The 72,089-nt window shown below is 42.3% G+C and overlaps 1 protein-coding gene across 2 annotated transcripts; it reads right to left on the minus strand.

Annotated features, from left to right (window-relative positions):
* Positions 1 to 2,276: 2,276 nt before the first annotated feature.
* LOC124131617 (carotenoid-cleaving dioxygenase, mitochondrial-like) lies at positions 2,277 to 41,238 on the minus strand. Of its 2 annotated transcripts, XR_007222532.1 has the most exons (12): positions 41,058 to 41,238; positions 29,110 to 29,368; positions 28,382 to 28,526; positions 27,217 to 27,358; positions 26,540 to 26,760; positions 23,164 to 23,275; positions 16,538 to 16,695; positions 13,445 to 13,547; positions 8,756 to 8,856; positions 6,277 to 6,388; positions 3,150 to 3,370; positions 2,277 to 3,100 (listed from the first exon to the last, which is right to left on the minus strand). XR_007222532.1 is itself a non-coding variant. In XM_046495011.2 (11 exons), the coding sequence occupies exons 1-11, from the start codon at positions 41,119 to 41,121 to the stop codon at positions 3,216 to 3,218; spliced, it is 1,572 nt and encodes a 523-aa protein (XP_046350967.2). In that variant the 5' UTR covers positions 41,122 to 41,238; the 3' UTR covers positions 2,277 to 3,215. The 2 variants fall into 2 exon arrangements, 1 of the variants encoding a protein (XP_046350967.2); XM_046495011.2 differs by having other exon boundaries at positions 2,277 to 3,370.
* Positions 41,239 to 72,089: the final 30,851 nt, after the last annotated feature.

The following is a 72,089-nucleotide window of genomic DNA, read 5'->3' on the forward strand; positions in this document are numbered from 1 at the left end:
AATCACTGAAATCTGTGATTTCACCAGGTGTTTGCGAAATCATCTTCTAGAGAAACATTTACTCCAAGAAACGTTTTTCCTTCAAGAAGACCATTTCTTCGACATAAGCCATACATTATGACCTTATGATTGATGTAAAAAAAAAGCATGCAACCTTTAACACAAGGCTAACAAAACTATTTAAAATTCTTACACAATTGAACAGAGTTTATCAATGTCTGAAGTGCATTCTCTGCGTTCCTAAGGTTATAGGCGGGAGTGTTTACTTACATTATACTGTCAAAGGTTAGTGATTTATCGCTTTCTGCTTACACTGCAGTATACTGGCGATCACTTCATCATAAAGTGTCATGACACTTGTAGGCCCATAGTTTATGTTCGGCATAAGGATCGCGGTCATTCAGATACTGTTTACTTCACGGTTTCATAAGGACAATGATAGCTAATCCGGTATTACTCTGTCTTGTAGTGTTATCGGAGCTAACATATGTCTGGGTGATAACAGATGTTTCAACGAACCCACGACCTTGCTACATATGGCAGTCTAAACACACTTGCGTTCGATTCTACAACATGTTTTAGCTGTTGTTAATTAATTTGTGTAAAACGCAGCTTAAATACAACTGTAGTGATCCATGTCAGTATAGGCCGGTGATCGATGTACTGTGCTAACACTTGTGGGCGTGATGGCATTAGTCGGTTAGCTATCGCTAACACATGGCGTAATGCTTGTTACTGATAGCGGCCCCTTGGTTTATCTGTTTGAATATTTCGCAACCGGAATTTCCATGCACACGACGGTCCTGCGCTCACGCTATACTGAGAGAGGTGCAACTTAAAGAAGCGGACGTATAATGTCTGCAGCTTGACGATGATGCTTGCTGACGCCGATGGAGGCTGCAGTGGAGGTTGTCGTTTTCACGTATTATATTATTAAAGTATATTGTATATGTGACGGCATTCCTGGATCATGTATCGCATGTTATTTTATACTACGTTCTGTAAAATTCTCCAATCGCTGGTAGCGTAGTCGTTTGTCGTCACGCCTCACTGAGACTGGTCAAATCCACCCACTTACTCGCCCACCTCCTCACTCAACTACCTACTCGCGCATTCACGCAGCTGCTCAACCACTGAGTCACTCAGACTACCCAAATCCACCCACTCACTCACATAACTACCGACTCACTCAATCAACTACCCATGCCCTCACTAATTTAACTAGCCACTTGCTCCCACAAGTAACCACTCACTCATTCAACTACCCACTCACTCTGTAGACAGAATGTGATAGACTTATAGTATATATTATGCTATATACTACATAAATCGTACTATCATTCTTAGTCCTGCACCATGACCGTGGAATATATTTATTTTATGAAAAAATAATAATCTAGAAATGCATACAAAAGCAAGTCTAGCCAGCTCAAGCTAGCTCTAGGGAATTTTTTTTATTTTTAGAGTCAAGAAGGATATTGTGTAATATAAGATTTCAGAGACTAAATGTTAGTCTATATCATTCTGTAACGTGTTACATAAACATAAAACAGTGCCGGTGCCTGACCGCAAACGGCGAGGAGGCTCCATGACGTAGGTCATCTGAATACTTGCAGTGTAAAATAAGGTTAAACCATTCCATCTGTGGAATTGTCGTTGTTCTTATCGACCTGTCTCTTGTCCAAATCCAAGTGTCTCTAGCATACGTGATGCGCTTATTCCGGCGGATCTGTAATGGTGTTTTACAAGAACTCTACACTCGCAGACAACAGAACCGTTTCTCTCAGCGCCAGAGCTTAATTCTCTTCGTGCTCAAACCAACCCGACCATACCATCAGCCAAATGTTCATGACAAGCCCGTACGCTGATCCTGGTGTATGTTGCACAAAATCGGTAGCTGAGTAAATGGATGGCGGGGAATTGGTAAGAGAGAGTTGTTGCTTTTTTCCACACCGCTTTTTGCAATACTCCAGCATTATCACGGCGGGGGACAACATTATACCCATGTTGGGAATCGAACCCGGGCCTTCGCGTTACGAGGGAACGCTTCAACCAGATTCAACCTATATAATAGAAGTGTTATATGTACATCTTCGCAGGTAATGGGGGGGGGGGGGGGGGGGGCACTGGACCACGATCACGGTGTATAGCCTCATGGAGTGTTGCCAATGTGACATCAAGGCTGAGAATCGCCACGTTATGCAATCGCCTTTATATGTTACTTTCATCGTGACATCTCGATTCTCCATGCCGCGAATAATTGACGTAAAAATGCGACGAAGAGCATTTTTTATTCCATCTTCGTTTCTCTATTGTCATAGAAGTGCTATTTGGTTTGAACTTTTTATATCTTTCTAAATTTAAAATACATGAATTTATTTGAATATTAGAATTCATTGACAGAGATGCATAAACAATCAACAGTACAACAATACAAAAACAACACCAGCCATGTTTAGACAGCCCACGGACATTTTACATGTAAGTGCCCAGGCAATACAGTATGGAAATATCATCGCCGTTAATTTCCAAGATTCACTGAGGTTACTGAATATTATGATGACATGATCTCACAGAATCAAATGAGTTATTAAATGTTCTACCTTTGGTGACACGATTTCCCAGAATCAGTCGGGTTATTCAATGATGACGATATGACTTCCCAGAATCAATGGGGTTATTCAATGTTCTGCCTTTTGATGATATGACTTCCCAGAATCAATTGGGTTATTCAATGTTCTGCCTTTTGATGATATGATTTCCCAGAATCAGTGGGGTTATTCAATGTTCTGCCTTTGACTAAATGACTTTCCAGGATCAATGGGGTTATTCAATGTTCTGCCTTTTGATGATATGATTTCCCAGAATCAGTGGGGTTATTCAATGTTCTGCCTTTGACTAAATGACTTTCCAGGATCAATGGGGTAATTCAATGTTCTGCCTTTTGATGATATGATTTCCCAGAATCAGTGGGGTTATTCAATGTTCTGCCTTTGACTAAATGACTTTCCAGGATCAATGGGGTTATTCAATGTTCTGCCTTTTGATGATATGATTTCCCAGAATCAGTGGGGTTATTCAATGTTCTGCCTTTGACTATATGACTTTCCAGGATCAATGGGGTTATTCAATGTTCTGCCTTTGACTATATGACTTTCCGGGATCAATGGGGTTATTTAATGTTCTGCCTTTGGTGTTAGATCTAACAGTCGCCATCACTGTCCATCAAGGAAGACGCCATGCTGATCCTTTGGGAACCGGATGCCAGGGAACACCACCCGGGCCACCTCCTGCAGGGTGCCCGCATCCAGGATGAGGAGGAAGTCTTCCTGATCCTCCCCAACCGTCCCAACCACCGACAGCAACATACCTGCAACGATATCATACCCACAAGGACATTATACAATTCTGTTATTTATTACGATCATGAGGTTTCAAATCACTGCTAATATGAAACAAGTGGTTTGACGGCAGCATCAAAGCGGAAGTTAATGCTAATAGAAATCATTGTCGATAGGAGTTTTGTCATAATAATATCTTGTCTGTCAGGGTTTGGTTGTTGTGTGATGGTCATCTTTTTCAGGTGTTGGTCAATGGTCATCTGTTTCAGGTGATGGTCAATGGTCAACTTTTTCAGGTGTTGGTCAATGGTCATCTGTTTCAGGTGTAGTCAATGGTCAACTGTTTCAGGTGTTGGTCAATGGCAAAGCCAGAGAGCAACCAGTCTCGATTTAGTCGAATAGCTGCCGAAACAGATTCCATGGAGCGTAAAATGCAAAATAGTTAATGAAAATTATGTGAATGAATCACTCGAATCAGTGAAATCAGTGATGTCACCAAGTGTTCGCGAAAAGGGTACGCGTGTGCTGCCCTACCCTCCACGTACACATTTAGCATTAACAAGTATGCGTTTGTTGTCTGGCACCACACAGCAGTACTCCTGCCATGCGACGAAGGCATATAAACAAACCAGACAATGAGTGAGTGAGTGCGTTGGGTTTAACGCCGCTTTTAACACTATTCCAGTTATATCGCGGCGTGTCAGCTTAATGTGGGAGGAAAGCCCGAAGTGATGCAGGTATCAGACGTTTACCACTTCGGTGAAACCCACGAGCACGGGTATGGTGCTGACAAATCTAGAAACATAATCGGGGCAAACCGGGATTCGAATCCACAATCATAGGTTTCTGGCGTGCCCAAGGGACGCAACTCTGCACAGCGAATCGCGCCGCCTTAGACGACTGGGCCACCCGTGTGAAGTGTGAAGTGTGAACTCCAGTTTACTGATTTTGTTGAAACAAAAAACGATTTGTTAATTTTGAATAACGTCTGTTGTGTACAAGTGCAGAGACACTGCTGCTTGAAAGTAAAGAAAAAACTTTTAAATAAATATGTTCGTTTTGGAACTGTTTTTCAGTATTCTGATAAAACAATCTCACATTACCATTTCATGCATGGAACAAACAGACAATATAATTAACTATAGCCTGTAAACAATATATCTATGTTGGTGTAGAATACATGCCGGATATGTTTAGCTCTACGGTTTTACGTGTTTTATGTATTCGCTTTCTTTACACCCATATTTGACAGTCTTACATCTTATGCCTATATAGAACCATATGTCACTTCAACCTTGCCCAGCGTCCGCCCGGAGAGCGGAAGTCCGGGGTTCGATCCCCGGCCGCGTCATACCAAAAGACGTTAAAAAATGGTACTTGTTGTTACCATGTCTGGCGCTCATCATTAAGGGGCTAAAACAAGGACTGGTCGGCATGGAGTCAGTATTCTGTGTCTGAGTGGGGTATTCATGGTAAACTGCGGCATGGTATCTCAGTGAGCTAGCACTATAAATCGGCATCAGTCCGGACTAGTACAAGCAGCCACACACCCACGTACAGGCACGTCGCTATATAAGTGCAATAATCTTGGACGCGACGTTAAACCCCATTTCTCCTCACCTCACCTCAACCTTGCCATGGTGGAGCGACCGGCCAGATGTTCCCTGCACATGGTATAAACCTACCTCATAAGATATATGAATAGGTCAAACAACTGACAACAGCGACACAGATTGTAAAACATACATGACATCGTTGTATATAAACATCCCCTCCTGTGACACCATAAACCTGATGCTATGCACCATGGGATTATTACATGAAAGGTCATTTCTTAAACAATATTTCAGTTGTGAAATATCATCTCCTAAAGAAAATAGTATTAATATGACATTAATAGATGATTCTGCTCGGAGATCAGGTGTAGGGAGATCCTAATGCTGGTGTCCCTGGTGGTTCCAGCTCCAAAACTGAACTTCATCAACATTAATCTCATCAACATCCTTCTGCCATCAATAACCAAGTGCCAAGGCCTTGAAGCGGATCTCCCTCCGGATGATGGCTGTATATAACAATATATCTCATCTCTCCACACAGGGTCAGGGGAACAGTATCACCCAGTATCACCCACTATCACCATCAAATGTTCTGAACTCTAGCATTAGACATGACGGGCCAAACAACTCAATGGTCTTAAATTGTCTAGACTTAAGTAAAAATAACATTAAGAGTAGTCTCAACAAATTAGGGGGGCCGATCATGTATTTCATGGTTTTGTGGGAGCGGGGAGAATGGAAGGCGAGGGACTGTTTTTTGTTGTTAGAGACAGAATATGTTCCCGGTCACAGCTTCAGTACATAAGAGTGAACAATTATATTTTTTTCCTATCACATTTTTAGGACATATGCCGCGTTTTCAGCAACACTTTATTTCCAGTTTTTTTCAACAACACCCTTTTTTTTTTTAGAAACATCTTTTTCGGTGTAGATTGTAAATTTAGAGGGAAAGGTCATAAACGTATTAATAATTCTGTTTTTCGACAGCAGTGAAATGATTTGGACATTTGTATTACCCCAAGTATGAAATTTCATGCAATCAATCATTGTGTTTCTTTTAATTGCTCGATCAAACTCGACTACACGTCACGGTGACGTAACTGTTGCTGACTGCAGCTCTCGTGACATCACTGCAAACATGCTGACGACAGGCCCCTGTGACATCGCTGTAACATTGCTGAATACAAGCCACCACATTGCTGTAATATTGCTGACTACATGCTCCCGTTGCATCCCTGTCAAATTGCTGACGACAAACCACCACATAGCCGTATGGTCGCTTACTACATGCCACCACAGAGCTGTTATATCTCTGACTACAAGCTCCCACATATCTGTAATATTGCTGACTACAGCGTTAACCTTCACTATCTCCTTACCGTCATCTTCACGTGAAGTTGAAGGTCGCGGCACAAAGATGGCTTCGGAAGGGAAGCATCCGTCTTCGCACCATTTCAAGGTCGTCTTCTCGTTGATGTCAACCTTGAATATCTGAAAACAAAGGAACGGAATTGTTCCTTACTTACTGAGATACATTAAAATGTTTGTCGTCTGACAATTAATATCTAATATGTACAATAAAATGCAACAAAACTGAATCACTGAATTTGAAGGAACTGATGAAAAAACATATAACTATCTTTTAACTCTAACCGTTGCTGCACTTAATCAATAAAAACGGCAACTTAAGACGAATACATTATTTACCGCGAAATCCGGTACTTTAATAATGTACATCACTAAGATTCAGAGTAGAACAGGCGCATCAATCACGCCTCTTACACAACTTGCTCTTTCTGAGTGTGTCAATACACAGAATGGGTAGGTATGGAAGATAAATGATTTGTTAATACCTTTTAAAAAAATGAAATACGAGTCTCGTTGTGCACCCCACAAATGAATATGTTTTGTCCGATGGCAGATCAGTCAAATGCCGCCCTGCTAATCACTGAACACATTAGTTATCGTGTAAACGTATTACGTACGCCTGACGCAAAGTAAAACAAATGATTTATGCTGCTGCGTTTGGGTTTACCCATTATGTGTTTTTTTTTTAACAAATCGTTAAATTACGTCAGTCTCTGAAGGCGAACGAAAAATCAATCTGTTTTATGAGTAAAGTTAATTGGATTTGGAAAAAAAACTGCTCCTTCCTGCCTGAAGCGGTATGGCGACCAAGTCTTTAATTGGGCTAATTGTGTCTTTAAAAATTTAGACAAACCAATAACAAAAAGTTCAGACTTTGCCTTTTGGGTTGCCATTGTGCTGAAGTCCCGGTAAGCAATGTTGTGGTGGGGAGTGGGGTAGTGGCAGTAGCAGCAGTAGTAGTAGTAGTAGCAGAAGTGGCAGTAGTAGTAGCAGTAGATGTAGCAGCAATTATAGAAACAGTAGCAGTAGCAGCAATAGCAAAAATCGTAGCAGTAACAGCAACAGTAGTAGTAGCAGCAATAGCAGCAGAGGCAGTAGTAATAGTAACAGTAGCAGTAGCAGTAGCAGCAGTAGCAGTAGTAGTATCCGTACCAGTAGCAGCAATAGCAGCAGTAGCAATAACAGTAGCAGTAACAGCAACAGTAGTAGCAGCAATAGCAGCAATGGCAGTAGTAATAGTAACAGTAACAGTATTAGTAGCAGTAACAGCAGTAACAGTAGCAGGAGCAGTAGCAGTAGCAGTAGCAGTAGCAGTAGCAGCAGCAGTAACAGTTACAGTAGTAGTAGCAGGAGCAGTAGCAGTAGCAGCAGTAACAGTAACAGTAACATCAGCAGCAGTAACAGTAGCAGTAGTAGTAGCAATAGTAGCAGTAGCAGTAGTAGAAGTAGTAGCAGTACCAGTAGCAGCAATAGCAGCAGTAGCAGCAATAGTAGTAGCAGTAGCAGTAGCAGCAGTAGCAGTAACAGTTGCACTTGTAGTAGCAGTAGCAGCAGTAGCAATAGCAGTAACAGTAGCAGCAGTAGCAGTAACAGTTGCACTAGTAGTAGCAGTAGCAGCAGTAGCAAGAGCAGTAACAGTAGCAGTAGCAACAGTAGCAGTGGTAGTAGTAACAGTAACCGTAGCAGTAGTAGTAGCAGTAGCAGCATAAGCAGCAGTAGCAGTGGCAGTAACAGTAGTAGTAGTTGTAGTGGAGGCTGTGGTAGTGGTGAATATGTTGGTATCAGTACTCGGTGTGCTGAAGACCTTAAGGAGGTTGTAGTGATGCGGTTTGTGATGTTGTTGTTGTTGTTTTAGTTGTTGTTTGGTGTTGGCGATTCTTGGAGAGATGTAATTGTTTGAATTCCTGTCAATGTTTGTGGTTCTGTTGTCGGCGTTGGGGTTGGTGACGTTGGGGTTGTCTGGTGTTGCTGGTGTTGTGAGTGTTCCTGTTGTAGGTAGTGGTGGTGTCGGTGTTGGTGTTGGTGTTGATGTTGACGTTGGTGTTGTAGATGTTGGTTGTTTCTAGTGTTAGTGCAACAGTTGATGCTGGTATAAGGGATGCTATAGTGCTGGTGATGGTGTTGTCTCTGGTCTTGTTAGTGTTGGTGTTGATGTTGACGTTGGTGTTGTAGATGTTGGTTGTTTCTAGTGTTAGTACAACAGTTGATGTTGGTATTAGTGATGTTATAGTGCTGGTGATGGTGTTGTCTGTGGTCTTGTTAGTGTTGGTGTTGAAAGTGTGGTTGTTGATGGTGGTGTTGATGGTGGTGGTGACTTTGGTGATGTAGATGTTGGTGGTTTCTAGTGATGTTAGTAGTGCTTCTGTAGTGTTGCTTGTGGTGTTGTTAGTGTTGATGTTGATTGTGTCGGTGGTGGTGGAGATGATGGGCTTGCAGTGGGTGCTGGCGTTGTTAATCACGTTTGCTAGACACCACTACACAGGTACGTACTGTAGGCTGATTCCCCGGCGCTGCCTGGAGCCCTGTCCCGTACATGTAGCGGTACTTCCTCCCGTTGACCACAGAGTAGTTGATGACCGGTAGGTCCATCGCTGAAGCAGGAAGGAAACTGGCATCATTACACCAACAACGTTAACTCTCGTCTACACTCGCGAACTCTCGTCTACACTCACGAACTCTCGTCTACACTCGCGAACTCTCGTCTACACTGGTCAACACTCATCAGACCAGTGAAGATCCGGGGTAGATTAGGTCTTCAGCAACCCATGCTTGCCTTGAGAGGCGATTATGCTTGTTGTAAGAGGCGACTGACGGAATCGGGTGGTCAAGCTCGCTGACTTGGTTGATGCATCGCCACGCGTGTATACTTGTCAACCATTGTCCACGATGTCTACTCTTGTCTACGCTAAGTGACGCCCATCGACACTCTCTTTACTTAAGGAAGAGAGTTTATGGATGTCAACTTCTTTATTATGAGGAACACAGCGTTTCAGAGTACATGCTTACTTCTTCATCACGTGAACCACGAAGGATCATTCACCTGAAGTAGGAGTAAGTATATAATCCGAAACAGTGAGTTCCTCAAAATAAAGAAATTCTCTTCTTATGTGTATCACTTCTAAATGCCTTTCAAAGACCTGACTCTCTTTGCTTGTATATACATGTACTATATTGGGAGTGAGTGCTTGTCAACGTTTGTATACACTCCTGCAGACGCTACGCAGCAACGAACATCATGGCTGCACAAAAATTACTGTTTCCTCAACTACACCGATAGGTCCAGTGTTCTTTTCCTGCTGCTTGTTTCATCCTGTGATGAATTGTGCTTACTCGATATTTGATCCAATCTCAACGTTCTTTCAACCGCTAAATTGTTTAAGCTTTCCAAACAAAGCTGGTGAACATTGCGTTAAGCATTCAACAATCTGCACATAAGCTCTTTATACAGTCTTTACATGATTAGCGTTTGATCATACACTGTTACAAATATGCCGTTATGTTACTATTTGATGGGCAGATTGAGTGTGCGAAACTCATTACTTAGACCCTGAACACAAGAACTATCTTCCCATCAATTGGTATTGCATATAAATGAGTTTGTACATGCGCTTCATTATTCGATTAGGGTGGGACAGTAATTGTTAATTGGCCATACCACTATTTCACCTACTTAACGATTAACCTGTAGGTTAATATAATACTGACACAAACATTTAGACCAACGTTCATGAAATCTTCTGCAATCACATTACAGCAAACATCGTTTTCGTTATTAATGTGCAAAACGCATGTACGGAATCTTTTTATCGAAATGCATTTGAAGTCCTGGCTGCTCTAGCCCTGCCTAAAGTGACTCGTGTCTATTAAACAGGATTAAATAGCCCATTACGTCCTACTGGCGACTCGGGAGACTGCAGATAGAGGCAATCTTCCGTGGCCATCGCTGCCGTAATTTGCAGTAAATGAGAAGATGGACGTTGCAACCGATGCTCAGATAGACGCTGTCGTGAGATAAGAGAAGATGAAGGCTGATGTTGGTCCCAACCTGTGTTAAACACCTGTCAGGTGCAAATCACCAGGCCACACCTGATCTTATCCTCTCCTGATCGATTGTGTTCGTCGGCTTGATGGAGTTTTTAGGTTAAGGTAACGGTGAACCCAGGCGTTTCGTTTCATCAACTTTCAGAGTATCATTTGCAACGAAACGGACCCTGAAATGCCCTTAATAAGATTGAAATGCCGCGTGTCTGTTGACGTATGTGTCAGTGGCTTGGATTAGGCTTTGTAGGGTGGTCGAGATTAGGTTCTATCATGTGGACAGATTGGTGATGAGTGTTGACGGAACCAATAGGATCACAATGCAAAGAACAATGCATTTTACTGATCTCTGAAACCAATTATCTCCGAACTGGGATTAGGGATAAAACATTGCCATTGGCCAACATATACATTAATCAGCCCAAGTTGGCAAATATATATCAAGACTAAATCCCTACTCATCAATAATGGTCTGAATTTCAGTTTAATTAATCTACCAATCAGGATCCCGTACACCCCTGTCACAGCGGGATAATCTGTCATGATATAGAAAATATGTAAATATATTTCAATAATGTAATACCACTTGTGTTATTACGTTCCAAACCTTCATTCCATGTGAATTGATGTAAATGTATATGGACCTAAACAACAATACAACCACATCAATACTCAAAAGAAGTAGAAAGCTATTTTTGTTTACTAAACCATTTCAATAAGCATAAGAAAGTTCTACTGAAACTCCACAGTACAATTCCGACTATACCGTAAGCATGTGTATATGAATTACTATTAAATAGTGATGACAAAAGTGAGAGTAAACTGTAAAAAATGTGTTTAGAATGTAAACACAGACAAGGCATGTTTAGATCTAAACATGATTAAGAATGTGTTTAAATCCTAAACGGTATACCCATTTGGTGTGATCTATCGAGGCGTATTTAGGTCTAAACACATGAAATAAGCTAATAGTATTGTCTCACAGCCTAAACACCACCTAAACACAGCATTCCCATAATCTAAGCATGTTCAGAATTTAAACACATTAAAACATGTTTAGATTTTAAATACGTTTAAACATGTTTAGAATTTAAACCTGTTTCAATAAAGTGCAAATCATTAATCAATAAGGCAAATATAGATAAGATGTATAATATATATTGAAATTAATTGTGCAATGAAAAGCTATATTAGCAGTATAAATGGATTAATGGAGGTGAGTGGATCTTGGGAACTTAAGTGAGTGAGTAAAGTTTTACACGGTCACCGCCTTTAGCAATATTCCAGCAATATCACGGCGGGGGACACCAGAAATGGGCTTCACACATTGTACCCATGTCGGGAATCGAACCCGGGTCTTCGGCGTGACGAACTAACGCTTTAACCACTAGGCTACCCGGCCGCCCCTTTGGGAACTTAAACTAGTTAAGTGTCTATCGTAGTCGTAGTCTATCAGCTATAATTTCATTGTCGGCTTCCTGTTTGAGAGAAATACTATTCGTCATACAGCAAACCACCTTTATGAACATATAGATTTTTAAACTCGGCGGGATACGAACCTACAACCTCTTGATTTGTAGTCCTTAACAAGAGATGTACACTTATGTTAATATTGTACCAGGTTCGTTGTAAGACCTTGTGGCATATGCGTTATGCAAGTGCCTGTGAATCTGATTTGGGCATCTAATTTCAAAATATATTATACATAATCCATATTTGACTTAATGCCTCATGAAAATATTATGCACTTTGAATTCGAATTCGAAACATGTTTAAATGCGAAACATTTTTTAACTTTAATCATGTTCAAACGTATTTAAAATCACCCGTCACAAATGCTCATAAAGGCAGATTATTTGTTGAAAGTTTTTTTCAGGTTAGTTTTGTATTGTATTCATCCATTTCCAGGAGCATGGTCGATAGTGACCCGGAACGTTGTGTTTGTATAATACGGTGGGAGTTCTGAGAGGTATGGATGCATATGTTTGGGTCAACATGTCCTAAGGAACAGGTCTGGAGCTGGTCACCTAGCCAGATGTATATATTATGACCGGGTCATACTACATGACGTTACAAGATGGGACACTGCTTGATGCTCGGCCAAGGGTGAGGTGAGGTGAAATGGGGTTTAACGTCGCGTCCAAGATTATTGCACTTATATAGCGACGTGCATGCACGTGTGTGTGTGTGTGTGTGTGTGTGTGTGTGTGTGTGTGTGTGTGTGTGTGTGTGTGTGTGTGTGTGTGTGTGTGTGTGGCTGCTTGTACTAGTCCGGACTGATGCCGATTTATAGTGCTAGCTCACTGAGATACCATGCCGCAGTTTACCATGAATACTCCACTCAGACACAGTATACTGACTCCGAGCCGACCAGTCTTTGTTTTAGCCCCTTAATAGTACTTGGTACACACACACACACACACACACACACACACACACACACACACACACACACACACACACACACACACGTGCATGCACGTCGCTATATAAGTGCAATAATCTCTAAACCCCATTTCACCTCACCTCACCTCAGCATTAAGGGGCTAAAACATGGACTGATCCACTCGGAGTCAGTATACTGTGTCTGAGTGGGGTATTCATGTTCAACTGCGCATCTCAGTGAGCAGGCACAATAAAACCGGCATCCGTCCAGACTCGTTTTTGAGCATGCTACATCTTCCACTCGTTATATCAACGTGATCTACACCGTGTTTGACTGAATTAGCAAACGTAGACAAAACGGCAGGCTGAATTCCCAATATAGCGAAACCCCATGAACAAGGACAGTATGTTTTCCGTATAAATCCGGATTCACAAACTTCCCTATTGCTGAGACATGGGTTGGTCGTAATGTCCAGGGCCCCGTTTCACAAAGCGATCTTAGCTGTATGACTATTGTAACGCTTGGTCTTTGATATGGATTGACGACAGTCGTAGTCTTTCGATCGTGCTGTGTAATGAGGCCCTGGACCCGTATGCACAAAGCGACGCTACGGCTTTTGTAACTCTTACAATGTAAAATCCCCTGACAATGATTGAAACGCTAAGATAGCTTTGTGCAAGCTGGCCCAGAAGTCGGACTCAGGACCAACGGGCCTTTAATGCAATGTATATGAAAAAGCATTTGTGTCCACCTACATTCTGTCGACAGTGGTTGGTACGTGCAGAAAATCTTTTTCTTCTTCATCACAGCCGTGGCTTCTGAGTCTGGAAGCGTCACAAGGTTGCTCTCTGACTCTGACTGGAAAAGAAGAGCGCCATACCAACCATCAAACAACCTCTTTCCTATGATGTATACAAACATGACAGAATGGGATGCTATCAGCCCTCAGTGTCTTACATTATGAACACGAAGCCTGAAGACAGATCAGAGTCAGTAGCAGAGGAACCCTAGACTGGACCACGTGGGTCATAGATGCTTGTACCACAAACGCCAATAACCTTACATGGTTTGTCATACCGTGCAATCTAGAGATATATTTAATATATGTATACAATAATACCCATGATGTACATTATCTTTGCTATAGTGTCGGAAATCTGTTTATAGATTTTAAACATGTTATTATCGAAACATCCACATGATGCTGATCTGAGCTTAGATTCACGATTGGCACGTTTGTTTTTCTCAAGAATGTTTCCCTGTTGCTCTGTGATACAATAGACTGCAAATAACTTATAGAAGTGTTACAATAGAACCACATCAACATCAACATCAAGAGGCTTCAGATGAGTACCTCTCTGATATGACTTTTGAATATTGCTGTATTTATCCATGCAAAATGAAAACCGAAGATATTTAGAGAACCTAGCGTTTAATGTGTTAACATTTTTAGACAGAGAGATGCTATGTGATTATTATTATTCCTTTAAAGATCTGAAAATGCTTTCACACAGTGATCAGCATTTCTTTCCGCTGTATGCATGGTTTCTTTGTCCTTAAGAGCCTCAAAGGCTCATCTTAACTGAAATACTGTTGTTAAACATCACTCACTCACTCTCTAACCCAAGGTTCTTCATTAATTTGACATAACGATTGATACGACAGTAGATCTGCTGTAAACCTACAAATGTACTTCCTGTTGAATCGCACAAGGGAGGTAACTATGCAGTTGTTTATTTTCCCCAACTTCATCCTTAAACGTAACTGGGCGGTCGGGTAGCTAAGTGGTCAAAGCGTTTGTTCGTCACGCCGAAGACTCGGGTTCGATTCCCGATATGGGTACAATGTGTGAAGCCTATCTCTGGTGTCCCCGCCGTGATATTGCTGGAATATTGCTAAACGCGGCGTAAAACCATACTCACTCACTCACTTAAACGTAACTTTTACTTCTACTTCTGTAAAGTATATTTCTCACTTTTTCGTGAATATATTTTTATGAACATTGTTAACAATTAAATATAAACACCCAGAGGAAGTAAGAAAGAGGGAAATAAAACTCCACCTTGAATTATATGGCGTCTATCAATGTACAGTTAAAAGACAGAAATAGTTTACAAAACCTATTTACGTCACAGTAAGACGCAATTCCACATCACATGAGATGACTCCATGTCGAAGTAGATATAGATTTAGGAAAAAAACATTTAGAAACCATCAACATGGTATTTCAGGTAAACAATTACCAATACAGCACCCACAGAATTCTGTAGAGTTGTCATAAAAAGTATTATGCATCAATGGATACTCTCAAAAGATATTATAGTGATTACACCTCGATGAAGGCACATATCCAGTCACCTTAGGGGTGATTCGTAATTTGAATACTTCCATACTGTAGGAAATTAATATGACATGACAGTCTTGTCATACATGACCAAAACAAAGGTGGTGCGGCGGAGATTGTAACTACGGCGCTAATTACACCATCAGAAAGATGTTGCCTTATGATGAGGTCAGAAGATGTTGCCTTATGATGAGGTCAGAAGATGTTGCCTTATGATGAGGTCAGAAGATGTTGCCTTATGATGAAGTCAGAAGATGTTGCCTTATGATGAGGTCAGAAGATGTTGCCTTATGATGAGGTCAGAAGATGTTGCCTTATGATGAGGTCAGAAGATGTTGCCTTATGATGAGGTCAGAAGATGTTGCCTTATGATGAGGTCAGAAGATGTTGCCTTATGTTTAGGTCAGAACATGCCCCGATACGTCGTGAGGAAACACTGCCATTAAAGTGGTTACCTACTTATACGCCGAAGTAGTCAGTTAATCAACTGCTCAATGAGTACACAACACTGAAATTAGACCTTTTGATCAAGTCCGATCCAATATGGTACAACTGTCCGGTCAGAGCAAGTTGAATTCTCCCAATCAGGCTACTAAGCCCTTCATCAATATGTATATCGATGGACCGGGCATAGTGCTGCAGGTTTATAGGCGGCGACATGCCACTTGTAGGTGTGCTGCACATGAAGGGCGTGAAGTGAAGACATCTCCAAACATTTCCATTAACCCTAGTTAATTGTTAGTGTTATCATAAACCTCCTGTCTTTGTGAACCCGTGGGGACCCGGGTCAGCATAGGTTCCCAGGACCCCATTGTTGGTCGGAAGAGTCGACTTAATTGGATCGAGTGGTCACGTTCTGTGACTTAGCTCATTGCGTGTCATTTTGCATCTTCGATAACGTTTAAGTCAGTCACTGTTGTACCTGGTTCGGACTCAAATATTAACAAGATTGCCTTCGGAAAGGTTGAATATTGACTGCGGCGTAAAACTAGATTCGCCCAATGACTGGTGACGGAAACATGATTTTATTTCATGATATTTCAAAGACAGACAAATTAAAAAAAACGTTGCCGGTAATCGCAAGGTTGAGGTGCATGCACGTATGTGTGTGGCTGCTTGTACTAGTCCGGATTGATGCCGATTTTAAGTGCGAGCCCACTGAGATACCATGCCGCAGTTTAACAAGAATACCCCACTCAGACACAGTATACTGACTCCGAGCCGACCAGTCCTTGTTTCAGCCCCTTAATGGGGAGCCCAAGACAGGGTAACAACAAGTACCATCTTTTAACGTCTTTTGGTATGACGCGGCCGGGCATCGAACCCTGGACCTTCCTCTATCCGGGCGGACGCTCTACCACTAGACCACGGAGGCGGTCGCAAGGGCATGGGAGAAACATCCCCTTTCAGCATGGACACTTATGAAGGAACAACATCAACCCCGTGTTCCTCCTCGACCTCGTCCAATCAGTGATCATTTTGTGACCTATCAGCTAAGTCTTACATTTGTATCTACTTCAAGAGGCAAGACGTATCTCCATGGGTGAGGGCGTGGCAGGTTATTGATAACCTCTTCAGCTTTGTCACTGCTGAGGCGTTCCATGTCGAACTTGTCCAGGATGTCGCCAACATGAAAGCCACAGACATCGACCACTAGTTGCCCTGGGAAGAGAAAAACATGTCAACAATGGTATCTGTGATGTGTGAAACTGGAACCATTGACCAGACAAAATCTGATGAAGAGCTAACGAAATCTCATGAATTTATGCAATCAATGCATTTAACAACGAGTAGAAACAAAATTAATAGTGTTTAGTAGCCTAGAGTGATCTAGTGTGACGAGTGCCAGCGGTCGGCAGGGTACGCTCACCTTAAATACATTCCTAATCACGTTTAGATCTAAACATGTCTTGTCTGTGTTTACATTCTAAACATATTTAACTGTGTACACTCACCTTTTCGCGAACACCTGGTGTCATCACTGTTTGGTAGTGATTCATAAAACACATTGATTAGTCAGAATCGTACAATCGACTCTGCCTTCTATAGAGATCATTCCTTATGAATATGGAAAGGGTTTTGTCCCTTTTATATACCTCACTAGGCTGAAAAAACCCCACTTGCTTTCTTTTGTTTTAAACTTAGTGAGAAAAATTCAAAAATGTAAATCTTTGAAAGGTCCATAAACTACGACGACGTTAATTTGATACAAACTAGTTAATTCATGAAGTCTACTTCGTGGATGTTCAATTTTCCAAAATTTCCAAAGAAGTATACATATTTAGCCTTTTTTAAATGCAGCGATATATTTGAATTAGAAACAAATCTCCCAGAGAAATCTTTAGAAAAAAATTATCCCGTCTTGTAATTCAATTTATCGGGTCATACATAACGTAACGAAAACCTATATACAATAAGCAAGATGCCATTAATGCGGACCGGCAGAATTCCACGCGAACATGGAGGCAATATAAGCCGACTCGATCACTACTATATGGTGAACGACGGCCGAGTACTAAACAAGATAATTTGTCACCCTGGCTTCTAGTTTACACAAGGTACAGTAAACGGATGAGCTCTTAGAACGCTAGGTATTGGAGTGGTTGATAATCTGGATTTATTGATACCAAACGCTTCTGTATAAAACTTACTGTATACTACTTTAAACTTTAACCTTATATGTCCACATTAATATGCATGCACATGCACACCAGTGTTTCAGATTTACATAAATGCATGGATGTACTTTGGTGTTATTGAATGTCTGGGGCTCGGGTCTATGAAGGATCCATTATCTGTGAGGTGTACATTCCCATTTGGCGTCCTGCTCTAGGTGTTGAAATAAACACATGACGTCACACATAACGTCATTCGAGGGCCAGTTTTATGTTCAAAGTTACGATGGTAATATTTATACAAACCCCGACTCCATTAAACATTTCGTTTATTGACAAGTCACAAGTTCCACAAAAGATGAGATATATAGCACAATATCCAAATACTTGTAAATATAGTGAGTGAGTGAGTGAGTGAGTGAGTGTGGTTTTACGCCGCTTTTAGCAATATTCCAGCAATATCACGGCGGGGGACACCAGAAATGGGCTTCACACATTGTACCCATGTGGGGAATCGAACCCGGGTCTTCGGCGCGACGAGCGAACGCTTTAACCATTGGCCTACCCGGCCGCCCCTACTTGTAAATATAAAACGCCAGAGAATAACCAGATTATAATCCAGATTACCCGCCGATTCCACTGGGCGTAAAGAAATATATATGAATGGATCATCGAAAATCAGTGAAAAGGGTAAGAATGCCCTGCGCTACCGATAGCACCCGCTACTCAAATAAGGGTAATCGTGAAATTAATGCGTGACGCATTTTCATCTGGACATATCCGAGTCTAGTGTCATGTCAGCTTCACTGCTCATGGGAGGTTGTTGGTTGGTTGGTTTGTTGTTTAACGCCGCACTCAGCAATATTCCAGCTATATGACGGCGGTCTGTAAATAATCGAGTCTGGACCAGACAATCCAGTGATTGATATCATGAGCATCGATCCACGCAATTGGGATACGATGACATGTATCAACCAAGTCAGCGAGCCTGACCATCAGATCCCGTTAGTCTCCTCTTACGACAAGCATCGTCGCCTTTTACGGCAAGTATGGGTTGCTGAAGACCTATTCTACCCCGGAATCGCTCATGGGAGGAAACAATGGCATATATAACAAAACTCACAATAAACAATATAACTGGGACCGAGATTTAGACAAGGCCTTTCACAAAGTTCCGCACGAAGTGTGGTCAGTTTGTTTGATCAAGCCGTTACGCCAGTCACCCACCGTGTATGACGGTGTCTTTGTCCATGGTAATCTTGTCAAAAAATCTTATAATGTCAAGACGAACACTTCCCACCTACGTTGTGAAAATGTCCAGTCGTGAATACATAACACCTCTCATTTAAGTTCAAAGTATTGCGCAAACTCGTGTAACACTTAACTCAAACGGGGGGCACGGGTGGCCCAGTCGTCTAAGGCGCCGCGATTCACTGTGCAGAGTTGCGTCCCTTGGGCACGCCAGAAACCTATGATTGTGAGTTAGAATCCCGGTTCGCCCCGATTATGTTTCTAAGTTTGTCAGCACCATACCCGTGCTCCTGGGTTTCACCGAAGTGGTAAACGTCTGACACCTGCATCACTTCGGGCTTTCCTCCCACATTAAGCTGACACGCCGTGATATAACTGTTATACTGTTAAAAGCGGCGTTAAACTCAACTCACTCACTCACTCAAACGGTTTCAACACATATCCAAACGAGACAGGTAGGGTCACCGACAAAGATTGTACAGGTTCCAATATTGGGGAGATAGCAGTGATATCATTAAATCGAAATACTACCTTCCCCCCAAAAAACCATGTAATTCTAAGTCTACAGTCTTGGTGTTATCGTTTACTGGTTTGTTATTGTTCAAAGTCAGTGTTGCTCGCATTGATATCATGTCGCATTCTAGGAAAGGGATGGACACTCGCATTAATTTCATGATTTTCAGTAATCGCCGAATCCTCCACGAAACTGAGATTACACAAACACAATAGAGGTGCTCGAGCTTGAAAGCGTTTAAACTGCATAACACATATGTATTGGAATACTTAACACATCGGATATTGAGTGTTGGGTGATATGGAAGTCATTCCTTCTTCTAAGTTGGACCAGGTCACAAGCGAGGTTAGCTCTGAACAGTTTACAGGGAAAGTTTATCACGTTGACTCGTACGACCTGGGTGGAGCCAGGCAATCAATGACTGCTGGGATAGTTGAGGCGGCCACTCTACCGATCTGATGTCCCCAGCATGTGTGATATTTGTCTGACCCAGACAGTCGACATTCAAGTGTATGATGTAGCTTATATACCATGTTCCGTATTGGGATATCATACACTTCACTGACAAATTTCAACAGTATTATAATTATATATTTAGCTTTTATAGCATATGTAGTATTTGGATAGCATACACCTTCACTGACAAAATTCTCGATTACCATTTAGTTTAATTAGCATGTCCAGTTTTGGGATGTTAACACCTTCACTGACAAAATACAAGATTACCACCTAGTTTAATTAGCATGTCCAGTTTTGGGATGTCAACACCTTCACTGACAAAATAGCTATGCATAACATGTATTATCATACACCAGAATATTTATATGTATATGAATATTTAATCTGAATATGTCATGTCACACTTAATTGGTATCAACAATTAATTATGTATCATGTAGATGAAATCCATGGACTTTCCAGTCGTCAACTTTCCCATCATAAAACAAAAGAAGAAAAAAAGAAAACAACAACAAGAAACAAAAAAACATAACAAAAAAACATTTCCCATCATGTCAATCAATGTTTCAGTGGCTCCGTGACTTATGAGGTACAATCGAGTATATTCTTCGTAAGAAGCTAGTTTTAAAGACGGTCATACTAATCTATTATATCGATAATCTAAGTATGACTAAATCACCTTCTTGTGTACGTTCATTGTTTTTTACATAAGGCTTTGGTATTATTTGGCTGTCCCAGACAATTGGTGATTTCATTAAGCACTTTAGCATGCGTGTTTTGATATGTTTCATCAGAAATGGCATTCAGATATTTACGAAAATTCAAGATATGATAACTATCGCCAGTTCAACTTGTTGCTTGAGCCAGAATCCTAGTTATCAAACTTATGGCACAGGAATTTTCGTAACATCAGTATTCGTTTTAGACTTGGCGTGAATGATAAAAAATTTAGAAAGAAGATTTTTATCTATTGAGAAATCCATAAGGTTATGCCCCCTTTGCGACATTGTTGTCGAAGATGAATACCATTTTATGCTAATTTTCCCTATATGTATATACGAGAATCTAAGAAACAAGTACTTACAGTGGTAAGTGGTGTTTATCTCATTCTAATGCTACAAGATTGTCGTCATTACTATCCTGAAGGGACCCCAAAATAACACAAACGAGCTTTGTACATACATTATGGTTTTTTTTGTTACGAAATGAATTGTCACCTTGACTTTGTATCTAATGTGTCATGTGACTCACTCATATGGGCCCTCTAGCCTTTCACACAATAAAGAATTGAATTGAATGTTTGACTCTTTGACTTGAATTAAAATGTGTGTGATCAAGGTTACAACATTCAATGCCTCAGTAAAGCTTTCAAAAGGATTTATGGTAGACATTTGAAGGATATTTCTAAATTTGACGGTTCAGTTACAAAAATGATGTATGATGCACTTCCTTATTTTGACTTGAAGCGAATGAGCCCGTGTTTTTTCAAGTGAACAGTTGACTTGCCTTTACGTGCTGGCCAACGGGGGTACAGGGTAGGCTCACCTCTTCCCAAACATCAGGTATTTGATTTTAATTAATAATATAAGTTGGAATAATAGAATGAACTCTGCTTTCAGCTCTCTTATGATTATGAAAAAGGTTTGTTGCTTTGTGTCCGTCCGTCCTGCATCACATGGACCTCACATCTTCCACGACAGTTCCGACATAAAAAAGACTATTTAAAGATTCGGACACAATGCAGCTGTGAAGTTTGTCAGCTTCAAGAAAAACACGCTCTTGAATACACGCGTTTTTCTGTTTGTCTGTTCTGGTGTCAGTTTTCATTATCAATCAGCTGCGATTTACACTGGAACTATTGAGACAAGGGACAAACTGGAACGTGGTTGGATTCATGGGAAGAGGATATTCTGGGTGACAGAGACCCGGTCGGCGATACTGGAAATATGACTGTCACGAAAATATATTAATCTCTTAATAAGTCCAGCGTTTCACGCAGTTTTGAAGCGTATTTCGGTTATATAGCCGCCTCTCAGGATAATGTGGAGGAAAGCCCGAAGTGAGGTCTCACACGTTTACCTTTGGTGAAACGTACGAGCACAGGTATGGTGCTGATGAACCTTGAAACTTAATCGAGGTGAATCGGGATTCGAACCCGCGATCATAAGGGGCGCAACTCTGCACAGAGAAGACGACTGGCCCCCATCCGTCCTGTGATGGGCTGATACACAAGTGCCTGATGCCTATCACAATCCATCACTATTGTACCACCTTTCAGGCCAATCATAGTTTCGTGTTGCGTAATAAATGACGACTAGTTGGTGTATTGGGGTATTATCGGCAGCTGACAGAGAACGATTCAGTGTTATCACTGGGCTAAGGAGTATTAAAGGGATAATCATTAGGGGATAAAAATGCTGTGACACCTTAATGAAGTAGCATGATATATGACTATCAATGACAGTACGTCAACGTTCACTTTTCCTCGACAAAACTATACTAGTGAGTGAGTGAGTGAGTTGGGTTTAACGCAGCTTTTAACAGTATAACAGTTATATCACAGCGTGTCAGCTTAATGTTGGAGGAAAGCCCGAAGTGATGCAGGTGTCAGACGTTTACCATTTCGGTTAAACCCAGGAGCACGGGTATGGTGCTGACAAACCTAGAAACATAATCGGGGCGAACCGGGATTCGAACCCACAATCTTAGGTTTCTGGCGTGTCCAAGGGACGTAACTGCACAGCGAATCGCGGCGACTTAGACGACTGGGCCACCCGTACCCCCCCCCCCCCCCAAAAAAAAATATACTAACATCTCCTCCGTGGTGTAGTAGATAAAGCGTCGGGAAGGTCGGTGGTTCGATCCCCGGCCGCGTCATACACTATCACGTTAAAAGACGGCACTTGTTGTTGCTCTGCCTGGCGCTCAGTATTAAGGGGATAAAACATGGACTGGTCGGCCCGGAGTCTGGAGTATACTGTATCTGAGTGGCGTTTACATGCGACATGGTATATCAGTCAGATAGCGCTAAAATCCTGGCATCAGTCAAGACAAGTACAAGCAGCCACACACATACACGTGCATGCATGTCGCCATATGCGTGCAATAGTCCTGAACACGGCGTTAAACAACATGTCACCTCATCGCCCTATACCAAAGCAGGTAAGCTCTTAAGCATCACTGACCGAACCGAAATCACCAGCAACCATGGTACAGCGGCAGTAGCGATATGATGGATACTGTATTCATAGGACAATGAAGGCTTGATGTACAAGACGCTGAGTTACCGACCTTGATCTTCGAATGCGTTGATGTGATGCAGCACTAGAAAGGCGTCGGCTACATACGGGCATTCAGCATTGACCTCATTCCCAGTGCGCTTGTCGATCACGTGGAACCGAGTCTAGAAGACAGCAAAACGTTGTCGAATGTTTCAAGTCATGAGTATAAATGTTTCACGTCATGAGTATATACGTTTAACAAACATAAGAAGGACGAACAATCAACATTGTTATGCAGGTAATATCGTTTTGTAAAAGGAGCTGATTTTACAGATCTCTTGGATTTCGTCATCTACAGTTTTCCGATGTCCCCCTTATATAAAGTATGACCACACTGCCTGGTTGCCGATGTCCCCTTATATAAAGTATGACCACACTACCTGGTTGCCGATGTCCCCCTTATATAAAGTATGACCACAGTACCTGGTTGCCGATGTCCCCCTTATATAAAGTATGACCACAGTACCAGAATGCCGATGTCCCCCTTATATAAAGTATGACCACAGTACCAGAATGCCGATGTCCCCTTATGTGAAGTATAACTATAGTGCCATGTTGCCTATGTTTCCCTATATGAAGTATTACTTTTGTACTAGGTTGCCGGTGTTCCCCTATATGAAGTATAACTACAGTACAATGTAACCGGTGTTCCCCGATATGAAGTATTACTACAGTACAATGTAACCGGTGTTCCCCTATATGAGGTATTACTACAGTACAATGTAACCGGTGTTCCCCTATATGAAGTATAACTACAGTACAATGTAACCGGTGTTCCTCGATATGAAGTATTACTACAGTACAATGTAACCGGTGTTTCCCTATATGAACTATCTTTTGAACCAGGTTGCCGGTGTTCCCCTATATGAAGTATTACTACAGTACAATGTAACCGATGTTCCCCTATATGAAGTATTACTACAGTACAATGTAACCAGTGTTCCCCGATATGAAGTATTACTACAGTAGAATGTAACCGGTGTTCCCCGATATGAAGTATTACTACAGTACAATGTAACCGGTGTTCCCCGATATGAAGTATTACTACAGTACAATGTAACCGGTGTTCCCCGATATGAAGTATTGCTACAGTACAATGTAACCGGTGTTCCCAGATATGAAGTATTACTACAGTACAATGTAACCGGTGTTCCCCTATATGAGGTATTACTACAGTACAATGTAACCGGTGTTTCCCCTTTATGAACTTTTACTTTTGTACCAGGTTGCCGGTGTTCCCCTATATGAAGTATTACTACAGTACAATGTAACCGGTGTTCCCCAATATGAAGTATTACTACAGTACAATGTAACCGGTGTTCCCCTATATGAAGTATTACTACAGTACAATGTAACCGGTGTTCCCCTATATGAAGTATTACTACAGTACAATGTAACCGGTGTTCCCCGATATGAAGTATTACTACAGTACAATGTAACCGGTGTTCCCCGATATGAAGTATTACTGCAGTACAATGTAACCGGTGTTCCCCGATATGAAGTATTACTACAGTACAATGTAACCGGTGTTCCCCTATATGAAGTATAACTACAGTACAATGTAACCGGTGTTCCCCAATATGAAGTATTACTACAGTACAATGTAACCGGTGTTCCCCTATATGAGGTATTACTACAGTACAATGTAACCGGTGTTACCCTATATGAAGTATAACTACAGTACAATGTAACCGGTGTTCCCCGATATGAAGTATTACTACAGTACAAAGTAACCAGTGTTCCCCGATATGAAGTATTACTTTTGTACCAGGTTGCTGATGTTGCCCCTATATCAAGTATTACTATAAGAAAAAGGTTGCTGGTGTTCCCCGACATGGAGTATTACTACAGAACCAGGTTACCGGTGTTCCCCTATATGGAGTACTACTACAGTACCAGGTTGCCGGTGTTCCCCTATATCAAGTATTACTACAGTACCAGGTTGCCGGTGTTCCCCTATATCAAGTATTACTACAGGACCAGGTTGCTGGTGTTCCCCTATAGGGAGTATTACTACAGTACCAGGTTACCCGTGTTCCCCTATATGGAGTACAACTACATTACCAGGTTGCCGGTGTTCCCCTATATGGAGTATTACTACAGTACCAGGTTGCCGGTGTTCCCCTATATGGAGTATTACTACAGTACCAGGCTACCCGTGTTCCCCTGTATGGAGTACTACTACAGTACCAGGTTGCCGGTGTTCCCCTATATGGAGTACTACTACAGTACCAGGTTGCCGGTGTTCCCCTATATATAGCATTACTACAGTACAAGGTTGCCGGTGTTCCCCTACATGAAGTACTACTACAGTACAAGGTTGCCGGTGTTCCCCTATATGGAGTACTACTACAGTACAAGGTTACCGGTGTTCCCCTACATGAAGTAATACTACAGTACAAGGTTGCCGGTGTTCCCCTATATGGAGCATTACTACAGTACCAGATTGCCGGTGTTCCCCTATATGAAGTATTACTACAGAACCAGGTTACCGGTGTTCCCCTATATGGAGTACTACTACAGTACAAGGTTGCCGGTGTTCTCCTATATGGAGTATTACTACAGAACCAGGTTACCGGTGTTCCCCTATATGGAGTATTACTACAGTACAAGGTTGCCGGTGTTCCCCTATATGGAGTACTACTACAGTACCAGGTTGCCGGTGTTCCCCTATATATAGCATTACTACAGTACAAGGTTGCCGGTGTTCCCCTACATGAAGTACTACTACAGTACAAGGTTGCCGGTGTTCCCCTATATGGAGTACTACTACAGTACAAGGTTACCGGTGTTCCCCTACATGAAGTAATACTACAGTACAAGGTTGCCGGTGTTCCCCTATATGGAGCATTACTACAGTACCAGATTGCCGGTGTTCCCCTATATGAAGTATTACTACAGAACCAGGTTACCGGTGTTCCCCTATATGGAGTACTACTACAGTACAAGGTTGCCGGTGTTCTCCTATATGGAGTATTACTACAGAACCAGGTTACCGGTGTTCCCCTATATGGAGTATTACTACAGAACCAGGTAACCGGTGTTCCCCTATATGGAGTATTACTACAGTACAAGGTTGCCGGTGTTCTCCTATATGGAGTATTACTACAGAACCAGGTTGCCGGTGTTCCCCTATATGGAGTATTACTACAGAACCAGGTTACCAGTGTTCCCCTATATGGAGTACTACTACAGTACCAGGTTGCCGGTGTTCTCCTATATGGAGTTTTACTACGGTACTTGGTTGCCTTATTCCAATTGCGTGGATCGATGCTCATGATGTCAATAACTGAGTTGTCTGGTTCAGACTCGATTATTTACCGACCGCCGTCATATAGCTGGAATATTGCTGAGTGCGGCGTTAAATAACAAACAAACAAACAAACCAGGTTGCCGGTGTGTTCTGGGTTCCACTGTATGCACTGTAGCATGTGATGCTTCTTCACCATGGCTGCCAGAATCTTCCATACATTTATCACCATCGGTTGTTCCACAAACACGTAGTAGTTCTCGGTCATCCCGAAGCTGTGGAAGTACGACGGATGCATGGAGTGTTCTGCCATCACAGATGCCACCAGTCTGGACTTAGAGTAGCCTCCTTCGTCATCTGCAACAACGACGTCGTCAGTTTCAATAAATGAGCCTTCTAAAATACTAAAATATAATAGTAAAATACACACGTATCATACAACGAAGCCTTACGAAACAGCGACTATGAAGTCTGCATAGAGAAATAATAATCTCATTGTAAACACGATATGATTGTACTACTGCTGAATGTCAACTGACTGATATTACAACCATTCACTTCATCATAAGAGTGAGTGAGTGAGTATGGTTTTACGCCGCTTTTAGCAATATTCCAGCAATATCACGGCGGGGGACACCAGAAATGGGCTTCACACATTGTATCCATGTCGGGAATCGAACCCGGGTCTTCGGCGTGACGAGCGAACGCTTTAACCACTAGGCTACCCGACCGCCCCCTTCATCATAAGACGATATTCATGCTGTATTTAAAATCTGATTAGATCATAGAGAGATTATTCAGGTTCTGACGTACTGGCAGCTACGGGCGTTCGTATCAGGCAATATTTGGGCCTCCCTTTTCCAAACTGGTAGCCAATGCTGTGCAGTGCCCCGCCCCAGTCCCTGTGGGCGTGAGCAGCCGCCATGTTGATTGGAATATGATCAGTCAGCACAACCTGTAGGATCATATGTCGACAGCATCATGATCATATGGAGGTATTAGATTTGAGTCTGAGTGAGGTTTATAGGAATGTATGATGGACAAAAATCAAGGTTTTAACTTCAAGTAAAATGTGCAGGACAGTGAAAAGTGAACAGTGAACATTGAGCAGTGAACAGCGAACACCGAACTGAGGGATGAGGTATTATGTAACCACCTGCACCACTTCGTTAACCAGGGGGCACGGGTGGCCCAGTCGTCTAAAGCGCCGCGATTCGCAGTGCAGAGTTGCGTCCCTTAGACACCCCAGAAACCTATGATTGTGGGTTCGAATCCCGGTTCGCCCCGATTATGTTTCTAGCAGCACCATACCCATGCTCGTCGGTTTCACCGAAGTGGTAAACGTCTGAGACCTTAATCACTTCGGGTTTTCCTCCCACATTAAACTTACACGCCGTGATATAACTGTTATACTGTTAAAAGCGGCGTTAAGCCCAACTCACTCACTTACACACGGATTGGATTTCGAGATTCGACTTGATTATGTTTCTTGGCTTGTCAGCACCATGGATGTGTTCGATGGCGTCTAAGGCCTACATCACTTTCCTCAAACATATATCAAGTTAACACCATGATATATCTGAAATACTATTCAAATCGGCGTAAAACCCAACTCACTCACTTACTGATGTGTGTCTGATGCGGCGTTAAGCAATAATCTCTCACTCACTCGGATTCAGCAATTTTCCAGCTAAACAACGGCGGGCTGTAAATAACCAAGTCTGGACCAGACAATCCAGTGATTGATATTGTGAGCAACGATTCGTCGGGGTACGAAGAAACACCATCAAAAGGTCACCAATCCTGATCGCCCAATTGGCTAAATCGCCCCTTATGACCATCATTAGTACCTGGGGGCCAATTCTAACCCGGCATCCCCACGGGGTCTCGCGAATGTAATAGTGTGTACCCCTCTGAACAATAAATGGTATATTTCCAACATGTTTGTATCTTCTACCCAGTACATGCGGTGACTGACCCTGGCTTGTGTTTCCAGTGTTTGGGGGTTTAGACGGTGCAGCATGTTCGACTCCGAGGACGTGTACATCTCTCCCCCGAGGATGTGGATGTTGACGTTAGTATTGTCCGTCGGCTCTGCCGTCTCCGTTACGAACGACACCGCCCTTGAAAAACAGACAAAAAAATATTTAGTCTGTCTCTCAGACCGTACAGAATAAATAAAAAACGGAAGCGCAAATCTAGAATGATTTGTCAAGTCTGCATTGCCTCAGTCTCAAATTAAGCATTGTTCTGGGCTCCATTTGGATTATATATTTTTCATTTTGAAAATATATATATTTAAACATGAAAACGGTTTTTTTCTGGGACTAAATGACAGTCGAATAGTACATGGCGCATTGTGTGTAATCGACTGAATGTGTTGAACGCACTGTATGAATGAGGTTGTACACAAAGGACGAAATTTCACATCAAAGGTAGTCATTGATCGATTATTCCTTGCGCGGTTTATTACATCATGTCTCGACAGACAACCTAGTGATCACGAGCATCGATCCATGCAATTGGGATACGAAGACACGCAGTCAACTAAGTCAGTGAGCCTGACCAACCGATCCATTTAGTCCTTCCTGTGCAAAACATGAAAATCATTAGTCTCGTCTTGAGATCACGTGTTAATTTAGGTCTTTTAGTCTTTGTGCATCGCTCAATGACTTCCTTTGAGTATGTTAAGAAATGGACGTTTACCTGGCAATAGACCCTTTACACGGATCCGGGAAGGCGGTGGTGGCGAACTCGGTCACTGCGATGCGTTTTGCCGCCATGTTCTTCTTGTACGTCTCGCTCTGGAGGAACCGGCGCTGGTACGTCACTTCCTGTTTGGTCACGTGGAAGCGTTGGAGGACAGCCATGCCGTCAAACCAATGGTTATACTTGGTTGTCCCCACCTCGAAAAGGCCGGGGCCATTTCTGTATAAACTGCCATCTAACCAATCGGGGATGGTGCCTGCAACACCCAGGGGATGCGGGTGATGAATATAGTGTCCATCAGATATACTTCTCAACATATGAGAGGAATATTTGACTATTTCATTTACTTACTTTCATTAACTTTGCACACTGATACATTGACCGGGTAATAAATGTCTAAGCGCTTAGAGCATGCAATCATTATCATCCAAAACTGGCTCCCAGAGGAGATATCGCTTGGGTGAGATCAAGCGATATCTACATTGTAGATATAGCTGCAATGAAGTTGCATCACAATGCTTTGCAGACCATTGTGACGTCATTGGGTACCATGACGTCACAATCAAATGACATCACTAATGGCTCTGCCACTGAAGCTGCTATCAGTACTTTTACACTTAAGAAACTGCTTATTACTGTCTACAAACTGAAAAAGTTGGAAGAATGATGTTGGATGATAAATATAATCTGACCCCCGTGTCTTTTGACATCAAATATATCAACACTCGTTGATAAAAGACACTCGGGTGAGATTCTCTATATAAATGGACTATTATTATTATTATTATTATTATTATTATTATTATTATTATTATTAAAATGAAAATGACGCTGCCCCAGTCTCCAGGTCTCACACATCCCTACCAAATGTTGAGTAATATATATACATAAATGTCTTTTTGTACTGCTCATGCACCTTTTGTGCTTAAGCATCGTTTCACGAACGGGATAAAAGGTAACATATGTGTTCATGTCCATGTATGTTATTTTGACCTGTAAATATTGGTACTCACCCTAACCCCTAACATTGCAACTCTCAGAGAGTATTGAATGGACCAAAGTAACTATGGATAAATTTGTCACGATGCGGTTTACAATTGAATGTAAGATCGCCGAGCTTGCCAGCAATATCACAACGCGAGACGGTGGAATGTGCGCTTTACACATCATACCCATTTTGGGAACCGAACCCGAGTCTTCGGCGTGGCGAGCGAACGCTTTAACCACCAGACTCCTCAACCCCTTCACCGGCAACACATCTCGGCTTTCATCGTTTGTACAAGCATTGGATATGACAGGATATAACAAACCCTATCTCTAGCCTCTGGGGATCATTATTCAGACATGCATATCCTCTGACCAGTGCAGACAAGCCTAATAGTACTACATGACCAGCAGTCATACTAGACTAACACTCAGTCTTTAAACCATTTCTTTAAAATTGGATTTTTTTAAAATTTCATCTTCTGCTGTTATAATCAAGGAAACTAGACTTGGTTTAGTTTGATCTAGACTTGCCTAGGCTTTTAGTAAAAACAATATACTAGTATACATTCCACAGACGTGGCCCAGGACTACAGACATTAACATACATACTCGTTTTGGCTGCGGAAACAGGCCACACCCTGTTTGCATCCATAGTTTGTGTCATGTTCCGGAAATTCTCATTCTGAGGTTTGTTTCTGTTATGGAATAGAGTGTTTCATGGAGACTATAAATAGATCGCTGGCGCTCCACTCGGACAAGGCGATCTCCAGGTTGGAGTGGAGGAGACGTGATACTATTACGCTGATTTATTCATGTCGGCATCAGTTTCACGAGACTCGTGCAATTCTGACTGATGAGACGTGATTATGGTGTTGATTGTCAGGAACTTGCCTTAGATTCCTGGGACCTGGAACAGCGTCCGACGCCTGGGAAATGCTACAACATTAGATGGGATTCAGAGCCAGAAACACTGTGTGTTGGGTACAGAGACCAGCGACCGATAAATGTCCGAAATTTGCTCACAAGTAATCATAGTAATATTGAAATACTCATACTTTTAGCTAACACGAAAAACATTCAGTCTCTTTTATGTGAAAAAATGGAATGTGGAGCTGAGAGAAGTGATATGGTAATTTTCTGTTTCAAATCGATTACGTTTGTTGAAATCATATCGCCATCTCATTTTAATCATATCAATATTGAAATACTCATACTGTTAGTTGACACGAAAAACATTCCTTTATGTATAAACATGGAGAGGCCACGCTGACCGCTGACCTCCACCCCAAAACCCCACCCCCCGATTCCCATCATGCGAGCTTATTAATCAAACAGTAGTTAATTCCATGAGACACCGTGCTTGTCAGAGAGATCACAATGAGGATCAATCAAGGGGTGATCACATTGTTTGACCAGTTTCATTGTGTATCAGTACCCCGAAGATCCAGATAGCCTCTCCTCTATCATCCTGCTCGTGTCATCACTGATTTCAGTTATCCATTCAAATAATTCCCGCCGCTATTTTACCTTTTACGCCCAATCGAATCAGTTTAACCGGATAATCGAGACTGGTTACTCCCTGGAGTTGACGTTTTATATGCCTGCATGTATCAAAAACCGTTATTCACAGGCCGCCTTGCTAAAGCTGGAATATCGCTAACTGCGCTGTAACACGATGTTCGGCCACTCGCGGGTTATATTCCCGTCCGTCCGTGCGATAGGTTCAATTCGGAGGGACAGTCGTCACATGCGGTCAGAAGTCCAAGCCCTCCTCGCAATTATTGTGCATTATTTTTTGGATTATCCTTATGGATACTCGTCGAGCACTGGGGACCCTGTCTGACCCGACATCCCACGGGGCCGTTTGTGCAGATGCTTTTTCCAACATCTATTCATGAGATCCCGAAAATCGATGATGAAGAGAACAAAACTATATTATCAGTGTGAACTCTTAAATTGTCTAATTAATGGTGATAGAGGATATCAAAGTTTCAACTCGATCCAGCACTTTAATATTGCCTTTAATTTCAAACTTCACAAATTCCATATAACATAATTCCATAAATTCAGTGAATATCCACACAATGATTGAATAATATATCACACATTCCAAGAATAACTCGTAATATAATAAACAGTTGCAGCACAGTTGCAGGATAAATGCAGGATAGTAACTCGGACAGTAGCTCGGACAGGTTGAAAAACCGTATGTCCTCTATTCCCTTAACACAATCTTCTTACACTCTCTTAGAAACATGTCTTACTTCTTTCGTATCTTAAAACTATCTGCTCTCTTTCTCACACTCATTCGTCCAACTATATATCTGAAATTCTTGTGGGATGCTTATCGCTGTTGATCAGGTCACGACCTCTAGGACTCCACACAAAACAATTAACTTTAAAGTCTTAGCTGCAACATTATACTATTGCTGTCACCAACCCCTGGGAAAATAGCCTGAAACGGCCACTGGCAGCAAGGGCTGGCTGTTTCTAATGTTTTATCTTATAACTATACTTAACACATGCATCCATACACACATACAAACCCTAACAAAGTTCCAATTAAAAGGATTCTCAATGAACCACAAATACCGAAAATTCGGCTCTAACATTCCGGCCCCTAATTGTTACTTGTATTTGACTATAACAATTACCAAGAACTCATGGACAGAGCGAATTTTGAATGTACAACAATGTTTTCCCAAGCAACTGGAATTAGCTACATAACTACGTTCTATAACATAAGATAATCCTGTTTGTCTTAGTTAAACCTTAGTCTTTTACATTATGCATGGACGTGGTAAACATATGATATTAGTCAATGCCATTCATCTTAACATCAAGACAGCTCATTGTATAGGAATTACATCTTATGTTCTATACAGTCAACACTCCATAAGTCTTGATAATGTCTTTAAGGCAGTGTCCTCATCACACAATCTCAAAACACAGCTTAAGTGTCACTCTCTAGAAGCAAACATAGCTTGCTAATAGGTCTGTCCAAAACCTTTGTCTGGGTTTTCACCTCAACCCGTCTTACAACACCCTTTCTGTCAGGCATAAGCTTCACAACCTTGCCCATCGACCAAGAGTTTCTAGGTGCAGTATTGTCCACTATGAGCACAATGTCACCAATCTTCAAATTTCTTCTAAGCTTCACCCACTTCTGTCGCTCCTGTAGTAATGGCAGGTACTCTCTTAACCATCTCTTCCAAAACAAATCTGCCATGTACTGCACTTGACGCCACCTCCGTCTTGGATAATGACCATCAACACCAAACATACCTGGTGGCAAATTTGGTTTTCTTTTCAAGAGCAACAAGTGATTTGGAGTGAGGGCTTCCAAATCATTTGGATCACTTGATGCTCTGGAGATAGGTCTATTATTGATAATAGCCTCTACCTCACACAACACAGTTCGCAAAGTTTCATCATCTAACGTTTGTTCTCTTACCAGAGATCTCAACACTTTTCTCACGGTTCTGATTTGTCGCTCCCACACGCCGCCATGGTGGGAACCAGCAGGAGGATTGAATGTCCATTCGACATTTCTTTGTAACATCTCTTGATGAATCTGACACTTGTTCCAGTTCTCTAACTCTTCTCTGAGCTCACGCTCACTTCCAACAAAGTTGGTACCATTATCTGACCTGATGACTTTCACTTGACCTCTTCTAGCCATGAAACGGCGCAATGCATTAATACAAGAGTCAGTGTCTAAGCTATACGCCACTTCTATGTGCACAGCACGCGTTGTGAGGCACGTGAACAAAACTCCATACCTTTTTTCATGCTTTCGTCCACGTTTTACATCAAATGGACCAAAGTAATCCACTCCAACAAAGGTAAAAGGAGGTTCATCAGGAGTCACACGTTGAGCTGGCAAGTCAGCCATCTTTTGATTACTTGCTACAGCATGATTGCGTCGGCAAGTTACACATCTGTGTATTTCTTGCCTTACTGCTGCATTGGCTTTGATAATCCAATATTTCTCAAACAATTTTGAAAGTACAAAGTTTCTACCTGAATGCCCACATTCACGATGAACATGGCGAATTATCAGTTCCGAGACATGCGATTTCTTTGGTAGAATCACTGGGTGTATGGAGCTTTCAGGCATGTTAGCGCGACTTAGTCTTCCACCCACCCTCAGCACACCATCTTCTACAAATGGATCAAGCTTGGAGATTGGACTACCTTTGTTCAAATCAAGTTCTTTGTTTGAATTAAGTCTTTCAAGTTCACTTGAAAAGTCTTGCTGTTGAACATAGCGAACAATGGCTTTCTCTGCATTTTCTAAGTCTTTCACAGTCAACACTACAGGCATGCTTTGCTGAGGTGCTAAGCCTGCCTTCTTCTTTTGACTGCGATCCAGGAGTACTTCCCGTATCCTGAGCACCCATGCAATAGCCTTCTTCAGTGCAAACCAGTCAGAATAGTGACTGATAAGGCTGTCTATTTCCTTACATGGCTTGCTGTAGTCTATCAAGTTGACTCGGGCAACCTTCTTTAATTCAACGTCTTTCTTAGGAATATCTGTCAAAATGTGTGTCTGTTGAGGCCACATTTCTTCATCTTCCCACAGGAACTTTGGTCCAGAGAGCCATCTGGTATCTTTCAGAAATGCATCTATTGACAGTCCTCGAGATGCTTCATCAGCAGGATTGTTCTGAGTGTCCACATACTTCCATTGAGATGGGCTTGAGCCTTCATGAATTACTGACAGCCTATTTGCCACAAAGGTATGGAATCGCTTTGAATCATTGGCGATGTATCTTAAAACTGACATACTGTCTGACCAAAAGTAAGTTTGGTCAATTGGCATTTCCAGCTCTCGTTTGAGCATACTGTCTACCCGTATTGCCAGAGTAGCGGCTGATAGCTCCATTCTTGGTATCGTGATCTGCTTAAGTGGGGCAACTCTTGATTTGCTGATGAGAAATGCACAATGAATTTGACCAGTGCTACTGACTTGTCTTAGGTAAGAAACAGTTCCATAACCTGTTTCACTGGCATCCGAAAAATGATGTATTTGAGATACCATCTTCTGATTACTATCATTTGGTTGAATGCATCTTCTAATCACCATTTCCTCAAGCCTGTGTAGTTCCGACAACCATTTGGTCCAGTCCTTCTGCAAGGGAACGGGGATTACGTCATCCCATCCTATCTTAAGTCTGCAGAGGTCTTGTAGAATTCCCTTTGCTTTGAGAACATAAGGGCCTGCGAATCCCAATGGATCATAGATGGAGCTGACAGTTGACAGTATTCCTCTTCTCGTTATTGGTTTGTCTTTGATTGCAATCCGGAATTTAAATGTATCTGATTCGACGCACCAGTGTACACCTAATGCCCTCTCGATTGGTAAAGCATCATCCATGTCCAAGTCTTTAACTTCTTTGGCCCGCTCCTCTTCTGGGATTGATTCTATTGCAGCTCTGCTGTTACTTATCCATTTTGTCAAGCAGAATCCACCCTTTTTACAGATTTCTCTCAGCTTATGTGACATTTCAATGGCCATTTTCTCAGATTGGACTGAAGTAAGACAGTCATCCACGTAGAAACTCTTTTCAACAGCATGAACCACTTCTTTGCCAAACAAGTCCATGTTGTCCTTCGCTGTTTCTTTCAAGGCAAAGTTGGCACAACTTGGTGATGAGACAGCACCAAATAAGTGTACTTTCATCTGATATTCTTGTAATTCTTCCTCCAAGTTTCCATTGGGCCACCATAGGAACCGCAGAACATCATAGTCGTCTGGTTCAACTCTAACCTGGTAAAACATAGCTTCGATGTCTGCCATCAGAGCTATTGGCTCTTGGCGAAATCTCAGGAGCACTCCCAGTAGGGTATTGGTTAGATCCGGCCCCTGTAAAAGGTGGTCATTTAGAGATTTCCCTCTGAAGGTTGCTGCACAGTCAAATACAACTCGTATCTTCTCTGGCTTTTTTGGATGGTACACACCATGATGTGGTATATACCACACCTTTCCATCCTTACGGTCTTTCTTATTCTCTGGTACTTTCTGGGCATAGTCTTTGTCCAGGAGATCTTTCATGAATACCTTGTAGTCTTCATAAAAGTTTTCATTCTTCTTAAATTTCTTCTTTAGTGAAATGGCTCTTTGTTCAGCTTGTACTTTATTGTTGGGCAAATCTAATTGGGCATCTTTGAATGGGAGTGACATCTGGTAATGTCCTCCTGTCAGTGTCTTTGAGGAGTTCATGATGTCTAAGAATTGCTTGTCGTCTCTTGACATCTCAGGTTGATCATTACTGATGCGCTCGTTGAACTCCCTGTTGAAGTATCCTATTAACTGAAGATCCAATTTCTCGTCTCCAAGAACATCAGTCCTGTTTACTGAGATCTCACTGGGAGACTCTGATTCCTGTACTAGCCCATTTACAATCCATCCAAGAATGGTTCTGACTGCATAGGGCCCGTTACCATCGCTGTTGATTATCTCATATGGTTCCATTGCTCTTGGGACATTGTTGCCAATAAGGAGTCCTATCTCCGCATCTATAGGTGGTAGTGTGACGTCCTGTAGATGGGGCCATTGATGGATGAACTTTTCTTTGGGGATGGTGCTTGTGGAAATTGGCATTTCATCCTGTGTAAAGACAGAAGGCAGCTTGACCCAATTGTTTCCGTCAATGTCACCAACTTCTAAATTTGTTAGGATGGAGGTATTTACAGTTTTCTTTTGAGTCATGGTGCTGACAACTATGTTTGTCATCTTTCCTGTGACTTGGAGCTCCTCTGCCAGCTTGCTGGTACAAAAGGTTGCTGAACTGCCGTTGTCAAGGAAGGCATATGTTTTGACATATCTGTTACCAGAGTTGACTTTAATCCTAACGGGGACCACAGGCATGAAGCTCAAGTCTTTGTGATCCCCGCTCTCACTCGTAGCCAAACTGTTGTTTGTGACAACCTTTGGCTTCGTTTGGTCCATTTCTTTCTTTTCTCTGTCCCTGCTGTTGTCATGAAAACAGGTTGCATGTCTCAATTTACATATATGACATGTCAATCTGCTGGGGCACTCGCGACTCATATGTCCAAATTGTAAGCAGCCAAAACACAAGCCCTTTGGTCTTAAGAAGTCAATCTTCTCATCCAACGTCTTACGCTGCATTCCCCTGCACATTTCCATGGTGTGGTCCTCATTGCAGAACCAGCATGGCTTGATGAATGCTCTAGACGTGTTGACTGTTCTTTCTCTAGTTGCAGTTGGCTGACCAGATGTCATCAATTTTGGGTGAACTGGGTAGGGTGCCCTGGTGGCAGTTTCTTGACCTAATTCAGACTTTGATGTGTCGGTAGCAAAGCTCTTATATCTCTTTGGCGCTTCTTTCATCTTTGGTCTTGCTTGAACTTGGATATCGTCGATGATATTGCCAAACAAAGGACTTGACAAGATCTGTGCTTGTTTATCTACGAAACCAACAAGGTCAGCAAAAGTGACATTTCTTCTTTCCAAGATATTAAACGAAACTGTTCTCCATCTTTCTCTTAACTTATATGGCAACTTTTGGATCAACTCTCTGAGGTTCTTTGGATGTTCTAATTCTCTTAGATAGTCTATATCGGTCATGGTATTTCCACAGCTGGTCAGGAATATAGCAAAGCTGTTCAGTGCTTCGCTGTCCTCTGACTTAATAGCCGGCCATTTCAATGCTTTGTCCATGTAAGCTGTTGCTAACTTGTACTTATTCCCAAATTTCTTCTCCAACAGTGACCTGGCTTGTTCATAGCCACTTTCAGGATTCATGAATAGACAGCTTCTTACCAAGTCATTCGGTTCACCGTTGGTGTACTGATCCAAGTAATAGAGCCTATCTTTTGGATTGATGGTTTTGTCCTCTATACCATGCTCGAATGCTCGTATGAAGGGCTTAAACTGTAGAGGGTCGCCACTGAACACAGGAATCTTCCTAGTGGGTAGCGTGGCCAGTTTCTGGTGTTCTACCACTAGCTGGATTATCTCATTCTGTTGCTTACAGACTTCATCAAATTTTGAATTGTGGACTCCAACCTGTAGGTTTGTACTCTGAATAGGGGTAAATTCTTCAGCTTCTGGGTTCAAATCTTTATTTCGGGTCTTTGCTGGCTTGAAGGACCTTTGTGAACTTTCTGGTTTTCGGGAACTGTGTGATTCTCGGTCATACTGGTCAAAAATTTCATACTGGGCATCGGCAATTTCTACTTCTGTTTCAAGTTCCAATCTTTCTCGTCTTTGTTTTAATCTGTTTTCTTCTTCTTCTAATTGATGTCTTCGTTCTAAACATTTTTGTCTGGCAATAAGTTCGGCCCTTTTCGCCAGGATCTCCATTTTGGCAGAGGAGGCAGAGGAGATTACTGAACCCTTAGGTAATCCAACTTGGGAAACACTATCTTCTGGTCTAATGTCATCTCCCGTACTGTAATGTTTAATGAAGGATGTAACATTTCTTTCAAATTGCGAAAAGGTGCATAGCTTTGATTGGAACCAAGCTGCTTCTTCGTCTTTAGCTGATTGGCTATGAAGTTTATCATGATAAGCTTTAGCCGATTCTTGAAACTTGTCACATAATTCCTTCCAATCTTCAAATTCATTTTTGACGGCATCCAAATCTGCATCAGAGCTCATCAAGTATTCAATGTCCTTTATCTTTGAAGAAACCTGCTTGTATAAGAATTTCATTTTATCCTGTGCCATGTTCAAAACATAATTTTGGCCCTTTTCAGTCTGTTTTCTTAATCTTGATTCAGTTATTAATGATTTAGCATTTCTTGCAGGTTCATGAATCCTTTCTTTGTCACTCGTAACAGCATCGCTCAATGTTCTACTTGCCATGATTTCAAATCAATTCAACACCAGTTCCAATAATCTTGCAATATTTGATGTAACTTACAGTTCTTGAATTCCGTAATCCTATGTGATAAATCCAATTCAGTGTATACACGATTCCAGTGAAATATAATCCCTCCTGTATTTGCCTGTTTCTGAATAAACTCACACTTCCATACTCGAACAGGTCGTCTTATTACCCGTAAGTTCTTTTATCACGCATTGAAGTCACATTTACTTAACAAAGTCAACTTCTTGAGAAAATAAAATACCTTACTTCAACTTTGAGTCCTAAATCCAATTTGTGTTAATCCGTTTTGAACTTTGCAGGATCCTGTTGCCAATTCACAAATGGAGACACAGTCTTCTTTATGTCCAAGTCTTAGGTTCACATCCGGATTTTCACGGGTTTTTCAACTTTTAATGTGAACTCTTAAATTGTCTAATTAATGGTGATAGAGGATATCAAAGTTTCAACTCGATCCAGCACTTTAATATTGCCTTTAATTTCAAACTTCACAAATTCCATATAACATAATTCCATAAATTCAGTGAATATCCACACAATGATTGAATAATATATCACACATTCCAAGAATAACTCGTAATATAATAAACAGTTGCAGCACAGTTGCAGGATAAATGCAGGATAGTAACTCGGACAGTAGCTCGGACAGGTTGAAAAACCGTATGTCCTCTATTCCCTTAACACAATCTTCTTACACTCTCTTAGAAACATGTCTTACTTCTTTCGTATCTTAAAACTATCTGCTCTCTTTCTCACACTCATTCGTCCAACTATATATCTGAAATTCTTGTGGGATGCTTATCGCTGTTGATCAGGTCACGACCTCTAGGACTCCACACAAAACAATTAACTTTAAAGTCTTAGCTGCAACATTATACTATTGCTGTCACCAACCCCTGGGAAAATAGCCTGAAACGGCCACTGGCAGCAAGGGCTGGCTGTTTCTAATGTTTTATCTTATAACTATACTTAACACATGCATCCATACACACATACAAACCCTAACAAAGTTCCAATTAAAAGGATTCTCAATGAACCACAAATACCGAAAATTCGGCTCTAACAATCAGGGTTTATATATATTCATCTTCACCTTGCTTATCTGGCATCTCGCCGCAGTACTCCGTATCACGTGGCGTAGGTTACGGTATTATGTAAAAAGGAGGTCAAGGTCACGTTGTCCAAGGCTATGCTGATAACAAGATGTTATACAACATCAGTACTCCTGGTTTCATTAGGACACGTAGATGACGCTGACCTTGACATTTGACAATCAGACATGCATGCATTCAGGGTCTGGACAACGCACCGCAATCCTTCTCGCCGGAATTAAGTTGTCTGCGTATCGAAATTCTTTTTAGCTGTATCACCTTTTCAATAAGGCAGGGCTGGGGTACAAAGTACATATATTTTCTCGATTCGTGAGTTCCGAGTACGAGTAAGATTGTGGAGGTCTCAAATATGTCAGATTTGCATATATTTCTAAGGAAATTATTATTAATAAATTAACAGTTCCGAAATCAAATTGTGATTCCAATAAAGATAGGTGTACTGACTGTCGGCCTAGCCTTGCTAAATATCGCGATACAGTTATAAAAATTATGTTTTCCCTAGACTCAGTCTCTGAAAATATATAAATTACAATATTATAAGAAGAATATAAATTATAAGATACAAACAACTCCATTTCAATTGAAAAGGAACCCGTGTGAGATGGGAGATTCAGCCTGGACGTATGGAAAACCTAGACTTGCTTCTATTAAGGTAAATAGCATTACAGTTAGGGCTGGGCGGAAGGGAAAATATTATTGTTGAAGGGCTGTGACACAGGCTGGGTTTTGTGTGCAGTACAGCCTTGATACATGGCTGCACACACCTGTATAGAAATCAGTTTATTACCACTATTACGCCTGACACAGACAGGCCCAGTCATACGACATGGTTGTCAAAACAAACCATACCACATAGCCATGAAAAGAGAAACGGCTGACTTTGCACATAACCATTGACTATCCACCCCACATAGATAACAACCTGTAATGTACACGTCACACTAGGGACGCCACGAACACCCCACCCCACCCCAAATGACAGACCTACCTGTGACGTTCCCCGGGGTGGGGGTAGGGTATTCCTCCCTCACAGACTGATACAGTCGCTTCATGGTGGGCTCAGTGAATGAATGCCTCACAACATGAAACTAGTCATGTGTCAGAGGTCATTGTTGAGTGCAGCTCAATGTCTGGTGGCGTGTTGACGTTATCAACAACATGGATATATTGTACAACGCAGAACAGGGCATCAACGCGGTCTGTGTCAGTAAGTATTGTAAACCACTCATACAGTGAGTGAGTGTGGTTTTACGCCGCTTTTAACAATACTCCGGCAATATCACGGCGGGGGACACCAGCTGTGCTTCACACTTTGTACCATGTGGGAAATCGAACCCGGGTCTTCGACGAGACGAGCGAACGCTTTAACCACCGACCCTTAATCGGTCATTTAACAAAGTGACATTGTTTACGGTATATGTCATGTATACCATGTATGAATGATATATTATTTTATTCAAATCAGTTTACCAAATCGCTTGGGCAATCTTGAACACGTTGTGACGTCACGATGACATCATAATCTCGTTTCATTATGACATCATAATAACAACATTTGAGTTGTCTTTTACGGTGACTGATTATGAAATCAAATGTAAGTATCGTAAGTGTTCTCTGGAGTGAAAAGGGGCGGTCGGGTAGCCTAGCGCTTAATGCGTTCGCTCGTCACACCGAAGACCCGGGTTCGATTCCCGACATGGGTACAATGTGTGAAGCCCATTTCTGGTGTCCCCCGCCTTGATATATCTGGAATATTGCTAATTGCGGCGTAAAACCATACTCACTCACTCACCCTGGAGTGAAGTGTTTGACATTTCGTACTACTCAAAACAGTTTTAGAACATCTCATTGTTTCACATGACAAACGTTAATTATGACAGACTAACTGTAGTTATTAAATAAAATTAGATGTTCAAAAACTTGGGGGTGTCTCATATGAGGGTGGGTAGGGGTGGTGGTGTTGCATCTATGAATGGAGTTTAAGCATGTCTTGCAACGGTGACCTCATTAGCATATTTATATGAACGCGAGCGAAACCAAGCCTATCGAATTAGTTTATCGTAATGTGAACAATACCAATATAACATATTACAGTTTTTTTTTTATAATACAGTTCTATATAAATAATGTCATTCTTCAGTAGAAAGTACTTTAACTGTTTTCGTCTGGGAGAAAAATTCTGTAAAATTTACAGCAACACCTTCTTGAAATGCCCACTTCAAAAGACCCAGACACGCAATCTCACTCGAACAAAACCCATAACGAGAGTAATATGTTTAACTGAGACAGAAGTAGCCATTTCCCCCGACACGTCAAAATAGGAAGCACAAAATGTGTTCGCCAGGGTGTGTATTAATCGCGTAACTTCAAAAGAACGAAAAACAATATATAAATCCAATTCGGTGTAATACATTTACTAACACAACCGGTATCATTTTACCCGTGTCTTAACTCCGAAGCATCATTTACAATGAATGATGAGAGTCTCCAGACGTTCTGTAACGGGGAAAGAAGGTTCTCGTTCCCCATCCGCTTTAAACACAACTCATGAGTTGTCTTTTACATGTCACCCTCCATCAACGGGACTGACATGCTCACAGTCCGAACGCTCAGCTGATGCTTCAGCACTTTGATCTTTTATCCCACATATTTTTTTGTCAGCGTTAATTTCCTGTCGCTCGAGCTTTGATCTGTCAGTTGCGCTAACTGTCTCTAAAATATCTCGTAAAATCTCGCATAATAATCTGCAAACCAAATGAGTCCGAGATGGCGCGATACGGACGACAGACTCGCTCCTACCGGTAATACAATCTGTACTTATCCTACATGCATTACCGCGTGGACGGAAGGAGCCGATGTGTGCTGATTGAAGCAGAAGGTCACGACATTGCGCTCCGAGAACAGACGATGGTGTCTCGCTCACCGGAACTGCCTGAGGTCACGTGACGATGACGGTGCGCACGTGTTGTGCGTTTTGTTCTAATCAAAGATGACAAGTTCATCGTTGCGTAGAGTAGTTGTCGGTTGAAATCAGGTTGTGTGGTTGATGTGCCTTTTGATTTGGGTTTATGCTGATCTGGCCTCGAGCCAAGTTTATTATTTCCGCTGAAGCATTTTTAATATCTTCACGCGTTCATAATGGAAAATGTGTATTACTAATTAATATTGTTTGAGCCAGGACTAAAGGTTTACTTTTTCAGAAAAGGTTTAGGGTTCCCTTGAAGTTGGAGGAAGGCACCAGATAAAGAAGAAGGTATTGTATTCATGCCAGCGGTCGAGGCATTCGATGGCGCGATTGTATTTCATCTTTATTCATGACGAAAACTACAAAGAACGTTTTACTGGAGAACCAACTTGAGAAAAAACTGCACAGAACTTGCATTTGAGGTTTGAAGTGCACAACCTCATGCACAGAGCAGTCACTAATGTATTGGCGGCATTGAAATGCCATCGGGAGTGTAGACACACTAAAGACAAATTTAAATCCTGAATAAGCTCTAAGTTTGTCTTTAATATTTAAAGGCGGGGTGAGGCGAAATGGGATTTAACGTCGCGTCCAAGATAATTGAGGTCGGTCGGGTAGCCTAGTGGTTAAAGCGTTCGCTCGTCACGCCGAAGAGCCGGGTTCGATTCCCGACATAGGTACAATGTGTGAAGCCCTTTTCTGGTGTCCCCCGCCGTGATATTGCTGGAATTTTGCTAAAAGCGGCGTAAAACCATACTCACTCACTCACTCACTCAAAGATTATTGTACTTACATAGCGACGTGCATGCACATGTGTGAGTGACACAGTATACTGACTCCGAGCCGACCAGTCCTTGTTTTAACCTTTAAAGCGTCACACATAGTAAGAACAAGTAGTATCTTTAACGTCTTTCCCAACTGCAGATTAACATGCAAAGTGTTTTTACCATGATAAATTATAACAAATTTCCATCAACTTAAATTAACTCACAATAGTTTCGTGAGACAAGACCTGAAAACTGTTTTTAGAATGTACACATAAACACATGTTTAGATTTAAACATGTTTAGGAATGTGTTTAAATCGTTAAATCGTCGATAACCCCATTAAACCCGAATGAAAACACCAAATATAAAGAAAGCGCCCATAGTTTAAATTACCTACAATGAATTTCAAGCTGGAAAACGGCTCTCTCCAACGTTTGTACCCTTAAGATGTTTAGCTGTTCAACAGAATCGACTCCTCCTTTTCCATATTCAAAAGAAATCTCTGTCAAAAGTAGAGTCGATTGTACAATTCCGACCATATCATGTGCAGGCCTCTATGAATCACAATAATAGAATGATGATACCAGGTGTTCCAGAAAAGGTGAGTATATCCTCCCCCTCCAGACACAAACACATGCTTAAGGTTTGTGTTTAGGCTCTTCATACATTCTTTACAGTGCGGCATTCTTGTCTTCTTTAGACTTGGCTTGTCAAAACTTATGATTAACTATGGACGGAATATATCACTTGAAAGAATACAAAGAATTTGTCCATTCTGTAACTCTGCAATAGAAGGCGAAATACATTTTACCTTTGAATGTCCTTATTATGCAGAATTACGTACTAAATATATACCAGAATGTTTCTTATCTAAGACGAGTAGAATAGCTTTTGTTTCTATTTTGTCATCGAATGATGCCGATGTAATGTTTAAACTGTCTTTATTTGTAAAACATGGGATGGAACTACGAAATAACATGTTGAGTGGAAATTCATAATTTTAATTACCTCACCCTAGAAAGCCCTCATGATTATCACCGATTGTTAAATGAATGTTATATTTATATAATTTTTGTTGTATCTCCCAATCTGTAAATTCTCACCCACTGTATTTATCTGAACTTGTATATGGGCCGATGGCCTTTGATACAATAAACATCTTTGACTTGACTAGTGTAAAACAACCCTATCTATAAGTAAATTCTCTTCCTCGTGTGTTTCACTTCTAAATGCCATTCAAAGACGTAACCCTAGACCAACATTTAGTCTATGAAATCTTATATTACACAATATACTTCTTGGCTTGAAAAAAATTCCCTATGCTGATTTCATACGTGGAAACAGAGCCAGCGAGCTGGCTTGACTTGCTTTTGTATGCGTTTCTAGATTATTTTATTTTTCATAAAATAAATATATTCCACAATCATGGTGCTGGGCTAACTTAACCCTACCTATGTATAATAATAAAATATAACTTAACGGTTTTTTTAATAAATAACGACAGGGTTGTTTCATAATACAATAAGTGGTAAATTTTCATTATTTTATTCCAAACTTCGGATATCTGTTAACTCCGGGTTTTTGTACAACCCTCATCAACCTATCATCATCTCCATTGTGAATCAGAAATACGAAAAGTAGGAATTTGTCATTGAATCCTCTTTTCCTTGAAATACTTCTGATCATGTCAACGCTGGCGTACATCACCAGACGAGAAGAACTCAACAATTCCAGGTATTTGGTCCAGAAACCCAAGTCATTTCTAGTTTGATTGAAACTTACAAACCATTTCAGTAGCATTCGGATGTTGGAATGTGGGCACCACGTGATTGACCGCTGACGAAGGCGGCCATTTGTCTTACGTTGATTTGTGGCTTCCCCTGTTGGTGGAATCACTCACTACAGAAGATTTATGATCAGAAGGCCTTCCTGAGCATTCTCAGGAAACGGTTACTCCAGGAATAATGTCTGCGATGAAAAAGGGGGAGGTATTTAGACGAGTTCTCGCCAATTCTTCATTCGCTCAGTGCTGTCATTTATGGGCCACCAGAAAGAAGTCCAAATATCTCTTTGAAGAATACTAAGCAGAGAAAAGCTCAGTTCACGTGAGTGTGTTTCGATTAGACATGCCGTGCCCTGTTAGTAGATAATTATCACGTTTGTGGAAAAAGCTGTAACAGAATATGTTTTATGGACATATGCACCAGTGTCCATGTTTACATACGCCTTAGATTGTTTGATCATTAATAACATGAATAATAAACATGTATAAACGGCACGTGTTTTGTATCGAAGTTCGCGTGAATAATGAGGAGTATGAGTAAAGTGGGTTGATATTATATCGTTTGCTTACTTTGTAGATGTACCCATACTTATCAATAACAAGCTATGAAATACCGTTGCTGTGGTGCCACGAGGTCTGGTGGGAGGTATTTCACCCATCAACACGTCAATAGGTTGAGGGGCGGTCGGGTAGCCTATTGGTTAAAGCGTTCGCTCGTCACGCCGAAGACCTGGGTTCGATTCCCGACATGGGTACAACATGTGAAGCACATTTCTGGTGTTCCCCGCCGTGATATTGCTGGCATATTGCTAAAAGCGGCGTAAAACCATACTCACTCACTCACTCATTAGGTTGAATGACAGGTAAGCGTATACGCACATAACATATTAGTTATATATAAGTATATTTTTCCAGGATAAACATAAGTATGACCATTTTATATCTGGGAGTTGTCTAACTACGAACCTTTTTCGGGATTTAAGTTTTAAGAATGTTTTTTGACAGTTTTGTCGGGCAGGACATACTTATTTTTTACACGCCTTTGTCATCACTGTTTTACAAAAAAGAGAGGGGCACGCACCCCCTTCACCCCAACCCCCTCTAGAACCTATGCTTTCCCTCATGCATGGTACTTGTAGTGTTATGAATCAAAACAGTGGTTAATTACACGAGACACCGAGGTTGTCAGTAAGCTAAATGAGTAACGGGTGGTCAAACTGTTTGACGTGTTTGATAGCGTATCATAGCACACCGATGATCCGGATAGTCTCTCCTACTATCATGTACTGTTTTTCGCAAACACCTGGTGTTATCACTGATTTTCAGTGATCCATTGATATAATTGTTTCCCTTTTAAGCCCAATGGAATTTGTTTGGTCGGATAATCGTGAATTGAACAATGGAATATTCTTAAAACTATCAGCAATAAAAACTTGTTATGTAACGGAAAGGATGATAGATGAAAATAAACACGAGTGCTGCACCATGGATTCGATCTCGTCATATTCACAGCGAGCGGATAGACGAATAGCTGAAGAGGTTGAAATTGAATTATCTCCCTCTACTCAATGTTAGACAGCAAATGTGTCATGTTATAGCGGCCGGTAATTGGATGTTTAAAAATATGTCATCATAATGCTATTAAAACTACCCCCCACCACACATACACACACAGGCAAAAAAAAATCACTTACTTGAAGCATATTATACAAAACATTAAGAAAGTGGTTTTTTTTGGTCAAAACACATGCTTAGGTCTATAAACCCCCTTTCAATTTGTCAATATGTTATTATAATCAGGTTTGACCCAGGACATTATTTTCAGTAAAATGAATCCATGAATAATCCTTCTCGGGAAATTTGATCTGGGTTGATAACAAGCTGGAATGAAATCACGGAGGGACTCTCCGAACAGCGCACCTCTTGTCTGTAATTCAATAAATAAAATCAGGCTAAAATGTCAATTGTATTTTTTTCAACTTTGTTTTACAACAAAGCGGGAAATTCCCGGGGTTACTCTCTAAAAATACTTCTCATCTAATTACGTATTCCCAACAACGAAACAATTCGAGTAGCACACAGACGTAGCTACCACGTGATGGAAATAAAGCAACGTATTTTCCTGTTTCAAATTAAAATTCCTCAAAAACGTCTCCAAGAACTTCCTGTGAAAATGTCGCATGGCAAGATTGCCTTTCACGTGCATTAAAGACGGGGGTTTGACATTCGCCAACAGCCCTACAAGGCTCTCGTCTTCGGAATAAATTACTGTCCCTTTTTGAAAAACCCGACACCCTGAAGCCTCGTCCTGGGATAGGTCATTATAATCTAATAAGGGAATTGTGGCCATTTTGTGCCTGGGGGTAAACATTCTCTTCGCCGGAATTGAACAATGAAAAGCAACGTTAAATACGAAAGCACCAGTAATAGCTTGTAGCTAGAGACTCGCACAGATGCTTGGCTTGAACATGAGTCCGTATTATGGAACCAACCTCACTATAACGCGATATCCCACAGAAAACAATGGCCCAACCTTGTCGATGTGGCGATCAATTATTAAGTAAACAGTCCATGGGTGTTAACAGAAGAAAAACAAAGATGAGTCCAAAATAGAATTAACCAAGATCAATAAAACGCCAGGTTTTACTGATAAGGTATTTAGGATTGATTGAAGGAAATGTGTGCTACCTTCCTGAAATCATTTAGATTGCGAATAAAACCAAAAAGGCATTAAACGTTTTAAGTGGTTGTTTCAAAGTTGTTTGATCGTAGGAGGGTTAATGACTAGTGTTTCTCGTTACTGTATTAAGGTTGATGTTGGGAATGGTATCTTTTCTTCTATTCCTTTCTTTAATGTTAAATAATGGCTCTTTTCCAAAAACTAAATAGCCTACCGCTTTGGTTGAAATTGCGTCTTTTGAATGCTCTCTTGAAATGAGTCTAAACCTAGGATTGATATTGGTTTCCTTAGATTTGAACATCAATTAGTTTTAAATATGGCGTAAGATTGAATATTTCAAAACTTCACAAGATCGTGTTTCTGAAGAAGAACTCTCACTGCTTTCATTAAAACTTTAAACATTCTTACTCTTTCATCGACAAATATGTTTCTGCGTTCAGCGGTATTCGGCTTAATGCACATAGCAGTTCTTCCTGCGTCACTGACATGGTAATATCAGCGTGGAGACTACTGATCGACAAGAAGAAATGCACTGTGATCAAACCCGTCAACATAATGCACAGTGACTGCATCTGGACTCTGCATCTGGATGATTGCACATTCCAACACAGGATGGCACTGCATCTGCTATGTCAGTTAAAAGCAGCAAACCTCGTTTAGGTTTTCATAAATGCATATCAAGTCACACGTAATTGAATGAGTGAGTGAGGGAGTGAGTTTGGTTTTACGCCGCTTTTAGCAATATTCCAGCAATATCACGGCCAGAAATGGGCTTCACACATTGTACCCATGTCGGGATTCGAACTCGGGTCTTCGGCGTGACGAGCGAACGCTTTAACCACTAGGCTCCCCGACCGCCCCGTAATTGAATGACAAAATGAAGAACTCACACCAATGAATTATTGAAAAGTTATGTGATGTTCACAAAATATTGGTTACCATGGAGTAGGTAACATTGTTTGGTATATTTCGGAAATATTTCGGATATTGCAACAGTAAACAGTAAATAGCATCGTTTCATGTCACACATTTTGGTCATTGCAGCGATGGATGACACTGTTGTACAAACATGAATATTGCAACATTAAATAATATTGTTTAATGTTTAACATTTTGGATATTTCAACAGCACACATAAATAAACCATTTTGATGTAAAACATTTTGAACATTGCAACAGTGGATGATACTGATTGATTTAAAACATTTTGCATATTGCAACGTCAAACAGATTTTAACACCGTTTGGTGTAAACATTTTGGATATTGCAATAATTGATGAGACTGTTTGATGCCAAACATTTGGCATAATGCAACATTGGATTTTATCCTAAATTACACGATTATGTCCAACATTTGACAGATGACATTGTTCGACGCTAGACATTTTGGATTGTCCATCAGTAGATAACATGGTTTTATGTCAGACATTCAGTATGGTGCAGCAGTTGATGACACTGTTTGATGTCAAACAATTAGCATAGGGGAGCAGTAGATGACACTGTTTGATGTCAAATATTTAGTATGGTGCAGTGCTAGATGACACTATTTGATGTCAAACATTCAGGATATTGCAGCAGTAGATAAAACTGTTTGATTTCAAACATTCAGGATATTGCAACAGTAGATGCCAATGTTTGATGTCAAACACTCAGGATATCATAGCAGTAGATAAAACTGTTTGATGTCACACATTCATAGTCGGTGACACTGTTTGATGTAAAACATTCAGGATATTGCAGCAGTAGATGACACTGTTTCATGTCAAACATTCAGGACGTTGCAGCAGTAGATGGCAATTTGATGTCAAACATTCAGGATATTGCAGCAGTAGATGTCAATGTTTGATGTCAAACACTCAGGATCGGGAAACAGTAGACGACAATGTTTGATGTCAAACATTCATGATATTGCAGCAGTAGATGGCACTGTTTGACGTCAAACAATCAGGATATTGCAGCAGTTGATGGCACTGTTTGAGGCAAGACAATTGGGATTTTTAAGGTTCAAATACTAGATTGAGACTACACGTACTACAGATTTGAAGGACTTTACTCTCATACACTTCAAAGCCCTTTATTTCTCTATCGTCGTGGAATCTCTGTACACGAATCTCCCGTTGAATTTTCATTTCAACCACGTTTACACTTTTCACAGCTGTTATTGAACTAGTCACAACTTGCCAAGTGTCGCGTTGAACACGGGCGTGTACGCTTGCTACTGCAAAAGCCATGTAATTATTCAGTACGAACAACGTCTCAAATTTCATCACTTACACAGACCCACTACCCATTATTTTTAGGAACATGTGTTCATATCAACCCCCTTCATTAGCATGTCTATGTTAACACACGACATTGTAGCGAAACACACATAGATGTCCCATCGAGCTGAATATCTTTTGTTTTGCTAAAACGGTTCCGTATCATTTCAGGTCACCCATCTTAACACCTTCATGTTACAGGTATAGCGTTACAGGTCAAGTTACACGCATATTGTTACAGGATGAAACTCGTCTGTTTCATCAGGGATTCTATCTGATTATGATTGTAATCAGTTCCTATGCTTGTTCAAACAGATGCTTCTATATCAATGGTCTGTTGCAGTTCTCATCCGCCTGGGAACATATTGCAATGGGATGTAGCATATAGCGTTACATTATTATAACTATTGTGACTGAGTGGATAGGGGATTAGTTTCAACAATCAACAGAATGTATCGCTGTTTTTTTATTTCTCCTGTCAATCAACATAATAGTTAGCTGGTGTAAAAAGATCACATGTGCTGCAACAGTCGCGATGGAATAACATCTTTTGTTAAATTGATTACGGCATCGATTTGAAATTGTAACGATAACGAATGATAACACGTGGAAAATATTGAATTACTTAAAAGACAGAAATAATGATATATAATGTGTCACATGTGTGTAAATCAAACAAAACATGTCTAATATGACGTAATAATAATTGAAATATGATGATAAAATGATATTTTGGAAGAAAAAAAATCTTTACAATAGCTTTAATTTATGACTGACGAGGTTACAGGACGCGTGGAACTCAGCGGGTTACAGGAGTTGTATCAGATTTCTTCCTAATGGATTCACGCGGAGAGAAAGATTGTTCCAAATGGATGCTAATCGACCCAGACACATTAATTTATGGCGTCTTTGGTTGCTATCGATACATGACAAAGATGACTGTCATACACTGCGTGTATATTTCACATAAAGGAAAAATAGACATCAATCAATGTGTATTTTGACAGTTAAGGTAAATGTTCAGCCCATGTCAATAACGCAGGTTTAGAAATGTATCCGATTTTCAGTTTGCTGATTTCATATTTAGTGTTAACATTAATTTTATAGCCTACTCTGCACAATCATGTTGGTAAGGGTAATGTGCAGGTGTCATTTCAGGCAGATGAATGCACTGTCAGTGCCCGTGCATCTTTTTTGCATCTATAATGTTTCCATGTAATATCAGCTGTTTCATCATAAATACTTTAAATGTACATATATTTACACAATTTCAACATGTAAACAACAATGATAAATGACCTAATCTGTGTGTACAAGAAACGCCTAAAAACATGACAGATATGCTTTGAAGACGTTGTACATGACGTTGGCTTTATCAGACCACACTGTGGTGGTTACATTACCGTTAGTGAGTTTACTCGGCTTCTCAGTGGGCTGTAAACAAGTGTCACGGCATATGCTCTGCCGGGAAGATTAAATCTAAATTACATATCTTTCTGCCGCTTTCATCAACATTTCCAGTGCTAATATTTACTGGGATGCCCTACTGACAATATTTGCCTTAAATTGCCTCACAGAGAGCTGGAGTCTGGTGGCTGGGTTATATAAACCAATGATGGTTAGGGCTATCAATCACGGGGGACCACAAGCAGACATTGGAGACTTCATGTGGGACACAGCCAGACAGTGGAGACTCTCATGTGGGACCACAAGCAGGCAGTGGAGACTCTCATGTAGGACCAACACCAGACAGTGGAGACTTCATGTAGGACCAACACCAGACAGTGGAGACTTCATGTAGGACCAACACCAGACAGTGGAGACATCATGTAGGACCAACACCAGACAGTGGAGACATCATGTAGGACCAACACCAGACAGTGGAGACTTCATGTGGGACACAGCCAGACAGTGGAGACTCTCATGTAGGACCACAAGCAGGCAGTGGAGACTCTCATGTAGGACCAACACCAGACAGTGGAGACTTCATGTAGGACCAACACCAGACAGTGGAGACTTCATGTAGGACCAAAACCAGACAGTGGAGACTCTCATGTAGGAGCAACACCAGGCAGTGGAGACTTCATGTGGGACACAGCCAGACAGTGGAGATTCTCATGTAGGACCAAAACCAGACAGTGGAGACTCTCATGTAGGACACATCAGACAGTGAAGACTTCATGTAGGACACATCAGACAGTGGAGACTTCATGTAGGACACATCAGACAGTGGAGACTTCATGTAGGACACATCAGACAGTGGAGACTTCATGTAGGACCAACACCAGACAGTGGAGACTTCATGTAGGACCAAAACCAGACAGTGGAGACTCTCATATAGGACCAAAACCAGACAGTGGAGACTCTCATGTAGGACCAACACCAGACAGTGGAGACTTCATGTGGGACACAACCAGACAGTGAAGACTTCATGTAGGACACATCAGACAGTGGAGACTTCATGTGGGACACAACCAGACAGTGGAGACTTCATGTAGGACCAACACCAGACAGTGGAGACTTCATGTAGGACCAAAACCAGACAGTGGAGACTCTCATGTAGGACCAAAACCAGACAGTGGAGACTCTCATGTAGGACCAACACCAGGCAGTGGAGACTTCATGTGGGACACAGCCAGACAGTGGAGACTCTCATGTAGGACCAACACCAGACAGTGGAGACTTCATGTCAGACACAACCAGACAGTGAAGACTTCATGTAGGACACATCAGACAGTGGAGACTTCATGTAGGACACATCAGACAGTGGAGACTTCATGTAGGACCAACACCAGACAGTGGAGACTTCATGTGGGACACACCAGGCAGTGGAGACTTCATGTAGGACCAAAACCAGACAGTGGAGACTTCATGTAGGACCAAAACCAGACAGTGGAGACTTCATGTGGGACACATCAGACAGTGGAGACTTTATGTAGGACCAAAACCAGGCAGTGGAGACTTCATGTAGGACACAACCAGACAGTGGAGACTTCATGTAGGACACATCAGAGAGTGGATACTTTATGTAGGACCAAACCCAGGCAGTGGATACTTCATGTAGGACCAAAACCAGACATTGGAGACTTCATGTAGGACCAAAACCAGGCAGTGGAGACTTCATGTGGGACACAAGCAGACAGTGGAGACTTCATGTAGGACCAAAACCAGGCAGTGGAGATTTCATGTGGGAGACATCAGACAGTGGAGACTTCATGTGGGACACATCAGACAGTGGAGACTTCATGTGGGACCAAAACCAGGCAGTGGAGATTTCATGTGGGAGACATCAGACAGTGGAGACTTCATGTGGGACACATCAGACAGTGGAGACTTCATGTGGGACAAAACCAGACAATGGAGACTTCATGTAGGACCAAAACCGGGCAGTGGAGACTTCATGTGGGACACAACCAGACAGTGGAGACTTCATGTGGGACCAAAACCAGGCAGTGGAGACTTCATGTGGGACACATCAGACAGTGGAGACTTCATGTGGGACACATCAGACAGTGGAGACTTCATGTGGGACACATCAGACAGTGGAGACTTCATGTGGGACAAAACCAGACAATGGAGACTTCATGTAGGACCAAAACCAGGCAGTGGAGACTTCATGTGGGACACAACCAGACAGTGGAGACTTCATGTGGGACCAAAACCAGGCAGTGGAGACTTCATGTGGGACACATCAGACAGTGGAGACTTCATGTGGGACACATCAGACAGTGGAGACTTCATGTGGGACACATCAGACAGTGGAGACTTCATGTGGGACAAAACCAGACAATGGAGACTTCATGTAGGACCGAAACCAGGCAGTGGAGACTTCATGTGGGACACAAGCAGACAGTGGAGACTTCATGTAGGACACATCAGAGAGTGGATACTTTATGTAGGACCAAAACCAGACATTGGAGACTTCATGTGGGACCAAAACCAGGCAGTGGAGACTTCATGTGGGACCGAAACCAGGCAGTGGAGACTTCATGTGGGACACAGCCAGACAGTGGAGACTTCATGTAGGACACATCAGAGAGTGGATACTTTATGTAGGACCAAACCCAGGCAGTGGAGACTTCATGTAGGACCAAAACCAGACATTGGAGACTTCATGTAGGACCAAACCCAGGCAGTGGAGACTTCATGTAGGACCAAAACCAGACATTGGAGACTTCATGTGGGACCAAAACCAGACAGTGGAGACTTCATGTGGGACCGAAACCAGGCAGTGGAGACTTCATGTGGGACACAGCCAGACAGTGGAGACTTCATGTAGGACACATCAGAGAGTGGATACTTTATGTAGGACCAAACCCAGGCAGTGGAGACTTCATGTAGGACCAAAACCAGACATTGGAGACTTCATGTAGGACCAAAACCAGGCAGTGGAGACTTCATGTAGGACCAAAACCAGACATTGGAGACTTCATGTGGGACCGAAACCAGGCAGTGGAGACTTCATGTGGGACACAAGCAGACAGTGGAGACTTCATGTAGGACACATCAGAGAGTGGATACTTTATGTAGGACCAAAACCAGACAGTGGAGACTTCATGTAGGACCAAAACCGGACAGTGGAGACTTCATGTGGGACCAAAACCAGGCAGTGGAGATTTCATGTGGGACACATCAGACAGTGGAGACTTCATGTAGGACAAAACCAGACAATGGAGACTTCATGTAGGACCAAAACCAGGCAGTGGAGACTTCATGTAGGACACATCAGAGAGTGGATACTTTATGTAGGACCAAACCCAGGCAGTGGAGACTTCATGTAGGACCAAAACCAGACATTGGAGACTTCATGTAGGACCAAAACCAGGCAGTGGAGACTTCATGTGGGACACAAGCAGACAGTGGAGACTTCATGTAGGACACATCAGAGAGTGGATACTTTATGTAGGACCAAAACCAGACAGTGGAGACTTCATGTAGGACCAAAACCGGACAGTGGAGACTTCATGTGGGACCAAAACCAGGCAGTGGAGATTTCATGTGGGACACATCAGACAGTGGAGACTTCATGTGGGACACATCAGACAGTGGAGACTTCATGTAGGACAAAACCAGACAATGGAGACTTCATGTAGGACCAAAACCAGGCAGTGGAGACTTCATGTAGGACCAACACCAGGCAGTGGAGACTTCATGTGGGACACATCAGACAGTGGAGACTTCAGGTGGGACACATCAGACAGTGGAGACTTCATGTGGGACAAAACCAGACAATGGAGACTTCATGTAGGACCAAAACCAGGCAGTGGAGACTTCAAGTGGGACACAAGCAGACAGTGGAGACTTCATGTGGGACCAACACCAGGCAGTGGAGACTTCATGTAGGACACATCAGACAGTGGAGACTTCATGTGGGACACATCAGACAGTGGAAACTTCATGTGGGACACATCAGACAGTGGAGACTTCATGTGGGACACAACCAGACAATGAGACTTTCATGTAGGACGAAAACCAGGCAGTGGAGACTTCATGTGGGACACAACCAGACAGTGGAGACTTCATGTGGGACACAACCAGACAGTGGAGACTTCATGTGGGACACACCATGCAGTGGAGACTTCATGTAGGACCAAAACCAGACAGTGGAGACTTCATGTAGGACCAAAACCAGGCAGTGGAGACTTCATGTGGGACACATCAGATAGTGGAGACTTCATGTGGGACACAACCAGACAGTGGAGACTTCATGTGAGACACAAGCAGACAGTGGAGACTTCATGTGGGACACACCAGACAGTGGAGACTTCATGTAGGACCAAAACCAGGCAGTGGAGTCTTCATGTGGGACACACCATGCAGTGGAGACTTCATGTAGGACCAAAACCAGACAGTGGAGACTTCATGTAGGACCAAAACCAGGCCGTGGAGACTTCATGTGGGACACATCAGATAGTGGAGACTTCATGTGGGACACAACCAGACAGTGGAGACTTCATGTGGGACACAACCAGACAGTGGAGACTTCATGTGAGAAACAACCAGACAGTGGAGACTTCATGTAGGACACAACCAGACAGTGGAGACTTCATGTGAGGCACAACCAGGCAGTGGAGACTTCACGTGGGACACAACCAGACAGTGGAGACATCATGTGAGACACAACCAGACAGTGGAGACTTCATGTAGGACCAACACCAGGCAGTGGAGACTTCATGTAGGACCAACACCAGGCAGTGGAGACTTCATGTAGGACCAACACCAGGCAGTGGAGACTTCATGTAGGACCAACACCAGACAGTGGAGACTTCATGTGGGACCAACACCAGACAGTGGAGACTTCACGTGGGACACAACCAGACAGTGGAGACATCATGTGAGACACAACCAGACAGTGGAGACTTCATGTAGGACCAACACCAGACAGTGGAGACTTCATGTAGGACCAACACCAGGCAGTGGAGACTTCATGTAGGACCAACACCAGACAGTGGAGACTTCATGTGGGACACAACCAGACAGTGGAGACTTCATGTAGGACACATCAGACAGTGGAGACTTCATGTAGGACACAACCAGACAGTGGAGACTTCATGTAGGACACAACCAGACAGTGGAGACTTCATGCGGGACACAACCAGACAATGGAGACTTCATGTGGGACACACCAGACAGTGGAGACTTCACGTGGGACACAAGCAGACATTGGAGACTTCACGTGGGACACAACCAGACAGTGGAGACTTCACGTGGGACACAAGCAGACAGTGGAGACTTTATGTGAGACACAACCAGACAGTGGAGACTTCACGTGGGACACACCAGACAGTGGAGACTTCACGTGGGACACACCAGACAGTGGAGACTTCACGTGGGACACAACCAGACAGTGGAGACTTCACGTGGGACACAACCAGACAGTGGAGACTTCATGTAGGACACAACCAGACAGTGGAGACTTCACGTGGGACACACCAGACAGTGGAGACTTCACGTGGGACACAACCAGACAGTGGAGACTTCATGTGGGACACACCAGACAGTGGAGACTTCACGTGGGACACACCAGACAGTGGAGACTTCACGTGGGACACAAGCAGACAGTGGAGACTTTATGTGAGACACAACCAGACAGTGGAGACTTCACGTGGGACACACCAGACAGTGGAGACTTCACGTGGGACACAACCAGACAGTGGAGACTTCACGTGGGACACAACCAGACAGTGGAGACTTCACGTGGGACACAACCAGACAGTGGAGACTTCATGTAGGACACAACCAGACAGTGGAGACTTCATGTGGGACACAACCAGACAATGGAGACTTCACGTGGGACACACCAGACAGTGGAGACTTTATGTGAGACACAACCAGACAGTGGAGACTTCATGTGGGACACAACCAGACAGTGGAGACTTCATGTGGGACACATCAGACAGTGGAGACTTCATGTGAGACACAACCAGACAATGGAGACTTCATGTGGGACACACCAGACAGTGGAGACTTCACGTGGGACACACCAGACAGTGGAGACTTCATGTGAGACACAACCAGACAGTGGAGACTTCATGTGGGACACAACCAGACAGTGGAGACTTCATGTGAGACACAACCAGACAATGGAGACTTCATGTGGGACACACCAGACAGTGGAGACTTCACGTGGGACACACCAGACATTGGAGACTTCACGTGGGACACAAGCAGACAGTGGAGACTTCATGTGAGACACAACCAGACAGTGGAGACTTCATGCGGGACACATCAGACAGTGGAGACTTCATGTAGGACCAACACCAGGCAGTGGAGACTTCATGTGGTACACACCAGACAGTGGAGACTTCATGTGAGACACAACCAGACAGTGGAGACTTCATGTGGGACACAACCAGACAGTGGAGACTTCATGTGAGACACAACCAGACAATGGAGACTTCATGTGGGACACACCAGACAGTGGAGACTTCACGTGGGACACACCAGACATTGGAGACTTCATGCGGGACACATCAGACAGTGGAGACTTCATGTAGGACCAACACCAGGCAGTGGAGACTTCATGTGGGACACACCAGACAGTGGAGACTTCACGTGGGACACACCAGACAGTGGAGACTTCACGTGGGACACAAGCAGACAGTGGAGACTTCATGTGAGACACAACCAGACAGTGGAGACTTCATGCGGGACACATCAGACAGTGGAGACTTCATGTGATATCGGTAATGCTTGGGTCATATTTGGCTGCGCAAGTCTGTATATACACAAACTTAAGTAACTATGTCCATTTGTAATCACATGCATTGATGCATGTGATAAAGATTTTAGCAACCATGTGTTACATTGGAGAGAGACTGTTATACATATACGAGACTTTATATAACACATATAACAGAAAGAAAATCACACATGATTTAACATATATATAAGGTCCAACATTACATATATAACAGATATAATGTAACATATAAAACAGACAGAATGTTACAAATAGAACAGATAGAATTCTACATATATAAATTAAATAGATAGAAGGTTAAATATATAAAACACAAAATGTTACATATATAACGGATAAACCAATTCTTCGACAGGTCAAAGGCGTGACAAGTCGCGGATGGGTTGCATCATTGCATGAGGTTCGCAGAGGTCTCTCAGGGTCGAAGAGGTCTGTCAGGGTCGCAGAGGTCTGTCAGGGTCGCAGAGGTCTGTCGGGGTGAAGTGGCTGCACAATTGCTATGAAAGGCAAATTATCTCATTATCTCACTCATCGGTGAATGTGACCCGTGAAGATCCGGAATAGAATAGGTCTGCTTACCGTATGACTGACTGACTGACTGAGTATGGTTTTACGCCGCTTTTAGCAATATTCCAGAAATATCACGGCGGGGGACACCAGAAATGGGCTTCACACATTGTACCCATGTCGGGAATCGAACCCGGGTCTTCGGCGTGACGAGCGAACGCTTTAACCACTAGGCTACCCGACCGCCCGCTTACCGTATGAGGCGATTATGCTTGTCGTAAGAGGATTGGGTGGTCAGGCTTAGTTGGTGCATGTCATCGTATACCAATTACGTGGATCGATGCTCATGATGGCAATCACTGGATTGTGTGGTCAAGATTCGATTATTTACTGACGGCCGCAATATAGCTGTAACGTTGCTGAGTGCGGCGTTAAACAACAAACAAACAAACATCGGTAAAGTTGATGATGATTACCGACGGTCTACCATGGCTTACCGTAATAACTTATATGGCATACCACGGCCATGTTGCAATAAACAGTAGCAGTATAAAATATGAACAGAAGCAGCCAATCCCCCGACAAGGGATGACGATGAACATTACTGCAAAAACTATTGACAAACGTTGCTGTTATCATAACGACATATTGGCGTTGATAGTAGCCGTCGGCCGCTTCCTGGACAGGGCATCTGCAACATCCTCGACGACGGTAATTAAACAACAAAGATATTTGATTAGCACTTTGTATCGGACCGACACTTCCTGTTTGACCTGACGAGGGCAACTGATTGGCAGGTCGACCTGGAGGCACGTGCCAGTGTTCATGGATACAAGCCAGACATTGGGGGTGGGGGAAGTAAGGTTACTCTGTCGTACAGACCCTGAAACAAATATATCAAGTACAGCCCTTGCAAGTCAATAGAATTTAGTAAGTCTACATTACTGCAGTTTCTGAAACTGAAGAAAGTTTGTAGCTCCTTTATATATATCTATATCTATATATATTATTATATATTAAGACCATTATTAGAACTATTTTTTTCTCAGTAAAATGTGTGCTCCTCGTGTGTGGGTGGGCTTATTGAAGACAAGTTGTAAAATAAAGATTTTTATGATATCTTAAAAAACTATTGAGAAAACGCGATTGAGTAATAAACTATTTAGCTTTTCTACACTTATTGCTGGACTATTGCTAAAAGTGGCGTAAAATACGTCACTCCGGGGATCCAGACAAATAAGCAATTGTTATTTGCCTGTGAAAAAATATCATGAACGATATCAATAATTTGAAAATATTATCTTTATTGTCCTATTTTATTTTTTTTACAAAATATTAGGGTCATATTTCGGGTTTTTTTTCCTCAAGCTTTCCCTCGCGGACCGAATTAATAACTTTACTGCACTTGTCGGGCGATACGTTTGGTCAATAAAACACAGTCTTTGTTATCACGGTGCTCTGTATCCATGTCAAGCCTCTCCCGCCTGCCTTGAACTGACTAGTTGTGGGGACGATAGTATATAGCTCCTGGGTTCAAGAGGTGGAATGTCTGTACGCTTTACACAGGATTTACCACAAATTGGTTAATCAAACCACAACCTTTGTCGTAATTCAAACAAAGACAGGAAATTACCAACATTCAATAGCAGAGAAAGACGCTAATAAAACGTCTCAAAATGCGTCTTGTAAACTGCTAAGTGTGTGGACAGCTTATTCGTTGCCTATATTTAATCACTTCACCGACCACCATGTCGCCGCAAGATGTCCTCGACGTCGGCGGGAACCTTTTTAATTACGTTTTTATAACAAAGTCAGCAATTTACATGGCGAAGAGAGACAGATTTTATGTTCAACTAATTCACCGCGGTAGGGGGAAAAGAGGGGGTCGGGCGCTGAGGACATGAGGGTCAGACCCCATAGTAAATACATGTCCGGGGGACGGGGTTTCCGGGGGTGGAGACGCCAAAGACACGTTCTCCGGTAAGAAGGCAATTACAATCGGTTTCTTGTTCCGTTTTAGGCTAGGCGTGCCATTTAACATATTGTCTGTTTCGTATTGTCAAGTCCATATGGGCCGGTATCTCCAGAGCTAAAACCCGGCAAAGTTTATACTGTCTACAATGGGCGACAGGGGGAAGTGTTTGGCGTGGGAGGGAGTAGTCGATGACGTGCATCTGTAGACGGCGAAGGGCGTTGGAGGAGCTGTTGTTACTACTTCAGAGCGATATTGTTCGCGCCATATGTTAGCAATAAAACTTGTATAAAACTGCCTGCTGCAAACCGGGGTGTTGACATGTCTACTTATTTAGTTGTTTATTATCTTGAAAATAATTTCGGAATTCCTCTGTACTTTTAGGATTGGAATTAAAACATTAACATGGAACTCCGTTATCAGGGTACCCTCGTTATTAGCATAGACTGAGTGAGTGAGTGAGTGAGTGAGTGAGTGAGTTGGGTTTAACGCCGCTTTTAACAGTAGTCCAGTTATATCACGGCGTGTCAGCTTAATGTGGGAGGAAAGCCCGAAGTGATGCAGGTCTCAGACGTTTACCACTTCGGTGAAACCCACGAGCACGGGTATGGTGCTTGTCAAACCTAGAAACATAATCGGGGCGAAACGGGATTCGAACCCACAATCATAGGTTTCTGGCGTGCCCAAGGGACGTAACTGCACAGCGATCGCGGCGCCTTAGACAACTGGGCCACCCGTGCCCCCCTGAGGGAGTGAGTGGGTGAGTGAGGGAGTATGGTTTTATGCCGCTTTAAGCAATATTCTAACAACATTACTGCGAAGGACATCAGAAATGGGTTATATATACACGTGGTACCCATGCAGTGGTACCCGGGCCTTCGGCGTGACGAGCAAACGCTTTGACCATTAAGGCTACCCCACGCTCCAGGGTGTAAATATCTGAGACCTGGATTACTTCGGGCTTTCCTACCACATCAAGCTGATACGCCGTGATATAACTGGGATACTGTTTAAAGCGGAGTTCAACTATTACTCCCTCACTCTATCACCTCGTGTAGATGTCGGGGCAAAACAGACCCTTGGCTCTTACTTGTCGTCAGATCCGTCAGGTGTCCTGACTGTGTGTCGTCATGTGTCCTGACTGTGTGTCGTCGTGTGCCCTGACTGTGTTTCGTCATGTGTCCTGACTGTGTGTCGTCGTGTGTCCTGACTGTGTGTCGTCGTGTGCCCTGACTGTGTGTCGTCGTGTGCCCTGACTGTGTGTCGTCGTGTGTCCTGACTGTGTGTCGTCATGTGTCCTGACTGTGTGTCGTCGTGTGCCCTGACTGTGTGTCGTCATGTGTCCTGACTGTGTGTGTCGTGTGTCCTGGCTGTGTGTCGTCGTGTCTCCTGACTGTGTGTCGTCATGTGTCCTGACTGTGTGTCGTCGTGTGCCCTGACTGTGTGTCGTCGTGTGTCCTGACTGTGTGTCGTCGTGTGTCCTGACTGTGTGTCGTCGTGTGCCCTGACTGTGTGTCGTCATGTGTCCTGACTATGTGTCGTCGTGTGCCCTGACTGTGTGTCGTCGTGTGCCCTGACTGTGTGTCGTCGTGTGCCCTGGCTGTGTGTCGTCGTGTGCCCTGGCTGTGTGTCGTCGTGTGTCCTGCCTGTGTGTCGTCGTGTGCCATGACTGTGTGTCGTCGTGTGCCCTGACTGTGTGTCATCATGTGTCCTGACTGTGTGTGTCGTGTGTCCTGGCTGTGTGTCGTCGTGTGTCCTGACTGTGTGTCGTCATGTGTCCTGACTGTGTGTCGTCGTGTGCCCTGACTGTGTGTCGTCGTGTGCCCTGGCTGTGTGTCGTCGTGTGCCCTGGCTGTGTGTCGTCGTGTGCCCTGACTGTGTGTCGTCGTGTGCCCTGACTGTGTGTCGTCGTGTGCCCTGACTGTGTGTCGTCGTGTGCCCTGGCTGTGTGTCGTCGTGTGTCCTGACTGTGTGTCGTCGTGTGCCATGACTGTGTGTCGTCGTGTGCCCTGACTGTGTGTCGTCGTGTGTCCTGACTGTGTGTCGTCGTGTGTCCTGACTGTGTGTCGTCGTGTGCCATGACTGTGTGTCGTCGTGTGCCCTGACTGTGTATCGTCGTGTGCCCTGATTGTGTGTCGTGGTATGCCCTGACTGTGTGACGCCGTGTGCCCTGACCACGTGTCGTCGTGTGCCCTGGTGTGCCCTGACTATGTGTCGTCGTGTGTCCTGACTGTGTCGTCGTATGCCCTGACTGTGTGTCGTCGTGTGCCCTGACTGTGTGTCGTCGTGTGCCCTGACTGTGTGTCGTCGTGTGCACTGACTGTGTGTCGTCATGAGTCCTGACTGTGTGTCGTCGTGTGCCCTGACTGTGTGTCGTTGTGTGCCCTGACTGTGTGTCGTCGTGTGTCCTGACTGTTTGTCGTCGTGTCCGCATGCAGAGAATCGTTTCTCATGTGGTTTACCTGACTCGATTATTTAAAGGTGTCATATGGTTGTGTTGTTGTTGATTGTGTCATAACACAATATTCATTCACTCCAATGTAGGGGGCCGGGTGGCCCAGTCGTCTAAAGCGCCGCGAGTCGCTGTGCAGAGTTGCGTCCCTTAGGCACGCCAGAAACCTATGATTGTGGGTTCGAATCCCGGTTCGCCCCAATTATGTTTCTAGGTTTGTCAGCACCATACACGTGTTCGTGGGTTTCATCGAAGTGGTTAATGTCTGAGACATGCCTCACTTCGTGCTTTCCACCCACATTAAGCTGACACGTCGTGATATAACTGGAATACTGTTAAAAGCGGTGTTAAACCCAACTCACTCACTCACTCACTCCATGAAGCTGCGTGATGATCGGTTCGTCGTCCATGCACGTATCATGTGAATGAATATACAGAGAGTGTAAGGAGATCGCGATATAGATCGGGATGGAGGTTCAAACAGGCTCTTCATATCCCTGAGGAGAATATTGGCCCTGTTCGGCGGCAGCCTGACTCCTGAGAGTTTCTAGGGCTTCGGTCCTGCCCCACATGTAGCACATGTGTTGTCTCCTTTGGCAGGTGACTTTGCCTCGCAATATGCCTTACATCACCCAGCAGTATACTTGGGAACCCCGGAGGATGAGATGGTATTGTGGCTGTTCACCATCTAGCGCCTTCAAGGCAGTTTGGGTTGTATACTCCCCAGGGAGATGAGAATGAAAATCGAGCGCACACTGATCCATTGACCGGGGTAATAATGTTATCGCTTTGAGCATGCACCTAAATAAGTACACACACATTATTATCATCATCATCATCATCATCATCATCATCATCATCATCATCATCATCATCATTATTATTATTTATCCCAGATATAAAGCATGTTTTACTCAGTAAAATGTTCGTTTTCAGTGAATGAGGGACTTCTTGGTATCTGAAGTGGGATCTAAGGTACGTGTCAGTGGAGTTCCACTGTAGTGAGTTAGTTAAGTTAACGCCGCTTCGAACAGTATTTCTGTTATATCACGGCGTGTCAGCTATGGTGCGGGAGGAAAGCCCGACGTGATGCAGGTCTCAGACGTTATTTTTAACACTTTGGCGAAACCCACGAACACGGGTATGGTGCTGACAAACCAGAGGCATCACCAGGTAAATCTGTGATTCGAACTCACAATAACAGGTTTCTGGAGCAGCTAAGGGACGCAACTCCAGCCGATTCACCCGAGTTCCAGATGTACCACATTTCTAATGAAATGAAGGAGATTTTAAGAGAAGATGCACTGTATCCATATGATCGCAATTAACTCTCCAGGAACAGAAACGTACAGGTAGTGGAGTTAGACTCACATGAATATTATATTACACAATATCCTTCTTGACTCTGAAAATACAAAAGAATTCCCTATGCTGATTCCCCCGCTGTATTTTGTTAGACCTAGGCAGTCATCAACAAGATTCTCTGATATGATAAGGAAAGGACTTAAATACCGGTCGCTATTTCGACCGGTCCTCTCCCCAAAATGACAACAAGAAGAAGAAGAAGAAGAAGAAGAAGAAGAATATTTATTGTACATAAACACCCACAGGGGGCAGGGTACAAAACATGAACATGACTAATTAAAACATTGACGTACAAAACAGAATACAAATATTGCTATGATTATATTGTTAGGGAGGAGATGCAGATTTTCTTTGCCTTAAAATTTTGTGAATGAAATTAGAGATATTTTTTGCAAAGGGCTCTGGTGGATTAATAGTATTTTTAGCGATAGTGGGTGCATAGCAAAGCCGGATGATGAATTTAGTTCCCCTCTCAGATCTTTGTAGAGAAGGCATCGCAACAGGAAGTGTTCCTCATCTTCTGTTTCATCAAAATCACAGAAGGTACATATTAATCTTTCTTCTGTTGGAGCGTTAAAGTATCTTCCTCTCTCAATTTGAAGGCCGTGAGCACTGAGTCTTAGCCTTGTAACTGCTTTGTGTTTTTCTAATGCGGTGGTTACTTTTAAGATATGGTTTAATTCCGAATTTGTCTCCTATTTTTTCGAGGTGTCTGAGTTTATGTGGTTTAGTGGATGGGGCTTGGTCAGTTTCAATAAGGTATATGGACGTGAACCTTTCATGTACAGTGTTCTTAAATTTTCAAGAAGAGATGTTATTTGAGCCAGATCAGGGAAAAGGTAGTTGAGTATTTATTGAAGAGGTCCATGAGTTCAATGTTTTGTCTTCATTGACATGACTGTGGAATAGAGCTACCTAGAGCTACCTAGAGATGGCTAGACCTGCTTATGTATGCGTTTCTAGATATTTTTTCATCAAATAAATATATTCCACAGTCATGGTGCAGGACTACGCAAGAGTCTTCATGTTAATATTTACTGGTGTCACAAAACGGGTTTATTGTTCTTGATAGAGTTTATATCGGTCACCTTTGACATTTGCATTGTTCGTTTTCTTGGGAAACTGAAAATGGCAGTTTTCACGTGCAAGTCACAGATTTTTCACGGTTTCTAGGGTAAGTTTATGACGCATTTCGTTTTAACAAGTCATTCAGCTAACGAAGTGAATTTTGAAATTCGTCAAGCCAAGACTCAATCATAATGCCACAAATAACGCTTTTGGTGTTCCTGAAGTTGGAATTTCACGAGCATCAGTAACAAGGCGTGTCAACCATCTCTTGGAATGATGAAGCTGTTCCACACTGAGCATAAACATGTACTGATTTTCTGAGGTCAGAACATAAACACACTTCCGTGGCAGTCAAGGTCATCGGATCTTAACCCAATTGGGCGTCTGTGGGATGAGCCAGACAGACGATTACGTCAACGGCAACGTCAAGCACATAATTTGCAGCAATTACACCATGCTCCGCGGGAAGAATGGACTGACATTCCATAAGGTGTCATCCGCATGATTCTTGCCTCCATGGGCAGGCAGGAGGTGTCGTGCAGTCATTTGTTTGTTTGTTTGTTTGTTGTTTAACGTCGCACTCAGTAATATTACCTCTATATGTTTTATACTAGTGTACAGGTGGTCCCCATGTCGTGACTCGAACCCGGGACGAGAAAACGCTTTAATCATTAAGGGTACCCCACAGCGCCACCCGCGACACCCCTCCGCGTGTTTTGTTAAAAGATACGTAATGAAACTACGATATCCGGATTATATAGCACCTCTATGATTGTTGTTTCATGTACCCCGCGCGCGCGTGTGTGTGTGTGTGTTTGTGTTTGTGTGTGTGTGTTTGTGTGTGTGTGTGTGTGTGTGTGTTTGTTTGTGTGTGTGTGTGTGTGTGTGTGTGTGTGTGTTTGTGTGTGTGTGTGTTTGTGTGTGTGTGTGTGTGTGTGTGTTTGTGTGTGTGTGTTTGTGTGTGTTTGTGTTTGTGTGTGTGTGTGTGTTTGTGTGTGTTTGTGTGTTTATGTGTGTTTGTGTGTGTGTTTGTGTGTGTGTTTGTGTGTGTGTATGTGTGTGTGTGTGTTTGTGTGTGTGTTTGTGTGTGTGTGTGTGTGTGTGTGTGTGTGTGTGTGTGTGTGTGTGTGTGAGCGCGCAATAAATTCTGTAAATCTGATTCGGTGTATCAGATATATCTCAGGTGTATCAGTAATACCTCAGATGTATCAGTAATATCCGAGGTGTATCAGTGATATCTCAGGTGTATCAGTAATATCTCAGATGTATCAGATATATCTCAGGTGTATCAGTAATATCTCAGATGTATCAGTAATATCTCAGGTGTATCAGTAATATCTCAGATGTATCAGTAATATCTCAGGTGTATCAGTAATATTTCAGATGTATCAGTAATATATCAGGTGTTTCAGTAATATCTCAGATGTATCAGATATATCTCAGGTGTATCAATTTGTTTGTTTGCTTGTTTGATCTTTAACGCCACTGTGACGGCGATCTGTAAATAATCGAATCTGAAAAAGACTATCCAGTGATTGATATCATGAGCATCGATCCAATCAATTGGAATACGATGGCATGCATCAGCCAAGTCAGCGAGCCTTACCACCTGATCCCGTTAGTCGCCTCTTACGACAATCATAGTAGCCTTTTACGGCGAGGATAGATTGCTGAAGACCTGTTCTACCCAGGATCTTCATTCAGGGCAATGGTGGACACAAATGGCACTAGGTTTTATGACTGACGACAATAACATAACCGGCACATGCAAAGACTTCTCCGTTAACATTTGATGAACCCGTAATCTCTTCAAAACTATAGGGTTGCTGCATGTTAAGCCACGAATCCATGCGAAACAAGAAAAGGTATGATAGCAGCCTTTATGAGGCAAAATATAAACATCATTTTTATTTTTCATTACTTTTTGTTTAATTGTTTTTAAAGGGTAGGGATGTCGAATTGAATTGCTCATTTCGATTTCCTGACTATTTTTCAGTTGTTACAGAACGCCCAACAAGGCTCTAAAACATGGCAACCAATCCTGCTTCATTCCCTGTTTCACGGCTTTGTAGGTCGCCAAGGTCGGGTTACATCAAAAAGTGCAACTTCGGAATGGAAAGTAACTTAAAAAGCGCCGAACCTGAACAAATGTCAGCATGCAATTATTTTTTTTAATTTAGAGTTGATCGTTGATGTTTAATAAGACATTTATATGTGGCTTAAATCGGATTACGGCGTACGAAAAGTGCACGTAGTGAAATGGGAATAACAAACACACGACACCCTCTTTCACCCCGAAGTCACTGAGTACTCTAAGAAAAATATACAATAACAAAACATGACGGAGCTGCAAGTAACATGACAAATAAACGTCAGCCTGTGACGGCCACTGTCACAGTGCGCCATAAGAAGTATCAAGTAGCGGTCATGCCAAGCAGTAGAATTTAATTGCCTTCCCAAAATGAAACAGATCAAAGGGCATATGGTGCGACATTAGCTGCATTAACCTCAAAGATGTATCAAAGATGATTTCATTAAGGGCCCAATGCCAAGGAGGAACAGGTACTGCCAGATGCCCGCTTCTCTCTGTAACCTTTAAGGGAGGTTTTCAAATAGGGTATAGCCCGAAATAAATAAACATTTTCAATTTCATTTTAAGATATGTTTATATATACAAATGTTCCAAACGGGCGGTTATTTCTTTGGCATTAAAGGAAAATTGTAGCTGTTATATTTTCAGTTAGAAAGGAATAGCTGATATTTCGCTTGAACACAGGGGTCATTAACCAAGCGCCATGTGCATCGTTGAACTCGGTGCATTGTGAACGATTAAATACAAGCACATGACCTATTTATGGTTAATCAAATGTGAAAAAGTATGGATGCATTGTAAACGTGTTGCCATGCGAATAGTTAAATCGTGATTACTTCAGAGCCGAAAACGCAATTACACCTCTGAAATGACTATCTTCGGAAAAGCGTCATATGACGGGTTCCTGGAAGCGTCGTACTCATGGTAACCGTATTTTTTAACGTATGACGAAATTCCAGCAGGCTCATAAGCAATCTGCAATATTTGGTAAATATATGACATTCCGCAGCGACATTGCCATGGTTAAATGGTTGTCGTCAATACGCAGTGCCACTTGATGCCCATTGTAGTAAGGGATGAAACGAAGCTTGTGTAAGACATTAAACATCATGTCTCTGTACTAAGCTGTGCCAAAAAGAGGGATGACTTTGATTTTTTCTAGTCGTGAATTTCCCCAAAATGTCAAGCAATGAACATTAGCTGTAGAGTATGGCGTCTACGTTTCAGTTGCTTTGGTACTTTATTCAAATTTCATAGGGAGGCGCATTTTGCTTACAACTATGCATGACATGATTGACAGTTTCACGATGACATGATTGACAGTTTCACGATGACATGATTGACTGTTTCACGATGACATGATTGACAGTTTCACGAACACCTGGTGTCATCATATCATTTATATCATTTATATCATTTATATAATATCATTTTCATCAATGCTTTCTTGTACGCCTTTTTATGCCCTATGTAATCTGTTTTAGAGTATTCCCTGGCGTTAACGTTTTGAATTTAGGGGAAAAGATGTTGCTTGTGGTCCAGTGGTATATGACACTCGTTGTGCAAAGTTCCTCCCTATTTAATTACCGGATCCGTTGATCGCTGGTTCGAATCTCAAATTCGCCCAGATTCTGGTGATTAGTCACCAGCGCGCGGAGTTGTACTGCGACATATAACTATACCACCCATAAGAAGTTAACAAACACGATTCTTTGATATTACCATAGATAATCATGGCATGACAGATTAACTATACTTCAGCAACCCATGCTTGTCGTAAGAGGCGACTAACGGGATCAGATGGTCAGGCTCGCTGACGTGGTTGATGCATGCCCCCGTTTCCCAGTTGCGTGGATCGATGCTCAGGATGTCAATCACTGGATTGTCTGTTGCAGACTCGATTTAAAGAAAAAAGAATAAAGATAACCTATACTATATTAGTAATATGAAAGAATCAGGTGGTCTAGCAGCAGTCTTTTCTAGCAGCATATTAATGTATATACTTGCTACGCAGCGTCACACAAACTCACTGAAGCTTCAAGGCTACCAGTTGGAACAATAAAGTATCTGACACTTATAAAATATAAAGGTTTGCTTGTGATACAATTACATTACCCCGTTTTTAAAGACCGTAAGATAAATGCCCCATCTGAAACCGTGTACCCCCCGCCAGGTGTGTCCCGACCTGTCGTCAACACCTGCACCGGACGCACAGGTAACAAGCGGCGTCAACACGGCGGTCCCTTTGAAGTCTCGCTCAGGTGTTCCTACTTCTTTCACACGGAAATACTTTGGCTACTTTTCAGTCCAGCCGACATATTCTGGACATTAAACTTTCGCAGTAGGCTCCGTGATATAACACAGATCTGGAACCAGTTAGTAATTCAAACTTTTATTCCTGAATGCCAACAACAAGATGCAGTTTTGATGGAGGTCCAACACGTCTCTTAAATGCCGAGACCACCCTGACGATTACACAACTTCGCGAAAATGGAAAAGTAATGATTGCCAGTGTTATGTTCAAAGCTTTATAAAAGCTATTTTGATGCTAGATGCGTTTCGTGTCACGGTAGTCATGCAACATGCTTAAAAAATTACTTAATGCAGAAGTGGAACTTACCTACGTCAAAGTGTACTGGAAAACAGGCTTATTATGCAAAGTGGATGTGGACAAAGTGGAAAAGGATGTGGATGACAGAAATTGTTAACGTTCACTTTTGTTAACGGGAGGAAGGAAATTTATTGTTACCCCAAGTAGTTACCCCACCACTGTTGATAGTGGATATGCTTTATGGCAATTTGTGTTATACGTGTCTGTTGTTTCACACACACACACACACACACACACAGAGAGAGAGAGAGAGAGAGAGAGAGAGAGAGAGAGAAGAGAGAGAGAGAGAGAGAGAGAGGGAGAGAGAGAAGGGTCAGATTTAACCTACAGTAGAACACGGATATAACGAACTACAAGGGACCATCCGTAGTTATATCCGTAGTTCGTTATACACGTTTTCGCTCGGAAACGTCCGCCATCTTGGATAAGACAAAACACAATACACGTAATTGCAGTGTTACACGTGAATTCTTCATGGCCTAATTTCACTGCAAGTTCGTCAGCTTGGGTCTGCAGTAATATAATAGAAGCGTTATCTGTCCATCTTCGCATGTGAGAGAGAACACACAAACACAAATTATATAAATGTCTGACTTCCACAATCAACCGGTTCTAATTCTCCACCACCTTTGGAAATTAAACCTAATATTCGATGATTTTACGTATCCGAAAATACTTTTATCACATTTACCCGAGCTCAAATAAGTGCTCTATCAAAATGTCGTTTTCTCTATATTGCAATATACTAGAAGAGTTAAAAGTGAAGTGACGAAGAACTCAATATGAACCGTATGTTGTATAATACCAACTTACAAACTTTACTTCGTGAAGTATTATGTGATTCAAGGCAAGTGTTTTACAGAAATGGGACGTAATGAGCCAATGACATGCACCATCACAACACTTACGGTAACACGATTGTATCATTGGACTATCGTCCTTCACTATTTGACTACATTTTTGAAGTATAGTATTACCAAGAATCTCATACAATTCCCCCTTACCGAAAGCATAATTACAAGCGCCCTGCACTCAACTTGTATGTGAAAGTGCGAACAGTAATAAGTATATTTTTGTAATCTATGGTAATTACCTTGTTAAGATATACGAAAAATAATTAAGTTTATTTCCATAGAATATTTAGTAATGAGCTTGTTATATATATGTGTCAGCCTATAAAAAAAACATAATTATGTTTTTTTATCATCTTCAACTCTCGTTCTTATTATGAGAACAAGCGGGCTTAACGAGGAGTCCGTTGTGAGGGGCTGTTAAACAAGCGATGGGTGTAATT

This window comes from Haliotis rufescens, unplaced genomic scaffold (assembly GCF_023055435.1).
Source record: "Haliotis rufescens isolate VD_foot unplaced genomic scaffold, xgHalRufe1.0.p SCAF_20, whole genome shotgun sequence".
Taxonomy (NCBI): domain Eukaryota; kingdom Metazoa; phylum Mollusca; class Gastropoda; order Lepetellida; family Haliotidae; genus Haliotis; species Haliotis rufescens.

Bases quoted from the DNA above. Each gene is read 5' to 3' on its own strand.
- LOC124131617 (XM_046495011.2), bottom strand. From the start codon at position 41,121: ATGAAGCGACTGTATCAGTCTGTGAGGGAGGAATACCCTACCCCCACC. The intron at 23,276-26,539 runs GTTTGTTTGTTT...GCTGTCTTCTAG, and splicing joins CAGAACACACCGGCAACCTG to ACTCGGTTCCACGTGATCGA. The intron at 6,389-8,755 runs GTACGTACCTGT...CTTTGTTTTCAG, and splicing joins CGCCGGGGAATCAGCCTACA to ATATTCAAGGTTGACATCAA.